This window comes from Pteropus vampyrus, unplaced genomic scaffold, assembly GCF_000151845.1.
Source record: "Pteropus vampyrus isolate Shadow unplaced genomic scaffold, Pvam_2.0 Scaffold25, whole genome shotgun sequence".
Classification (NCBI taxonomy): domain Eukaryota; kingdom Metazoa; phylum Chordata; class Mammalia; order Chiroptera; family Pteropodidae; genus Pteropus; species Pteropus vampyrus.
In genome coordinates this window covers 137265-209353 of record NW_011888806.1, presented here as the reverse complement: position 1 = coordinate 209353, position 72089 = coordinate 137265, and the positions used below count along the sequence as shown (strand labels likewise).

Here is a 72089-nt window from a genome sequence, read left to right as displayed (position 1 = left end):
TCTAGCATACTTGTGATTAAGATATAGAATTGTGATTCTTTAAAATTTGGTTAATACTTTTTTATGTACCCTTTAGAATTTCTTTAGTGCAGGTCTGCTAATGGTGAACTTTAATTCTTGCCTGGAAATGTCTTTTCAGAGCTATAATAGAGGAACCAGACTTGTTCCTTCTAAATAAACATGCTTACTTAGTATGTAGCTTCCAGACTCAAGCTCACTCATAATCCTAGAAAACTGCTAGAGTTCCGGGAATTCTGTTTGCATTCCTAGAAGCACAAAGAAGGAAAGAAGGAACAAAAAACACAACCAAGCTATCCATCCTTTTTTAAAACAACTTCTACTTATATCTCATCAGCTACAACTTAGTTACATGACCACACTGATGAAGGTGGGTTACAACATGTAGTCTTTAAGCTCAGTGTTTGGTGTTTGGAATGAATCGAAAGTATTGTTACTAAGAGAAAAGGGAAAAATGAACTTGAGTAGGCAGAGAAAACAGTGCTTGAAAAATTCAGTTTTGGCTTTATGTAGCTAAGGAGCTACATGCTGTACATGTACAATGATGTCATACATTGTGGAGACTGTCAGGTAGGGGTCACAGTAGAGAAAGTTCTCTCTATATTCTCCAATGGTGAGTAAGCAGGGAAGGATGCTCATGGCAAGGAACATGGCAGACAGCTCATGGCCCGGCTTTTGAAGCTGTTTGCACCAAAGTCCACCTTTAATACGCCTATTTCCAGTTTACGGACCTCCTTTCATGGAAAGGGCATAGTAGAATACTCTCAGGGTGTAGTTCACTCCGAGGAAACAGTAGGCAGAATATGCATTTTGTTTCGTTTTAAAAAATTAGCTATGCTCTTGTTTGAATACTCTCTTAAAATTTTTGGACCCCATACAGGAAAACTTGGGTAAATCTAGGGAGAAAGCTAAGTTCACTCCAGTCTCCTGTAGGAAAGCTCTAGAGGCACAATTAAGTTGCTCCGGTTATTTTATCATCCTTTTGTGTTTTTCTACAACAGAATAGTTATAATACTGTGTTGATTACAGACACAGAAGAGTGATTTAATCAACCAGCAAGGGCAGGACATAATGATAACATCCCAACTATGGAAGCCAGCCTCCAAGATGGCTCCTGAAGATCCCTGCCGCCTGGTATTCATGGCCTTGGGTCTCCCCCTCCCATGTTGGGGAGCCACAGAATATTACGAAAATAATAGTGTGACTTCTGACCCTTGTCTTAAAAGACACTGCAGATTATTTTTCTCTTTTGAATCACTTGCTCTGGGGGTAGCAAACTGCCATGTGAGGTCACGCAAGCAACCCTACAGAGGCTTACATAGTGAAGAACTAAGGCCTCCTGCCAACAGCCATATGAATGAGCCACCTTGGCAGAGGGTCCTCCAATCGCAGACAATCACAGCTCCGGCCAATAGTTTGCTTGCAACCTCATGAGATATTCCAAGCTAAGCCATCCAGCTAAGCCACTCTTTTATTCCTGACCCACAGAAACTACACAATGTTTGTTTTCTAAGTCATTAAATTTTGGGGTCATTTTTTACTCAATAGATAACTAATACACTAAGTTTAATATGTTTATCTCCCAACAGAATTCCTGAGAGGTACATCTGCAAAACATCTCCCCTTAATAAATCTTTTCTCTTTACTTTACCGATAAGATTGTTGCCTCTCATCCAGACTCTTAAGTGCTCCTCTTCCTGAATGAGGGTCTGCCCTCACTATTTGCTTGATGAATATCTTCCCACATGTCCACTCAGTGGGAAAAGCCCGGCCCAGAAAAAAATCATCCAGATATCTAAATCTGATAATTATCTCCTTATGATCATCTCTTCTGTCAGGTTATTAGTATGTGAATAAATGGTTAGAAAAAAGAGCAAATGTGCCATCATCCTTGGTTTCGAGACATAATTATAGTCTAAAGCAGTCATTTTGGAATAATCTAGAGTTTTACAAAATACAGATCCTAGGCCTAGGCCTCACTAAGTCTGAAGTGAGGCTCAGGAATCAATATTTTTTTAATCACTAAATTATTCTGATGATCACCCACTGTTGTTTTTTCTGCTAAAACCGTATTTCCTTCTAATATTTATCAGTCTCCTCTCTCTGGAATATAAGCTCCATGAAGGCAGATATTTTTGTTTATCTTGTTCATTGATATATCCCTAGCAACTAGTACTGTGCCTGGCACACAGCAGATGATCAATAAATGTTGAGTAAGTAAACAACAATTTCAGAAGCGATGAGTGCTATGGAAAGAAATAGAGTTGGGTGAGAAAGATCAGAAATGAGATACAGGGTATTTACAATGTAAAGTCATAGTAGGGTAGATTTCACTAAACAGTGACTTTAAGAGGTTAAGGAACGTGCTGTATGGATATCTGATGGAAGAGGGTTCCAGGCAGAGGAAAAGCAGTAAAAAAGCCCTGTGTCTGGAATATTCTAGAAATATCAAGGAGACCAGAGTGCTTGGAGTGGAATGAGCAAGGAAAGTACTATGAGATGGAAAGCAGAGAGGTAAACAGATATCAGATCATGTACAGTCATACATATATATCAAAGAACTTCAGCTTTTAAGAAATGAAAAACTATTGCAGTGTTTGAACAAGGACATTGCATTTTTAAAGGATCATTCTGGCTGTTTGTGTTAAGAATAGAATATAGAGGAGCAGGATGAAAGTAGGGAGACAAGTTAGAAGTTAGGCTGAGCTTTATAAAAATGACTTTAAGAAAAAATTGGAAGAAAGAAATTGGATATAATGAATAAACACAACCTTCTTGAGTTTTGCTGAAAGGGGCAACAAATTATTCAAGCAAAGGTTTTATTTTTTTGAGATGGTAGATATAACAGTGTATTTGTATGCTAATGGATGACCCAACAGAGGAAAAAAGCACGGGTGGTTCCCAAACCTGGGATTCTAAACCCTAGAAGAGACAGGAACCAGTGAAAGAGATCAGTAAAGACACAAGGGGATCTCGAAGAATAAGTCATTAAGACTTTTTTGTAGACACTAGCTTCAAATTGTAGTGACCAAAAAACCTTTCCCTGTGGAATGTTTGAGAATAAAGTGGCACATCTCCACCTCTTTTTACATAATAAATGCTATAATCATGTGTCAAGAGAGAATGGTTTCTCACAGAAGCGTCTGCCAACCTTTTCCAGTCTCCATGGGGAACGTGGGGTTGACCTCAGTTCATGTTACCATCACTTTCTCCTTCAGTTTTTTATTTTGCTCTCTGGTAAACTGCATGTGGTTTATATTAATATTTAAATCCTCTCTCTCCACCTCACCCCCCACACCATATTCACTCAGCAACGCACATCCTGGCCGCTCTCTTTATTTTGCAAATATCATAGCAGAATTTAACAGGTGGGTTAATTTGCCTAATGATATTTCTGTTCAAGAAACATTTGATCATCTAGATCAGGGTTTCTTAACCTCTGCAGTATGACATTTTAGGCTGGGTGTTTTTTTGTTGTAGTGAGAGCTGATGCATTTTAGGGTATTGAGCAACATTCTTGGCTTTAACCCACTAGACGTCAGTAGCACCTTCCTTCTGCCTCCACCTCCTGCCCAATGTGACAAAAAAGTCTCCAGACATTGCCAACTGTCCAGGGGGTAAAAATAGCACCCAGTGCAGAATCACTGATGTAGATGTAAAATTCAATACAATAATAACAGATCTTGATGGTATCAATGATAATACATGGGACAAAGCTGGGGATTTATTACCTATATCTTTATCCTGTGCTTTTGTCACAGATATTATTGTTAACCTTCCACTACTTACCACTATTCTTTAAAGAACACAATAATTTCACCCTGGTTTTAAAACCTGATACTTTTACAAATGATTGGACTGGGGAGAATGAAGGAATGAGAATAGGTGGACTATGGAAACTTAAAATACTATTGGTGAGATTTTGTCATCTAAGGCTTTCCAAAATATTTGCCTGAAACATCATACGGAAAAATATTTTTTCTATTAACTGATTGCTGATGGCTTAAAATTGGTCTTAGCTGCAATGGGTCCATAAATGCGTATTACTTTGACTTTGAAGTATCAAAAAACAGAACCAGAAGAGCCCAATCAAGCTTGAATTCAAGATCTAGTGCAAAATTACAGTAAAGACAGTATGGGATTGGCACAAAGATACACAAATACACTAGTGGAATAATCAGGAAGAGTATGACAGGTATCAATGCAAGTCTATAAAAGGATGAATGGTTTTTCAATTGGTATTGAAACATTTGGATATTTTATGGAACAAAATGAGACTTGACCCTTACTAAACATGATATATAAAATTTAATTTGAGATAGAGCACAGTTCTAAATGTGTAAAACAATAAGCTTTTGGAGTATAACAGGAAAGTTTCTTCGAGATCATTAAATAGAACACAAAGGGCACTAACCATAAAAGACTGACTTCATTAAAATTAAGAACTATACTTACTCATCAAAAGACACAATTAAACAAGTAAAATGACAAATCACAGACTGAGAGATTTTCATGATACATATATCCGACAAGACTCATATTGAAATCAGTAACAAAATGACAAATAATCCAACTTTTTTAAAATGGGCAAAACACCTGAAGAGGTCTGTCACAGAAGAGGCTGTTCAAATGGCCAACAAGCGTGTAAAAAGATGTTCAACATAATTACTTGTCACAGAAATAATTAAAATATAATACACCTACCAGAATGATTAAAATTAAAGACTGTCAATATCAAATATTAACAAGGATATGAAGCAACCATTGCAACTCTCATACATTACTGATGAGAAGGAAAATTAGTTCAACCGCTTTGAAAAACAGGCAGTAGGAAAACTGATAGCACGATGCACTAAAATGAAAAATACACCTATCCTATGATTCAGCAATTCTTCTCATAGGTACAATTCACGAGAAATGAGTGCACATATCCGACAAAATGTTTTAAGAATGTTCACAGCAACATTATTCGTAATTCAAAAACTAGAAACCCAAATGTCCATCAGTAGAAGAATCAATCAATTATGGTAGTCTCACAATGGAATACTCTGCAATAATTTTTTTAAAAAACTAATGATACTTGCAACAAAATAGATGATTATTACAGACATTAAGGGATGTGTTTATATGAAATTTAAGATCAGGTTTAACAATTTTATCACAGAATAGTGTGACCTTTTGATGATGGTATTGACTAGGAAGGAGCATGAGGAAACCTGGAATGTTCCATAAATTTATATGGATGGTGGTTTCATGGGTCCTATAGAGTATAGATAACTCAACTCTTGATGAGTTTTGCTGCAAAGTAGAGAATCAGAGTCGTAGCTGGCAGAGAAAATGGGGTTAAAGTTTCATAGAGAATGGGGAAATAACATATTTATATGTTGATAAGAATAAAGGAGTAGCAAGGGACAACTGATGGTGATGGAGAGGATGATGAAGCAATGTCCCCGAACAGGGTGGGAGGAGATGAGATAGCCCGCCTATGCGGAGGTAAGGGAGGTTCTATAGCAGCAGATAAGAAGCCAGAATACATCTAATTGTACAAGTGGACAGATGTCATGATGGGAGGGAGCCTGGAAGGTTCTGATTGTTTCCATTTTCTCATATTTAGTTTAGTGTGGCTGTGTCCAGCTACACAGGTATGAGCACCTGAAAGGCAGAGCGTTGGGTTTAACCAGCTTTTCAGTTTGCCATAGACTAAGTAAGTTTTGTGAGCAAGATCATATATATCTGGAAATCTTATTTTTACCAGTTGGAGCATAATTACCATTAGGCTCTTTCCATGGACCAAACTAGGAAATAATCTTAAATACTTTTAAGTGAATTCATATTAATATTTGTAACTTTAATATTACAGGGATATTTCATCTCACATTTATATTTTTTCTCTGGCAGTGAAAATCTTGGGTCCTGATTAATTCTGATACCAGTATTACTATCAACAATAAAATTACCTAGTGAAGTTTTAAGATTTCTTTGCAGTAATTTTTGTTCTTAGAATATATACCATTAAGGACGTACAGATGGAATATTATATTCAACATTCACTTAGAATAATTATTTTCTCTGTATAAATCCTACCAATATGAAATATAGGCTTTTTAACTGTTGGAGTTAAATTTGGATGTTTACATTTTACATACCTCCTACATTTTTTTAATATACACAACACGTTGTTAAAGACAACCAAAACTACATAAAACGTTATACTCAGAGAAGTCTTGCTTCCATCCTTCTCCTCTCCCCAAGCCCTCTTCATCCCTTATAGGTAACCGTTTCTTTACTCTGTAAAGGAAAGAATTAAACATTTATCCTTACCTTTGGGGAAGAACTATAATTTATTTCCTGTTAATGAGGGAAAATTCTTTTTTATAGGAAAATGTCAATAAATGTTGAAGAAATTATTTAACGAAATTTTTTTCTGTAAATTTTAGTGAAATATTTCAGACAAGGATATTAAAACCATTGGGCAAAAGGTTGTTAAAGATGATGATACTGGCACAGAACCAAAGTATCACCCCACAGATTACTTGCTTACTGCAAAGGAAAAACATATCTTACGAATGAGAGATCTGGTATTACCATCTTAGCTAAATGATCAAATCTGACATGTGCTTACCGATGGAATGCAATATGAAATACACAACATTAACCATGAAGCACTCTTGCCAAAAAAAAAAAAAAAGCTTAAAATAAATCTGGCCAAACTCTAAGCTAAACTTGCAATTAATGGAAATAAAAGATTCCAGAAATAAAAGAACAAGTTAAACAATCAGACAAATCCAGAGTGTGGGCCATCCTACAATACAGCTAATCTGGTTTCTTCTAATAGGCAATGTCAACGGGGAAATGTGGCAGAGCTACTGTTATAGGTTAAAAGACACTAAATGATTTAAAACCTATGTTTTTAAGACATAATGACTCACAAACAGTAAGGTATTCATACCAGGAACAAACCATATATTTTGTGTGTTAAGCAACTCATTATTACTCTTACTGTATAAAAAGTAACATTTGTGTAGAAGTAACATGTGAAGTGTGTTACTGAGTCTTTACATTGGCAACAAGATGGACATTGAACATTAGAATTGTAAATTTTATGTATATAAATCACTTAATAGCATTTCATTAAAGTTTCAAAAAATTAAAAATTTTTAATTTAAAATTTTATTTAAAATTGAGACATATTTATATTTTGCCTTTTAGTTTTAATAATTTTGAATATTTAAGACAACTCTTTTGAAAACAGAAATAATTTTTAATATTTATTTTAATGTTCATTTTTGATGAAATAATTTAAATATTGTACATTTGGAATACATTTTTTATAATTCATATCACTGCCAACAGAAATTTAAGAGAAAATTCTTATTATAAAATGTAATGATTCTGCTAGAATGAAGGCAAGACAAATGTTTCCTCAAAGATTTGAAAAGACAAAAGATAAACACAATGGAAGAATAACCAAATATATAGAGAATATAATCAAAATAAGCAGTGTTCCTGACAGAACAGAACAAAAGAAACAGAGGCATTAATCAAAGACAGATGTCCTTATCTCTTTACCCAAACACTGCTGTTCAATGCCCAGATATGGCAATAATTAAATTCAGTCATTTTTGATATTTTGCACTTTGTCATGTAAAAACCATAGTGCTACACATCTTTTTCAATTTTATTGTAATGAAAATTTACTTTCCAAGGTAAAAGGATGGAATATATTTTAAATTTGTTAGCTTGACTCAAACAATTTAAATATTTAGACATATATTACATGTAGATCTCCATTTAACTCTTGCCTTGGGCCCTGTAAACACTGGAGATGAGCCTGACTGCAATTTTCAATAGAAAGAAAAATTAAGCAATATCTATAAAGTGTTCAAAGAGAAAATCCTATAACACTAGAATGTTAAACCATTTACACCTAGTCAAGTTTCCTTTGCATGTAAAAAAGAAACAAAAAGATCATTTCATCTATGCAAAGGCTGAGAAAATATACCATCTAGGACTCCTTCTTGGAAAAGGCACATAATGATGTCTACCAAATGGCCCCAAACTAAGAGCTCTAGAGTTTGAGGGATTTCTGGGAAGACGGCAGTGGGAAAGCATTCCTACCACTCAGCTCTCAACTGCAGCCCAAATGCCCACTACCTCCCCCAAGTAGGCAGGTAGAGTATATGAGCTAAAGCCTCAGGTCTTTAGAATGAGTGAGCAGGACTTTCTCTTCCAGGCCAGATGAAATACTGGGGTCCTATAGAAAGATAAGAGCCCTGAATTAGGACTGAAAAGTCACTTATATGTGATCATACCAAATCTTATGATTATTCCTTTTCAAATCTCTGGCCCTTGGAGAAAAGTGGGAACTGACAGATTGACTGAACACTTCCTGCCCCAGAAGCAGAGTTCAAGGGAGCAGAGTTCTCTGTAGGGGATAAACATAAACAACCTTCTGGCTCGAGCACCAACAGCAGGCTACATGACATCAGTGTCTCTCAGGACTAGCGGAGTCACGCTGGAGGTACACCAGCAGCAGGATTTGGGCCCTGAGCAAGGCTGAGGCCCTGTGCAGGCAAAGGAAAACAACAAGGCCCTTCACCTAGCATCCAGAGTGAGGAAAAACAGGAACACCCAGAACAGAGATTACCTCCTGAAATAGAACCACTCAAGGGCAAAGAAGCTACCTTAAACATAAAAAATGAAGAGCTTGAGGAAATCTGATTACAAATCACAAAGCATGGATTTAAAAACTTTAAATTAAGTAGATAAATCCAAGCACAGAAAGGTCACTATTTCGACCTCCATTAATTAAAGTGAAGTCAGAGGCCTGTCTCAAAACCACTCAGCAAGCAAGAAAAATGGAACTCAAGAGAAAAGATGACATCTGACCTGTATAGATCAAATCGCATCTCTCATTACAAAAAAAACAAAAAACAAATACACAGGAGTGCCAGAAGTTAATGAAATGTAGATGAAGGAAAGGCAATAATTAAACAAATTAATTAAGAGAAAACTTAAGTTTGTAGATTGAAGGGGTTAGGAGCCCCAGTCAGGATTGAGAAAATATGCACACCTAGATTAGCTTCACAAAACTCTCTATTTCAAGAATAAAATCATACAATCTTCTAGACTAAAAGAAAAACAGTGAGAGACAAAGAATCATCTCCCCACCTACCTTCCAAGAAAGATCAGTATCGTGTTTTCAAAAAAATCTCTTAACAATTTAAGATAAAATCAGGTTAGCTTCTTTCTTAATCAAGTTTGAGTCCTTTCTTATGTTGCTTGGTATAGTATAGTCTTTACTAGGTAGCTGATATAGTCTCTGAATACTTCCTGATTTGGAACTATTTTGTTCACTTAGCAAGTGAAGGATATCTTGGCTGGGTAACAGATACATCGTATGTATTATGTCAGGCACTGTTCTAAGCACTTCAGAATTATTAACTCTTTTAATTCTCCTAACAACCCAGGAGGTAGATGCTGTTATAATTCCTATTGTACTAATGTGAAATGGAAGTACAAAGAGGTTAAAAAACTTGCCAAAAGACACAAGCTGATAAGTGGCAAACTTTTTCTTTCTGCTAATACCAGCCAATGTACAATATTAAAAGCCATAGCAGAATAGAGACATTATAAAGTAGTGATTCATGCAGGTACACCAGTCATAAATTTGTAAGCACTAACAACATACAGATTTGACTTCAAAAAAAAGTCAATTTGTGAATGAGAAAAAAAATACCAAAACTTGTCACTGAAAGATATAACTGTAAAAGTATTTATAATGCAAAATAAATAGTTAAATAGCTCTTAGAAAACAACAGTAAAGAGAAACAACAGAAAAAATGGACTAGGGATATAAACATGCAGAGGAGTATTAATAAGCAAGAGTCGATCTGAATATATACACATAAGAAACTATTTCTCTACAATGCAGAAAAATATAAAGAAACAATAACATATCACTTTACACCCATCCAATTGTCAAGAATTAGGAGCCTCAATCAACACCTTATGAGCCCTTCCTACAGCCGACAAGGCCATGGTGAGCTGGGCCTGGGCTGTCCCGTCGGACCTCATTTCTTTCCACTCTCATCGCTCCATTCAAGTCACTGTCCAGCTAGTGATCTTTAAACACCAAAACAGTCTCCTCTGCCTGAAACCTTCTCTCCTTAGATATGACTACAGCTGCTCTTTCACTCTAATCAGGTGTTTACCCAAAAGTTAACTGCTCAGGAATTTGCCTTGATCACCCACCCAATCTAATACAGAATCCTCCCTCCCATAATGCTCCATCTGTTTATCCTACTTTATTTATCCTTACAACACTTATTAGTTACCTAGTATAACTGCTTGTTTTAATGTATTTGTACAGTATTTGTTTTGTGACTATATTAGTTTTATAGTTGGGTATTTGTATATTGCCTGTCTCCCACAGTAGACTCTAAACTCCATGAGAGCAGGAACTTTTTCACTCTATGACAGAGTATAGGACACACGGCAGAGACAGTAAATATTTGTTGACTAAACGAACAGACATACAATGAGCGAACACCTGCCACTAGTAAAGGTGCTAATAAAGTGGAATTCTTCTGCACTTGTGGGAGATTTCAGGATTTATAATAGTGTGTTTGAATTATGTAAAATTATGCATTTGTATGACAACGTTCTCTTCAACCTAGCAATGGGTCACCATCTCTATAATCTGAATAAAGTTCCACAATATAAAGACTTTTGCATAAGAAAGATGTCTATATTAACAATACTTACAAAGGGAAAAAAAACTGGAAACAAGAATGAATGCTCATCAATAAGGATATGGTTGAATAAAATGTGGTCCATACACAGCCTAGATAGTGCAGGCTTTAAAATAACTGAAATTAGATCTGTGCCTGTTGATTTGTACCACATAGTAACCAAGAAAGGCAAAATTCAGATTAATGTATACATGAGCTCATTTTCTAAAACAATGACTAAACCTCTACTCTATACTTGTGTGCATATATAGCAGATTAAAGGTGAGGTATCAGATTTTTAATAATGGTTATGTGGGGTCTGGGTATGGTAAGGAAAAAATAAGTTCTTTTGAAAAATGTCCACAACAAAATAAACACAATACACGGCCGCTTTATGTACAATTATACATGTGACAGATACTGTAGGTTATCTACCTAATAGATATTCCCCATCATTCTTTCTTGCTATCAAAGTCTACCTCTTGATACAGACGCCAAAAATGCCAGAAGCGCTCTTTCCCAGCCTCCATTGCAGTTGAGACATGACCACGTACCTTAGCAATGGAAAGTAAAATTCTGCTGGGGTCTCATAGGAAAGATTTCTTTTTTCCTTGAAAAGAGAGGCACAAGGAATACGTTTTTTCCCTGCTTCCTGCTTTTGAACATAGTTATCTGTGGAAGTTATGGCTGAAACTGTGAGAACTATCTTGTGACTATAATAGGTAAATCAAGAAAATCAAGAGAAGCCAGTCTAAAGCCCTGACGGCTAAGCTGCTGTAAATCCTATAACTGTCAACATCTAGCCTTCTTATTATGTTACATATTTAATTAATAAATCTATTATTGACATTACTTTTAGTCAAATATTTGAGACAACTGCAGCCCAACATAGTAACTAGCCCTATTTTATGTGGATATTATGGATACATGAAAATATGACCATCAAAGTATTAACAGTAGTCCTCATACTTTTATAAATTGCTTGAATTTTTAATAACCAAACATCATTTATATAGTCAGATCGAAATAATAAAACTGATTTCATTATTTTTAAAAATGATGATTTCAGGGACAAGCAGTAAATGAGTAAATTTAAATGCTGTAAATGTAATTATAAAACAGTGCAAATTGTCAAAATTACTACTCAAAAACAGACATTGTAAAAACAGTATTAAAATAATCTAGCTTTTTGAGAATAGTTAAGAGTTGAAGCATTTTCTTAAACAAAAGGAGCTGAAAACATTACATGTCATAGAATGGTAAATACTGACAAAGAAGAACACAAGTTTAAGAATGTTTGAAAATTTCAAACATCCACTACAAGGACCAAAAATAAAATACACATTTTAGAAAGACAAAAGCAGATAGTTTAAAGCAAAACACTGAAAAAAGTAGCAATCAAGCATTAAAACTAAAAGATGACTGTCACAAAGAAAGAAATTATAACAGAGACAGATGGTCTCAAAAAGGATTAAAAATGACCAAAATCTGGTTTCCAACAGAAAATAATACACTGAAGATAAATTTACCTCCCCGCCTTGCCATAATCGTAATGAAATAACAATAAAGAGGAATAAGGACTTCTGATGTGCAATAGCTATGGAAATCATCATCTTTCCCTCTCTCCTCCTGGAAACCGGACAAAAGCAACAAGAGTATAGGGAAGAAGGAAACCCTGGGACTTTTGTCATTGAAACGTAGAAAACATAAAATTTGTAGACACCAAAACATAGGTAAGTTCTGCCAAAATCACCTGAGACTACTATATAGAAGAAATGACCACTGGTGGCAGATCTCAGAGAGCACTAAGAAAAATACACTTCTACCCTAAAATGCATGTCCTTCTTTACAACAACCAGTACAAGAACTAAAGTAAGGGCAGTCACAGGCAAAAGGGAGTAAACAGCTTAGACGGTATCAAGAAATTCCAGCAACAGAAAATCTGAGAAATGCCAGAAAAGTACACTTAAATTTCAACTAAGTAACTTTTTTAACTGGGTGCATTAAAGATACTTTAAGAAATAAAATGAAAAAAGCAAAAGTGACCAAAAAATGAAGAATACTCTTTTAGAAAATATAAAAATTATAGTAAAAAAGAATGAAATGGCTATTTTCTTCAAGCTATTCTGGTAGCAACTGAAATACAACTAAAGTAAAAAAGGGAGGAGGGGATTTATCTGCTCACAGAATGCAGAACTCATTGAAAAAAAAAAAGTAGGAAAAGTAGGGAAATATATGGGCTTCAGAAACAAATGGGACCAAGAACTCCAAAACATCAGGTCTCACATTCTCCTCGATTCTGGGGTGGACACACGTGATCACATACACATCCCCTCCCCCAGACCTTAAAATATATTCAACGTCACTCAAAATAAGACAATATTAAAACTATACCAAAATAGCATTTGTCCTCTTTCCATTGTCAAATATTAAAATATTAACAACATACTGTTGATGAGGCCATGGGGAAACAGGCACTCACACACTGCATGTGGCATGCACACTGACGCAAACCTCTTAATAGGGAAGCGATTAATAAAACTACATACTACTTACCTTTAAACCAAACAATCCCACTTCTAGTTGTTTAACCTGAAGATACATGAAAATTTAACTGTAAGATTATTCATTGCAGCACTGTTTGCAATTGCATATATTGGCATGCAAATGGTCATACATAGGAGAGTGGTTGTATAAACTACAGGACAGACAATGTAAGTACTCTGTTGCTATAAATAAGAATAAGACCTCTGTGAATTGATACTGAACAATTTCTAGAACACACTGTCAAATGAAATAAAGTGCCAGAGTCATCTGTAGTATGTTATCTTTTGTATAAGACAAAATAAAAAAATATAATGTATCCATTCCTTTGTGCGAAAGAAATTAAAGATAACCCAGAAGACATATGAGTTTGGTTACCTATAGGAAGCAGGTAGGAATGGGGTAGAAAGGACAGAAGGAATTGAGGGCAGGATGTCATTTTTCTGAGTATAACTTTATAGACCATTCTGACTTTTGGAAATGTGAATGCTTTGCACATGCAAAGAAGATAGGAAAGAAAGGAAAGGGGGAGAGAGGGAAGGGAAAAGGGAGAGAGAAAAAAAATGAAAAGAAAAAGGGAAAGGAAGAAAAGGAGAGGGAAAGAGGGAAAAAGGGAAAAAGAAAAACGGGGAAGGGAAGAGAGAAACAAGTAATTATGGGGGCAGGGTCCTTAAAATGGAATACAAAAAGACACAATTGAACAAAATGTTATTTCAAATGATAATAGCTATACTGAAGGAAGGGATGGGTGGGAGGGAGAACTGAAGTTTGAACACAGTATTTGAACTAAATGCCCTAAATTTAAAGATAAAATTAACTCTAAACATTTCTTAAATTGTTAGGCTAGCAATTTTGAACTACTTTGTTTATTCTAGGATTGAACAAGTAACTATATTGGGGATATTCTGCTTTCACACTGCACACAGAAAAGAATTACACATATGGAGAGAGAGAACTGGAAAAACTCATGATGTTAGGTTAGAATTAGAGATATCAGTGTCAACTCATGGATTTAAGGCATATATATATATATAAATGATTACAGAAATCAAGATGTGTGTGGGTATATATACACGCATCAATTTCCTAGCTGTCTGCTGTGAGAACTTATAAGCAGTGACAGCCTGGCAGCAATGGGTATAACCAACTGCCCAGATCTTGGTTACTAAATTCTATTCTCCACTAAAGGAATCAGGGTTCCATGGAGAAATCACCAATTTCAGGGCTGAAGTAGGGAAAGTACAAGATGAGTCAAGAGATACCTAAGACTTAACTTTTGGACCCCAAAGTAAACTCCATCAAAAAAGGATGTGATTATGTCAAAAGGACAAGGAGCCAGCTTGAAAGGGCTCTCAATGGCCAAATTTGGGACAATTATGAGCATCAAAATGACAGTAAAGGATTATCAATTGAATAAAATAGAAACCATGAATCTGCACTGAATAAAATTATGTAAATAAGAAAAAGCTCTTTCTTACAATAGAAAGTCAACTAATATAGAAGGAAAATGGAAGTAGAAAAATCGTCACTTGGCAATCAAAACTGAAGGCCATCAGTGAGTACTGAAACTTTGCAGGTAAATCAGTAGAGAAAGAGGAAGTTCTACTACAAGATACTTATTAACTACAAAGGGAAAATTAGTATATTTATAATGGAGAAACTCAGAGATATCACCTTAATCTAGTGATCAATGTTAACATCACCAGTAATGGAACTAATTGACATGTGCTCCCTGGTACGATATCCTCAGAAAAACATTTCTGTTCTTGCCAAAAGTTCATAACCTGATTCTGATCACATGAAAACATTATTCAAACCCAAACTGAGCGTTGGTGGTATAGTGGTGAGCACAGCTGTCTTCCAAATTCAAACTGAGAAATATTCTACAAAATAACTGGCATGTACTCTTTAAACATGTTCAAAAAAGAGGACTGAAGACCTGATCCAGATTAAAGGAGACTAACAGGATGACAACTGAATGGCAAGTATAAACCAGTTTTCATTTGCTATCAAGAAAATTACTAGGACAGATTATACTATTCATGTTAATTCAGATCACTGTATTATGGTAAGAGAATGTCCTTCCTTTTAAGAAGTATACACTAAATATTTTAGGAAACACACACTGAAGTATTTAAGGCACAGGAGATGTCAGCTTATTTTGAATGATTCAGAAAAAAAAATTAGACAGAATACAGTAAATGTGGTAAAATGCTAACATCTGATGAATCTGGGTGAACGGTCTATGGAAATTCTTTGTATTATTCTTATGACTTCTGTAAATTTGAACTATATCAAAACAAAAAGTTAAAAAAAAAATTTACCTGGAGTTCATACATAGGTAACTTTAATTACTGGTCTGGAATGAAACTTAACTATTTAAGATTCTAATCTAAAGCCAAATGGACTTCAGGAAGTGGGAAGAAGCAATAGTTCCTAGATGGGAGGTTTCAAGGCAAGTAACACCAGTGGTGTCTACTGCAACAAGAAATATTAGCCATTTCTCTGTATGATAAAGCATGAAATTAACAACAAAAACTGTCATCTTTTAGCATCGAATAACTGCTTTGAATTGTGTTAAGGCAAAAACTGTTTGAAATACAAGGGGGAAATGAACGTATAGACACAATTACAACAAAAGCTTCATTGGGTGAGAAATTTTTGTTCTGCTTTGTTATTAGTTAACTAGCCTGGCATATAACATTTAATAAATGTATTTTCACAATTCTATTATATATATAAACTTACAGATTATAATCAGCATGAGGATAGAACCACATCTATTTTATTCTCCAGTCTATTAAACACTTAGCAATAACTAGCACAATATGTGCTCAATAAATATTTACTGAATGGCTAAACATGAGTCTGCTCTTTAAGTTGGTGGGAGACTGCATAATAACACCTTTAACAAAGTGGAATTCTAGTGGAATAAAAATATTAATGTACATAATCCCTCTATCTTCTTTTTTAATTTATAACTTGATACTACCCTTGGATAAGATGAATATAGGCTCTTTTGCTACACCAATGTAAGTATTCATATTACAAATGAAATGAAGTATTTTTCCCTCATGAATTGTGTGACCTTAAACAGGCAACTAGTTTTACAATGTAATTATTTTACATCCCCTCCCTCCCCCCAAAAATCAAACATATTCCACAGAGTACCTAGAACCAGCATTACTACTTTTGGCAATGTCTTAACTATTTAACTGATTAAAAGTTAATGGTGCCATATGGCAAAACAACTCACCTAGAAATATATTTTATATTTATGTTAAATTAAGAATTGATTTATGCTAAGTAAAATAAGTCAAAGACAAATACTCTATGATTTCACTTATATGGGGAATCTAAAAAATAAAACCAGCAAACAAACAAAACAAACTCATACACACAGAGAACAACAAACTGACATTTGCCAGACATGAGAGAGGTTATGGGGTTAGATGACAAGATGAAGGGATTAAGAAGTACAAATTGGCAGTTACAAAACAGTCACAGGGATGCAAAGTATAGCTTTATAAAGTACAGGAATATAGTCAACACTATTGTAATAACTATACATGGTGTCAGGTGGGTGCAAGACTTATCGGGACCATTTCATAAGTTATATAAATGTCTAACCAATTTGAACACCTGAAACTAATATAATATTGAATGTCAACTGTAATTTAAAAAATTTAAAAAGAGGTGAAAAGTTAAATTAATCAAGTAGAACAAATGATGGAGGCTTTAAAAAGAATTTTTATGGCCAATTGATATAAATTGCTTTATAATTTTAATAGGCAGGGACTGATAAATGAAGATGGAAACCATAATAAAAAAGAATTAGCTTCACATAGAAAAATCTCAGAATGCATTCCTTATGATACAGCTGAGGACACCTTGTTTTGGTATATGAATAAACTAAGTCAATTTAAAGTGTATTTCTTATGGTAGGTTGCAGTAAGAATATTTTGAAAATGCTTTTTATGCTTTAGAACACTTTCAGTAGAACCTAGGCCCTTCTGTGCAGATTTTGTGACATACCATTCAGGTATATGTCTTTATTAAGTCCAACTTTCACAAAAAGAATGGCAAGCTTATTCTAAACTCTGTTCCTAACACATATAATTGTGCGCATAATTAGTTCTTTAGATATCTGTCAAAAAGTAAAACTCACTGCTATTTGAAATTTATTAAAAAACACCAATCTAAAGGACTGGTTCTCAACAGACACAGTGCCACTGGCATTATTAGGGATGAGAAATACACAGAAAGGATCTACACACCTAAGAGCTAGTATCGAAATGATATCCATGTAAATGTTTTAAAAATCTATTTATATTAAAATTTTAAAATCTAACTGTATTATACACCAAGTAATTTTTGCAAAAATTTAATATACAATGACTTTTCCAGAAATACCACATGAAAACTGAGAAAAGATATATTTTGTCTAGAACTTTACTTATTGTTCACCATTGTGAAGTAACTTAATAGCTTCAAATTAACAGTTGTTATTCACACTGATACGAGATGTAGGTTCAATTATCAGACTACTTCATAATGTCATTACACTTAGGCTACAATAATTTTACTAAAAACGACTTCCTTCTAATTTCTCCTCTCAATATTCTATTATCATCTACTATTCTTTAGTTGGGGAATTTAATAATTTTCTTTTAAAAAGTGGGTAAGCAAGTTCAATTACCAATGAATTTCACTTCAGGATATCAAGAGTGTACAATGATCTATTTTCTTTTGCATATGGGGTGTTGTGTCTCATAAAGAACCACTGATTTAAGGATTTATGTACCCATGACCATCTCACTAAATCAGAGGCTCTTAATTTGGGAATACAAGGACACTCAGCCTATGCAATCCATGGAGTGGTTTCAGATCAACAGAGTTCTCAAATAGTGTGTACATACTAGAATAACTAACAGATTGCAAAACTAGAATTTGAACTCAGGTTGTCTGACTCCAAAGCATGTGTGTGCTTTTCTGGAGCAGGGGGCTGTTTTTTCTTTAATCTTACTGTGGAATATCTACTGGATACTGTCTTCCTATAGCATAGCTTGTCAGATAACTTAGAGCAAAACTTGTGTCCCACAAATGGCCATTGCCCAAGCATGACGTCATCATCTCTGAATGACTTGCTTCTCCCTTTTCGTTTGGTCACTAGAAGAGGCTTTATGGAATGCATTTCACACACTAACCTTACTTCTAGCTTAATCTTCTCACATTTTCTCCCCTTTCATTTTTTTACTTTTTGTAATAAAGGAACAAATAAATGCACACCACATGCTACTTTAGGTAATACAGGAATTAAATGAGTAAGATAGTCCAAGTTCTACGGAGTGAAAACAAGTTTTGCTGGATTCAGAAATCACTTTGTAATCATTTTTATAATTTAAAACACCAACTATCACTTCAATAACAAGTACATATGCTCCAGTATTTTCCAGTTTGAGAGAACTCTGGTTACCTTGCTGCTTTCCAAAGAGCAATAAAAGAAGCCTTAACTTGCAGATAACGAGCATTTCAGGACATGGGTAAAGAGTAGGAAGGTCAGTTAGGATGTCTTAGCGTAAGAACCCAGACAGTAACAGGGAAAATGAGAAACTGCAGTATCCTCAGAGATACTATCTAAGTGGAAGGTGAGAGGAAGGAATAATGATGCAAATCACACTTAGTTGACTGTACTGATGATAAAGCCATCAGGTGGAAATGAGGTTAAGGGTTTGCCAAATGTGAAAAGGAAATGGAAAGAGGATATCTGGTATTTCTCAACAACATCACTACAAAACATTTAGTTAAAAGTCAGCACTTTTTCTATAAAGGCCAGGTTGTAAGTATCTTAGGCATTGCAGGCCAGCCAGTCTCTGTCACAACTAGCCAATGCTGACACTGCAGCTGAAAAACAGCCATAGAACTATGTAAACAAATGGGTGAGGCCATACTTTAATAAATAAAACCTTATTTACAAAACAGAATGCAGGTCAAATATGGCCTATGAACTAGGCCCCTGACAGAAGTCCAATAGGCAGAAAGAAGGATGGATGTGAAGTACAAGAGGAAGGTCATGGCTGAAGACACAGATTTCAAAGTCACTGTCACAAATAAAGTGACAAGATGGAGAACCTAAGAATAGTAGAGATGGCAGATATATATTTAAAGACAGAACCCTTACAAATAGCAGCATTTTTTAAAAAAGCATTAAGAGGAGGTAAATAGTCATTTCCTGAAAGGAGAAAAAGTAAGTGAAATAGGAACTTATGATTCCCTTAAATATCATTCTGGCTCAATTACAAATTCGTTGTACTTGGAGAAGTGCAGGACACTGCAATATTTAAAGACCCAAATGTGTATGCAATACATTTACACTATGACATAACAAGACAAAGCAGAGCAAGGTCAAGTTGCGATAAACCTTATGCTACACTTATTGCGTACCCCACACCCAAACAAAATGTCAGAAATCACGCACAGACTATTCACCCAAAACTCAGTCAAAGGTTGAAGACAAAAATAAAGGTAAAAAATAATATCCTTAAAAATAAAAACAAATGACAAGATGAACTGGTTACAAGATAAAGATGTTTGGGAAATGCTATCATTTCAAAAGCTGTGAAGTTAAATTTATTACAAGGCTTAAAAACAAAACTAGGTCCAATATCATTGTATCTGATTTCAAGCTTTTCCAGTGTTTATAAACCTAAAACAGAATTACTAGCTAATTGCTTATCTTTGGGAAAAGTACAGTCTAGCAAATAAACTATTTTACTTGTATTTATAACAATGTTGGCTCATTAAAACAATTAAACCCCAAGCCAAAAAAAAAAGAGAATCAAAATTGCAAAACTTACAAAGTAGTGCTGTAGAATAACACGATCATAAAACTGATGATTCATGTATGTAAATTAAAATGGTCTGGGTGTGAAAGGGGTAGAAAATGAGTGCCACTCAGTACTTCTAAAGAAAAGCCATTTTCTTTACACACACCAAAAATCACAGTGCATACAGATAAGACTACCACTTACACTGGGGAAATGTAAAGGTAAAAATAACAAGGAAAGAAGGAAAGAAAGAAGAGAGGAACACAGTCCTCCAATAAGGTATATATTCATATAATGGATCACTAGACAGTTAACAAAAATGTTCCACATGCACTATGACATTTTAAAATGTCCAAGATTATTAAATGAGAAAACAATGCTAGCAATATTACATGTCCAAATAAAAATGTTACACAACACGCACACATACATATATCTGGTGTATGCAGAGAAAATTTAAGAAATTTGGGTGGTACCTTGAAAAAGAAGAGTAGGACGGAAGACAGGAAATTTTCACCTTCTACTCTTCTGTAGTGAAAATAAAATAAGCATATATTATGTTTGGTCAAACAAAGAAAAAAACAATCAGTATTTTGGGAAGGTGGTTAAAGCGAGGACTGCTATCTATAAAACCACACCAATGCAAACACAAATCACACTTAAAATGTTTCCTCATACTCAAAAAGTATGTTAAATGAATGGTGAATTTTTAAGAAGTGCAATCACATAACCAAAAAAGAGCCACAAAACTTCACTTGTAAAATCATAGAGTTCAGTAATATAAAGTAGAAATTAAGTCTTGCAAAAGCTATAATTTCCAGTGTTGAGGGTTTGGCCAAGTCCTCCTATATGATCTGTTTAGATACAATGTTAGAGCAGGAAGGGTCTTCAGAGCAAACCACCTCATTTTGTATTTACCCCTAGACTACTAATCTGCAGTAATACAAACCCTAGGACTTCAATTTCAATAACAAAAACTATTCGTAGAAACTTATGAAGAGAATTATTTTTGAATAATGTTTGCTTTTAAAAGTTTAGAGCAGGCGCTAGTCCATTTTGTTTTCTGCCCACACCTAGAGCAAAGAGAGGTAATCAATACATATTTTTTTTGAGGAAAGGTAGAGACAAAGTGCATTTGAAGTGCAAAACTATAAAGAATTATAAGTTCTAAAGTAAAAGGAGCAAAATTAAAATGTGAAAATTGGTTCAACTGAATTGGAAAAGACATAGTGTCATGATTGGGGTTTTTTTGCTCCTAGTTGTGCAAGAAACAGTCACAAGAATATTAAAGTCTAAAACCACTTAAGATACTAGGTAGGCTGCCTTAATTTGTAATTCATAATAAGCATACCACAAAATATTACTGCAAGATGCTACAGATTAAGACTGAAATTTTGACACCAAGTTCATTAGTTGTGAGGAAATGAGGAGTGGAGAGATGAAAAACTCAATTGCTTTAGGGATTACTGGGCAAATGAGCTGGCTTTGACAACTGAGGATAACAACCTAAGAGTAGTGTTTCTCAAATTGCACTGTCAAAACCATACTTTCGCAAAATATATATTTTTTAATTACTAGAAAAATGACCATACTTTAACATCATGGCAATATCAAATCGCTGTATAAGTTTCTAGACACACTCGACTTCCATATTAGTCCACAGAGACACTGGATAGCAATGGCCTACTTCTGATTTTTACTGTCAATCTGACCTAAAATCGAGATTTTAGTAAGAAATTTCAGTTTTCTTCCCCAATGAAATAATGAAGACAATTAATAACAATTAAGAGATTAAAAAGTAGCATAGACTTGTCATTAATGTTTTAATTTTGAAACATAAAACATTGCATTACCACATTGCCTTAGTAAATTAAAATTATTTTTTAAATGTAAACTTTGGCATTTAAGAATTTCAACTCCTATCAATCTGAAAATTTTGCCATTTATCATAGAGGGTAATAGGACAGACACCTAAAATTGTATATGAAAGTATATATTTAACCTACATGCCTATAAACTCCTATACCACTGTCTGCTGGTTCTCGAAACTTCCCCAAATGATTAGTTTAGTATACTGCTAACAGAATGAACCTAGGGGAACTCTCCATCTATTATAAGTTTCATTATCAAAGGAAGTAAAATGAAATGTTTGTATGCCTATACACTGACTACGTAAGTCTGGTGCATTTTCTATTGCCTACCAGATAAAGAGTCTACACTATTGAGAGAGTGTAATGTGATTTACAGGATTTCTGGAACCAAATTTCTAAGACTCAAATCCATACTTTGCAACTTAAAAACTGTTAATCCTTACTGCTTATTTCTTCATCTGTAAAAAGGGAGTAACAGCATCTACATCAAAAGGTTATCGTGTAGGTTAAAGTGCATGTAAAGTGCTCAGATACTGCCTGGCAGATAATAAGTACTATATAAGTACTGTAATTATTTAATTCTTACATAGTATGCCTCAAATCCTCCTGTAGAATTGGGATTAACAATTAAATTGATTAAATGTAATATCACACATCCCTACAATGAATTACTATTCATCTGTCAAAGATTATTTTAATTCTCTATTATGAAAAAATATTTACAACATCCTATAGGACAGGGAAAGAAAAAAATCATGTACAGTCTAATCTTATATTTAAAAGTCAATGAAATTATGAAAAGTTGCAAGTCACTGTAATACTTAAGTGGCGTTTGCCAAAAGTGACTCAGATGATTTATCATTCTTCCCCACCAACTGGGAAAAAGACTTAAATTAGAGTTTTAAAAATTTAGAACTGTGTACATTCAATACATTATTCTTCCTCCATTCTTGAAAGCTGATGCTTCTTAAAATGGACTGCATCTTAGAATTAAGGAAATAGAGACTTCGTTTCTAATATACTAATAACTCTAATCCTACCCACTGACAACACACCACCACCACTTTTAAGTTCTTGAAGTGCTCACAACTACACATATCAACAAGTAAGTCGCCTTAACCAATTACCCAAGCTTAAACAGCAGATATTAGCTACACTGAGATTATAAACACAAGAGTCAGTATTTCTAGAATATTGAACAAGAGGTGTTTGTGGTATTTAGAGTACTCAGATGATAGCCTGCAGTACCTTTTAAGCTGTTTTAAAGTTCTTAAATGAAATCAATACTATTAATTTCATGTTTATTTTTTATAAGATTTGTCAAGCTTTTCCATTTCTAAATGATTTCATTCATAATCACCATTTAAAGACAAATTTTCCTCTCAACTAATGATTTGCAGTCTACCTATTAATTCAGCTTATTCTTTTGTCTATGATAGCCATATTTCATTTCATGGTATCTGAAATACATAATTATATATTATAGGCAAAAATGTTTTCAAATTTGCTTTCAAATGATGCCTACAAAGATCAAATTTTCAAGTTTACATGAAACCATACTACACCAATTTATCAATAAATAAGTCTTCATACCTATTTATTCCATTCTTAGACAGCAACATTAACAAAATTCGATCATAATGCTCCCACCACCTGTACTCTTTCCCTAAGCTATCATTTGACACTTAGAAGATTATCTCAATTCAGCAACCAAATTTTACAACTACTATTCCTACCAATCAAATGGTGATGCACCAAGATCACAATTCTCCTAGGTTATTATGCTGTTCACGTGGAAGATACTACAAGAGAAGATACAAGAGACTGCCTTGCAATAAGAAATAAAAATTCCTTCTATAGACATGGAGAAATAAAAGGACAAATCTAGTTGTCTAAAAGACAATTCACTGTACACATTTTATTTACAGTTTTGTACACTGTCTTAATATGAATGGGACCGCTTTTCTACTTGAGCCATTTTTTAACCAAAGCAAAATAACCTAAGTAATACAAAGTGTTAAAATACAGCATAAAGATACAAAAACAGACATACTAATTCTAATTAGGAATGTAATTATGATGTTACATTTTTTATAATCCACAATTATGTTTAGGAAATCACACAAACATAGATCACTGATTTGAATGAAATGCATAAATTTGTAGCAAAGCTTTGTAGTTACAAAAAAACAAAAAATTGCCAAAGAATGCACAAAATTAATGTTTATTCCACCTTTGTGTCATATTCCTGGATCCTTCACCAATGTTACATGAGGAAAAAAACAAAAGCAAAACAAATGAAAAACTGAAATCAGAATCACTAATGTTATCAAGTAGGGAAACAAATAAATTAAAATCTAGCAGCCATCAGCAAGAGTACAGCAAAGATAATGCTGTAAAAAGAAACAAAGAAAATTGCTAGAAAACTGTATGCATCATACTCTTTCAAACCAGCAAAATATGCTTCCACATACAATGGAACATAAACAGAATTATTTTCCTGTAAGGTATAGATATGCAAGTTCTTTTTTAATATTGTGGATGGGTAAAATGTATTTGTAATGGTAATTCTACTAAGCTATTACAGAGTGGGCAAGGAACATATTTATGGATTCTGGGGATGATGTGTACTGTAATTCTTTGATTGGGAAAGTGGACACTCTAGCCAAAATTTAAAAAAAAAAAAAAAAATGAACACAGAAGTACAAGACAAAGGCGAATGAGACTTCTCTTATATCTTAGCAACATTTAGATGGAAATCAAATTTAAATGCAGTCCACTCTGCTTTTGAAGAGGCTTTGGTTCAGCTCCCAAATCTCGATTGCTTGACGCAGTCTCCTATGAGAATACTCAGAAGGTGTCTTCTTAAACAACAAACCTATTTTTAGTGGTGGAGCCGCTCTTAGTAGCTGTGTCTGCATGGGACTGATAACCAATCACTATCTTTGGAGGAAGTCCTAACCTTTCCTTATATACCCTCCTAGAAGAAGAAAAAGAAGAAAAGTCACCATTAATTTTTATTCACACACACACAACACACTGAATTCAGTATTATTCTTTATATTTAGAAAATATCTAGAGAGTGAGATAAGAAATTTCAAACTCTTTTCCTCTTAGCAAAATTTACTCTTCATTTTCACGACAATCTTGGTTAACGACTTAACCAATATTTGAGAGTCTATTATGTATCAAGTACTGTGATAATTAATAATAAATAATAAATCAATAATAAGCAAAGCAGGGAGTCCCTGGGCTCAATGTTTGTAGTATTTCTATTATTTACAAATAATTGCAAATACACATGGTGAAGCTATAACACATATATAATTAAAATAAAAAACAAAATCAATACCATGAAAATGTCTATTTTAATTCTGATCTAAAATGCTACAATTATCTTACATATAAATTCTAATAAATACTGTATATATGTTACTGCACATTTACACTTATACCTACTACTGACAAGATGCAGACATGAAAATTAAAAATTTTGAAGGCAATTTATGATATTTTCAGGAAATAACTCTACAACCAAACTTTCAAATAAGATGTGCATCAATTTTAGGAACAAAATATGGTAAGTGACAAAGAGGGTAGGTATAGGGGCTGTGATATTTTATAATGAGCTAATCTCATTTGTGAAATTAGAGAAATTTCTCCTTTAAGAGTCATGAAGTCAAAAGTATAATACAAGATAATGAAGCATATCTGAAATATGAAGAACCAAAATAAGGCTGTGTGGCTACAGCTAATAAGAAAAATGGATAAGATTGAAAAGGTAAAATTAGGGACAGATCACAGGGTATCGTAGGTCAAGTCAGGAATCTAGTTCTTTATTCTAAGAAAAAATAGCAAAATGTCAAACATAAGCACCACAATTAAATAAAAATGAAAGGATATACATTTTAATGGAGCTAAATTCTCCAATATGACATAAGATAGTTTTATTCCTACTCCATCTTCCAGAAGATTTCACTACATTCCTTCAATTAAGGCATCTAAAACCAATTTTATGAAAACTAAAATTATCACCATTATCAGATTTACATTATGATACAATGTATTCCCTTCAATTATACTTAATCATTAAAAATACCAGAAAGCAAAAGCACTGATCCACATGTAACTTGGATGGGTAAAAGATAAAATCTGTCCTTGAAAAACTAAAGACAAATGTTTCATAAAAATTTCAAAAACTTTTAACATTGACATAAATACAAAATTTCCTGAGGAAAGAAATTCATATTTAATTTCTTTAACTCGTTTTCAAATAAATATGAAATTCTCACAATTAATACATTTTGATGCTGACAGAAAGATCGAGAATATGAATAATCAACTGCATTCTCCTATAGAAACCTGTAGAATGAATCCTGGAAAATCCTTATACCTTTTAATTCAGAAAGGATTCATAGGAGAATTTACGATGTTTGAAAAATCACAAAGGGGCAAGCCAAACATTTTATGATCTATGAACAGTGGTTAATTTTAACACAAAATCTGAAGTCAACTTTTATTAATGTAAATGTAAAAAGAAAATTCTACTTAACATTGATGCTAAAAAATAAAAACAAAAAACAGGCAATGTTTGTAAACAATATTACCAAAAAGTTTAAAATTTACACATGTGCATTTGAAATATGGACCAAACCAAGATAGTGTCACTTAAATTTCAATAAAAACTTGATGTACAGTGTACACACGTGCATAATACATAAAATATACACACAAAAAATCACTGATTATAAGTATTAATCACTAGTACTACATTTTTAAAGTAGAAAAAGACTTATATTCTCATTTGATAAATAAAATGCTACGTGCCAAAACTGATAAAATTGTTCATGAAAATACAAGAAAAATAATGATCTACAAATCCAAGTATTTCTAAAGCTCTAAATAAAAAGTACTTCTGCTTTTAGTTATCTTAATATTTTAAAAGAAACACACAAACAGCAAAACTTACCCTATATGTGTAACAGCTTCTCTGTTTTCACATTCAGTAGTCCATATTGCTATCTTATCCCCTTTAGCTCTAACATTAACAACAGCTCCACATACATCATCACTGTAGTCATCAAAAGATTCTCCAATAAGGCACAGCAGCTTAAAAACAAAACCCAATTTCAAATTACATCCAATAGATTATAAACAGCTTACTCAACTACAAACGTCTCATATATTTGTATATATACACGAAACTGAAAAACAGTTTTTAAAAATCAAGAGTAGGCTTTCTGAATGTATACATTATAATTATGTATACGGTTCTCTCTCCTGGCTTTCGAAAACTTCGTTTGTTCCCCTGTTTCTTTTATCAAGAACATTTACAGTTGTTTTAACTTTCTCAGTAAATCGGGCAATTAATGTCAGGACACACATAAAAAATGAGTTATTTTATTAATATGCATTTGTTATGCTGCTGCTTAGATTAAATGCCTCTTGTTCTTGCTGTTTTTCATGAACACTTTCTCATTTTTTTTTTAATTGTGGTAAATATACATAAAATTTACCATTTTAACCATTGTTAAATGTATAGTTCAGTGGGTAAAGTATATTCACACAACACTGTGTAACCATTACCACCATCCATCTGTAGAACTTTTGTCATCTTGCAAAACTAAAATGATTTTTTTAATGTATTTATTGATATTTACTGGTATTTATTGATAATCTCTCCCAAAAGCAAAACTCCCTTCTTAAAAAAAAAAAATCATTCATTCAAATATTAATTGCTTAATTTATTAAGTGCTAACTATAACCCAGACACTGTGCCAAGTGCTAGAAATACAAAGAGACTACAATTCCTGCTCCTAAAAGACTGGGCTTTAGGATTTTTCACTACAGAAAATGCTTATTATCTCATATTTAATATATGTCCTATGAAGCCAAAAGTTTCAGGTTATATCGCAAAGAATAAGCTGAATGATATCAAGCTACAATTTCATTGTTTGCTTCACTGATCTAAAAAGTTTAGTATACAAAGCAATACTTTAAGAGGACTGTAAAAACTTACATTTTATAAAATGTAAGGTTCTGTAATTTTGAAGTTAATGAAATGACTAGAATGAGATTGCTGTAGAAGATGAGTCAATTTGTAATGTGGTAGGGAGTTTCGCTGTACTAGTATGTAAAATACACAGGATTCACATGATAGAACGAAATTAATTGCTGCCTCAGATTTTCTAGAGTGGGCACCCTTATCTCTTCTTTGATTAAGTGACCAACATAAAACATAATGTAAATCAAGTTTTAGTATTCCAAAACTGTTTGAAAATTTTAAAACCTTACTGTCTCTAGCCAAAAGCGATCAAGGTCACTTCGTCTCTGCTGTTTGTTCAATGTAATTAGCCATCGTCCTCCTCGTTTGTTTTTCTCATCTTCCCACATAGGTTCAATACCATCCTAACAAGGTTAGAAGACAACATTAGACAATATTGTTACTTTAACTTAAGAGATCATCACTAGAAATAGCAAGTAACATCCTGTCAATTTTGGACTTCATTCCCAGTAAGACTATTATTGATGTAGTGGGGAAAAAAGCATACAAGACTTAAAGCCAGAGGCATGGGATTGCAGAATTAGCGTCCTGACTTAATCACTTATTAGCTATCAAACCTTGCATTTCATTTAATTTGGAAATTCTTGAACATTCTGGAAAATGTAGCTTTGAGAAGCTACATACACTTCTATACATAGAAAACATGCAAAATGCTTATGCAATTTCAGCAAATTAACGAATGCCCCACTACTTCCTATTGCCTGATAAAACCCATTTATAAATATCTCAAGGACCCACAAAATCCACGTTAAGATTTCCTGACAAACTCTGGACTTAAGTCTACTTAAATATATAGAGATTGAATTGAAATCACGGTATGTGCCCATAAAGTAAGACTTTCATTTAATTTTAATTATTTATACTATAATAGGGGAACATATATTTATGCTAAAGCCTAGTAAAGGTAATTTAATTTTCTCCAAGTAGAGCACTGACTATTTCTGGCAAGATTTCTTAGTGAGTATCTGAATGGTCCAGTTTTATAATAAATAATGAAATCACCAATTAAGCATACCTTAAAAAGTGAGTAGTCACAGCCAGGCATTAAATTACTAGACAACTGGATATGGTTGTACAGACTAGGCAAAAGAAAAAGACAATTATAAACACAAAATATGTAATGCAGAGTTTAGGAGCTTACATATATATTTAGAAAATATGATAAAAATAAAAAGATACAAGTTTATGTTTACTTGTTTTTCTATGAAGTCAATTAAGACCGAACAGGTCTTAATAACATCTAATGATTTTTCAGAAAATATTTTTAATAATTTATTTTGACAAAAATAAATTTTGATATCTTTGTTAACTCAATGCATTCCTGGGTATACAAAAGAAATTGAGAATAGAGGTACGAGGTAGTTTTAAGTAGATTAAAAAATTTATGAGGCTAATGAGCAGTTTTAAATACACAAAAAGACAAATCAAGAGAAAGCAAGATGACTTCTCGACCACTAGCATTGTATGGCTAAAATAACCCAACATTATTATTCTTGAAGGTATCCAAGAATAGAACAAGCGATGGTTCCCAAACTCCAGATTATTACTAGTCAGCAGAGTAATCACTTGGAGAACTTTCAAATTGTTATAAAATTGACAAGAGTAAAAATGTTTTGCTTGTCACCAATATAAATGCAAATACCATGATTTGAGCTGTGACTACAGATCATGGATGATGCTATTTATCTTTAGTCAGATTCTCTTGGTGTTTTTTTCACCCAGTCTAGGAATACTTTGAGCACAGTTTTAAGAAAGAGTATGGCATTCTTTGGATCACATCCCAACAGGATAACATACAAATCCAATTTGGGTGAGACAGCATATGACCAAATAAGGTCTGTTAGCCACTACCTCATGGTCACTCTTCCCAAACATTATCATTGACAGCTTCCACTAGACAACAAAAGAGTTTTGGATACTAATAGTAACTACAGAATTAACTCCACTATTTTTATAAAATTAATGGATTGTGTAGAAGTGACCTTCTTAAATGATATTCAAGGTAGAAAAGGTCTTTCTTGTTCATGTTGCTCTAAGATCTCTTAGTAATAAAGTTTATAATGAGAATTTGTAATGGCACAATTTAAACAGAATCCTAACAATATAGACTGGATGAATCCAAAAGGACTCAATGGTTATCACTAAATTTGCCAGAAAAAAAATAAAGTGACTTAGATATTTAGAGAAAGCAGAAGGATTCCTTCATATCTCTAAGTTATAGTATTAAAAATCTACTATGCAATGACATTGTTCACATATAACTAAAGTGTGGGGCCATGTTCTAATTAGAAACACAATTATGCAAACTGGTGAAAGCTAAACTAAATAAATGCAAGTCTGATTCAGTGGAAGAAATGGTTCGAGATATTTGCTCCTCCCTCCTCCACAGACTAGAGACTTTTTCTGTTTTAGAGGACTCTTGAATAAATTATAGAAAAAAAAACACGATGTTTTGAGGAAGGATGAAACATAATAACCCCAGTCAACTACGCAACTAGACCTATGAAATACTGAGGGTTTAAATGTAATTCTATTACTTAAGAAAAAATAAAAGTCAATGCTTTCAATAAAAAGTGGCTAGTTCACCATTTGTAGTTTTCTCTAATTATTCTGTAGTTTTTTTCCCCAGTGATTCAAATGCATAATAAATGTCTATTACGGGAGAAGCATTAGAAATATACAGAAGAATTCTGCCCTGAAGGAAGTATACATGAATTGTCTGAATTTGTTCTTTTGTGTGAGCAGAATACACTCCAGTAGTTACATTAAAACATAAGAGGAGCATTGACTTCATAAATATATAAAATCAATTATATATCAAATATATATGTAAAAATGATACAAAAATATGCTAGATACACATATTATAGAATATTTTAAATAATCACTAGGGAATTTACAGCTCTTCATTATCTTAATGTTTTCAAAGTTCCTCCCTACATGTATACTCAAGTATATATACTAAATTAACTGAGTTCTTAGAGAATCAATATTGCAAATCCTGAAAAAGACTTTACAATTTTATATTTTATTTTGAAGTCATGCAAAGGTTCATTCATGACCCCCGATCTTAACTTTTTGCTAAATCTGAAACAAAATCTCAAAAACATTTTTCAACTATTCTTGAAGTTGATCACAAAGTATAATGAAATTAATAGATGATCATCACAGAAACTGTCATTCTTTGACAAACCCTAAATATTGAGCACTTCAGCCTTTGAAATCTCAAAATAACTATAAAAAGAAATCTCAGAGGTTACACTGAAAAAAAATTTGCAAAAATGAGGACCTAACAAAGCTCTGGAATACCCAAGAATGAGGCAAAAGTATCTAGGCAACCAAGAAAGGAGACAAGTTCCAACAAGTTGTCAAAAAGTTCTAGGGGCAATAAAGGATTCTGAAGCCAAAGATACCTCAGGACAAGAAATAAAGAACATGCAGGGCTAAAAGATGACAAGACTGAAGGTTTCTAAAACTTGATGAGGAATAATCACCAATTCTAACAGTTGTGAGGCGATGGACAGACAAAAAGGTAATTCTATAGATGTTTATTAATTTTTCATCTTTACCTTCATTTTGTAAATGTGACTTAAAATGAAAATTTATACACTAATAAAACAACATCCTAAAAGAGTTACTTACGCCCAAAAGTCTTCAACAGTATCAAACTTAGAGATCAGCCGAAGGTTTGCTTGCCAAGTTTTGCTTTTATCATTTTTAAAAAACCAGAGTGCCCATCTAAAAACAAAAAGTCAATGTCAAAAAATGGCAATTTTACATCCAAGTTCATTGCATCATTACTCACAACAGCCAAAAAATGGAAGCAACATAAGTGTCCATTGACATATGAATAAACAAAATGTGGTAAAAACAGACAATGTAATATTAATCAGCCTTAAAAAAGGAAATTCTGACACTTGCTACAACATGAATGGACCCTGAAGACATTTTGTCAATATTCTATGATTCCACTTGTATGAGGTACCTAGAGTAGTCAAATTCAAAGAGACAGAAGGTAGAATGGTGGTTGCCAGGGGCTAGAAGGAAGGAGAGTAGGGAGCTGTTTAATGGATAGTGCTAAGATGAAAAGAGATGCAGAGACTGGTAGCTGCAAAACAATGTGGATACACTTAAAGCCACTGAATTGCACACTCAAAAAATGGTTAAGATGGTAAATTTTATGTTAAGTGTATTTCACCAAAATTAAAAATAAGTAAAAATTTTTACATGTTATTACAATCACAAATAATGAGTAGCTTTCTTTCATTTAAAAGGTATGTATTTTGTGCCTAATACGTAACAGATTCTTTGCTATACAGAGAAACCCACTGAGGTTCATCCGTCATGGAAACTGACAGATATTTAGTAAAGGAATAATTATTGTGTGCTAAGTGATATGATAATCAAGCACAGTTACTTAAGAAAAAGAGAGCGGAAGCACTTAACCTGAAAACAATGTAGGGAACAGGAAAGCTGAGTTTTCAGAGAAACAAAAGGGTATAAACCAAGGGGAAGAAATGAGAGTATTAGAAAGGGGGAAATTATTAAATGCGATTCTGTTTACTCAAACACACAAATGGGAAAATAACAAAATAAAGGGATTTATTAATGCTACCAGAGATATGTTCTGCAATGCTGTATACCAGCTTCTATATATCTGTACATACTTCTCTGTTAGAAGAAAACAAAGTTTTACTCTAATACCCTGAAAATAAACTCATGTCACATCAAAGTTACATTTAAATGTTATCATCCCAAGATGATTCATCTTTGGTAGAATTATATTCTCTGAATTACTATATCAGGTAACTCAAAGGAAAATTTCATTTTCTCATTGATAAAAATGTTGTCCAAAGACAGGATTTCCAAATGTATGTATTTCATTAACTCTATAACTAATGCTGGATAACAGACATAAAAATGAGATACACTTTATCATCTACCTGATAATTTGTATTTGCCAACCCACTATCAAAGAAAGCAAACAAACCAGAAAATTTATTAAACATACACACACAAGTTCACATGGTATTTATCCAAATAAAAACACTAAAAAAAGATGCCTGCACTCCCATATTCACTGCAGCATTATTTACAACAGCCAAGATATAAAAACATCCTAAATGTCTATCGATGGATGAATGAATAAAGAAAATGTGGTGTGTTTATGCACACACACACGGAAATATTATTCAGCTATAAAAAAGAAAAAAATCTTGCCAACTGCAACAACATGTATGGACCTGAGGGCATTCTAAGTAAAATAAGTCAGAGAAAAAGAAATATTATACAATCTCACTTACATGTAGAATCTTATAAAGAGAGAGAGAGAGTGAGCTCACAGATACAGAGAACAGATTGGTTGTTGCCCAAGGCGAGGTGGGTGGGGGAGGGGGATGGTGGAAGGTACTAACTTCTAGTTATAAAATAAACAAATCATGGGGATGTAATATACAGCATGGTGACTATAGTTAATAATGCTGTATTGTATATTTGAAAGTTGCTAAGAATAGATCTAAGTTCTTATCACAAGAAAAAAATTTTGTAACTATGTTTTGCGAGGGATGCCAGTTAGACATATTGTTATGATCATTTCAAAATATATACAAAATATCAAATCACATATTGTACACCTGAAATTAATACACTAATGTTATATGTCAATTATACCTCAATTTAAAAAATAAAACAATAATAAAACTGTCTTTTTCTTTACTGCATTCAGCCAATAAACATATAAAGATTTATCCTAAGAAAATAATTAGATTATTAGGCAAAAGTGTTTATATAAGAATGTACTTAATTTTGGAAAGTTTGGAAACATCTTAAGTGCCTATCAACAGGGATTTTTAAGCAGTTTTCAAAGTATGGTTTGCAGACACTTAGGGGAACCCAAAACCCTTACACCGGAGCTTTAATGAGGAAAACTATTTTCATAATGTGAAAACATTATTTTTTCATTGTGTTGACATTTGCACTAATGGTACAAAAGCAATGGTAGGTAAATCAGCTGGTGCCTTAGCAAGAATGATACAGTGGCATCAAACTGTACTAACAGACACTGTATCCTTTATTATCACCAACTCTCACAATAACAAAATCAGTTTCAGTTAAGAATGCCATTATGAAGCAGTAAAAATTATCGGTTTCATTAAATTTCAATCTGTGTACATGCCTTTTTCATATCTGTACAAAACTGCATACCAAAATACAATTCTTAGGCAACTGCACTGTGAGGTGAACTAGCCATTTTTTTCATGAAACACTATTTTTACTTGAAAGAATGGCTGATAAACCATAGTCATTTCTTCAAAAACGAACAGAGTGAGCCTGCTGGTTAAAATGTGAGCTTTCAGGAGAAAATCAGAATGTTGGAAAGCCTGTGTGTGCCACTGTGAGCTTGATATCTTATTAAAATGTAAAGATATTTTTGATGAGTTTAATATATTAATGTTATTGTTTAAATACTATATAATAAAAAGTATCAATATTTGGAAGATCTGCATAATTCACTGAACCAATATTTTCCAAATGACCAGTGTGCTGCAAAATTCTGTAGCTGTAAAAAGTTTATTCCCCTTGGAATATAGACCAATGGATTTCAATGTAACAATGCAGGAAAAGTTCTTGGATATGGTTTCAGATTCCACATGACAACTAACCTATAAGAAACCTAGTATCAAAGGAGACTACCCATAATTATTTTAAAAGGCTATCAAAAAGTCTTCTCCCTTTTCCAACTACATACCTGTATGAAGTCATATTTTTGTATGCTTCCCCTGGAACAACTTATCTCCAAAGTCTGAATGCTGAAGCAGCTATGAAAATCTAGCTAATTTCTAAGTCAGGCACTTGAAGAGATTAACAGAAATGAAAAATCTATTCTTCCTACTATGTTTTATTTTGAGTATTTTTTCAAAAAAATATTTAACATGTAATGGATTTTTAAATGAATATATAATTTTACATTTTTTCAGGTTTATTTTCTAATATAGTAAATGGAAATAGATAAAAATCTATAAAATCAAAGCTCTGTAGAGCTCTCAAAAATTTTTAAGACTATGAAGAGGTCATAAGACCAAAAAGTTTGAGTACTGATGATTTAAATAAAATATAATGCATACATGCAAGAGACTATGTGGCCATTAGGATAACTGTGTGGATTTTCCTAAGACTGATATGAAACCCAGAAGCCATGAAGGAAAAGTGATATTTGACTACATGAAAATCAAAAATCTCTAAAAAATATAACTCCATAGACAATGTTAAAAAGCAAATGATTCTGATCACTCATTTCCAACCTAATCCCCCTTCTGGATGGGTTAGCATCCTTAAAATACAATGCTTGGAAATAGACTTGAAAAGATAACCCAGGAAAAAAAAGTCGACAAAAGAACTAAATGTCCACAGCCTGTTTAAAAACATAAATAAAAACACAAATGCTCAATATGCAATTGTTTTGAAACTTCAATGAAAGAAATGCACTTTTAAAACAATAATACATAGTTTTCTCCAATGAGACTAGGACCAATCTGTTTGGCAATAATAATAAAGATTGATGGTTGACAAGGATTTAAAACCAGAAACTCTCCCAATGGTTAAAAACTCCAAGCTGGTAAAGGAGGATCATTTGGCAGTATCTACAAAGGTTGTAAAGGGTAATCTTTAACATAGGAAATCTAAAATTTTACCCTATAAATATGTTCACAAAAGTGCACAAAAACCTGTAAGGATGTACAGGTTTGTAAATAGAAAAAAAAACCTGTATTCCCATTAATGTAAGCCTGATAAAATACATGACTTTATATTCATTTACAAGACAGTAGTTTAAAATCTGCACTGTCAAACGAAAAAGTCAATAGTATGGCTGGCCATCTGTATTAAAAAACAGTATAGATATATGCACATTTATAAGTTTTAGAACATAAAATAAATCTAACACTGACTACTTCAGGGAGCAAAGTAAAATGAAGAAGAAATCTGAGAAAAGCAGAGAATTTCTACTTTATACACTTATACTCTGTTGATTTAATCGCTTATAATTATTAGGTTATTTTTAAAGATAGCGAAATAAATTTTGCAATATTTGTGAAAAGTAAACAACAAGGAAACGAAATCTGAACCATTAAGCATCTTAGAATACTTTTCCATATGATATTTATAATTTTACACAAGAAGTAAAATTTACAGAGAAACTGAAATCCTCAGAGACTTCGTTTTAACATTTAATCAGTTTGTTTTCCAATGAGGACACTTTTCAGAAATCTCAAGACTTCATTCAAGCTGTGAGGGGTATCTCTTGATTATTTCTTCCCACAATAAGAGCAACACTAAGAACTGTGCTCACAGACAGCTAGAAGGCATACAAAGATAGTTTTTAAAGATACCACTATAAAGAAGAAAAAATACTTTAAGGATTTTGGTGTTATTGTTAGGTTGAACTATATGAAATTCTCACTATTCAATTGCCCCATTTAATACCTTTGGCACAACGCTTTCCTAAGGAAGATTTTACCCTCTCTCTATGGACTATCTGACCTTTGTTATCTCACTCACTAGCTGACAGTCCCATTGTCTAAAGAATTGATATTTTCCTGACTGACAGACATGCTAAAACCATGGGTCTCCTATGAAAAAATGACAGAAAACATGTTTGGACTATTATTTCAGTAGCTCTACCATGGTATGAAGGTTAAAAAATATTCAGGCCATAACGGGAAAATATGTTCCTTAGATAAATGATAGAATCTTTAAAGTAAATAAAGGGTGAAGGTACAGAAAATGAAAGAAAATGAAATACTTAAATATATTCAGAAGTCAATTCCAATTTTCTTTCTTCCAGATTCTAACAATGTTTATGTGTTGCCATTTTCTTCGCACTATCAATTCTCAGTGAATTCATATATATTTTCATTATATAAACCAAAAAAGGCAATTAAGTAAAAACACGAACATACTGGGAACAGGTATGGTAGAGTTGGGAAAACCATAGAATGAACAACCACTCAACTACTACACTAGAACTGTGAAAACTTAGCTCATCCTAGCTTCTCCTACCTTGTCATAACTACAAACCAACCTCCAGGTTCCAAATCCCCCAGCCCTCTATTTTCCCCTTCATAGCCCAACTTTAAGTTGCCTATTCTTGCTCTCTATACCCTTCTGTATACTTTCTATTCACCCTTTACGCTACTCCAATCTTTTCCCATCATCTACACTAGACGTTCTCCTGTGCATTAGCAAGGTTTTTAAAAAAATCATCCAATCCAATGACTCTTTGACCTTTCTGTGACATATAAAATGTGTATATAGTTTATATGTATATACCCTTCATGGGCATTCTCCCTCCAAAAAACAATAAAAATAAAAAATAAAAAAAATCCCCTATATGCTGATATCCCAAGCCTCTGTCTTTAGTCAAGTTCACTTAAGAGAACTCATTTACTACTGTGGTTTCAATTACCACCACTGATTACTGTTGAATTTCAAACCAATCTCTCAACCAGTTCTTTCTGAGCTCAAGATTCACACATAAAAATGCTTGCTAGACATGGGTCATCCAAGAAAAAATGGAATCCTAAACCTGACATACCTAAAACTAGTCTCACCTAACCTTTCTTTCCAAACCTGTCCTATTCACCATTTACCTTGTTGTCTAAGTCAGAAAACCCATATGTCAGAAAGCTTACCTGTTCTGTAAAGGATGTTTAATATAGTGTTCTGGGTTAGCAACCTCCTGATTAGATTCTGTTTTATCTTCTTCTGTAGGCGGGGGATTAGGAGTAGGGGTGGTTTCCTAGTGGAAAATAATAAAACATTTAAAATTTCTTAACATATCTATGACAGCAATACTCTAAATAAACTTGAACGAAAGTGCCAATATCTCTTTACCCAACCATGGACCAGTACCAGTCCGTAGCCTGTTAGGAACAGGGCCGCACAGCAGGAGGTGAGTGGAGGCTGAAAAAGGGAAGCTTCATCTGTTTTTGCAGTGGCTCTCTAGAGCTAGCATCACTGCCTCAGCTCCACCTCAGGTCATCAGGCATTAGATTCTCATAGGAGCACTGGTCCCTGGTGCCAAAAAGGTTGGGGACTGCAACAGACCACAGGCCAACCTCTAAGAAAAGCTCCAGACCCTCTGTTCTAGCATATCTTCATTAAGAGCAAAGGGTTTCTCAAATTTAAAAACATAATAATAATATTATATGTAGTTATCTTCCACTTACACATTTTAATATCAGAAAGACTATCAGAGACCATGTAACAAAGCTGAGAAAATCATCTGTATTAACATACTGTTATATTGAAGTATTGTATATGAAAGTTGGGATGGAGGAAGAATAAAACTAAAGTTTGAGAAGTGTAATAACTATGGTACAATAACAAAGTTTTATAAAGTGATCAAGCCAATATCATACATTAAGGTCCTTGCTTTTATATCATACTGATATGATGACATACAGTAACTTAGAAGTTCAGCAACTTCTGTCATTTCTAATTTGGTCCTATGCAAAAAAGCTGGACACTGGCTTGACCTTAAGTCGTTTTCTAGGCTAGATAATAATTAATACCATCATCTAATGCCAGAAAATAAAGGTGCCTGGTAAAATAGGTGTTCTCCACATTACTCTGCGTAGCTCTTCATTCTATTATTAATTGGTGTCAACAAAAGAGAGAGCCAAGGAAAGTCACCAGAAGCTGAACCAAAAGCTGATACAAAAGGGGATGAGGGGGGCCTGCAACAAGAGTATGGGTATCAGATTTAAATTGAACAACCAAAACAATAGATATATGTTCACATTAACAAGATTATGTAAATCAAAAATGTATAATCTAAAAGATCACAGAACAGATAGGTGATTAGTACCTATTTCACAAAACACATTTTTCTTATCAACATGACATGTCCAAGAACTACTTTCTACTAGTCTATGAAGTCACTCATAAAAGGGGCTGTCTTGATTTTGCTCACAGGTATAATGCTTCACAGCGCTATATCCAATAGGAACTTACTGACTTGATTACTTAACTGAATAAATTTAAAGGTTTACACAGAGTAGATAAGGCCCTAAAATTTATAGAGTAGTTAATGCCTTAGAACCCAAATTGTTTTTACTAGTATTTCCTTATTACAGCCACTTTAAGTCTTCAGATAATAACTGTCAAATGCCATTGCTTACTCTAGTAGCTCAACATTAATGATGGTCTCCAAACAGTCTCAAAGAATAAAGAGACAACAGTTGGGGGCTGACAGGCAGAGGTGGGCTTTGGGGGACAGTGTAAAAGTGAAGTGCAGAGGAGTGAGCCTCAAAAATCGATGTAAAAACCCCTCAGAGGCCTTTGGCTGACTCTGGTGGCCTAGCAGAGAACAGCTGAGCCAAGACTTCAGAGGCTAGACACCATTAGGAGACAGCATCTACATCCGGCCAGAGTGAGTGGGTGAAAATCCCCAATTTTCAGATGAAATTCTAGGAATTTCATGCCCTAGGAATCAGGTGAAATACATCTGCCTATCAAATCCTAAAATCAATCCTTGACAGGATCAAGGTAATCAACCTATAAACAAACTAACTGCCTCCAAGAACAGAACTCTACGCTCTTCAGACGATAACATAATCCTGAGCCTCTATAAATATTATTTATAATGCCTAACAAACAATCAAACATTACTAGATATGCAAAAAATTCGTTTAAAGTAACTAATGATCAAGAAATTAAACTGTCCATAGAAAGACACTCTGACATGATCCAGATAATGGAACTGGCAAAGCCCAAATAATAAGTACAGTAAAAGAGAAGAAAAGGTGGAGAAAAGGGATGGGAAAAAATGAAAGTATTTGAAAAGAGACTTGAAATCTATTTTTAAAAATAATCAAATAGACATTAAGGAACTGTCAACTATAATGTCCGAAATTAAGAGCTCACTAAGACTGAACTCAGCAGAATGTAGGACTGGTGAACTCAAAGACAGGCCAATAGAAAATATTTAAACACACTGAGAAGGGAAAAATTGAATGGTATGAAACAGATGGAAGATAGTTAAAAAGTTCAAGCACAAGAAGAAAGAATAAGACAAGCAGTATAGAAAGAGATAATAACCAAAATTTACCAAATTTCATAAGAAATTCAAGTTACAGATTTAAAAATATTCAAGGAACTCCAAGTAGTATGAACACAAACACCACCTGCACATATCACAAACTACTGAAAATTAAAGATGAACAGATAACATTAAAAGCAGTCAGGAAGGGGGAAAAAAACCACACATATTACTTTCACAGGAAAGGTAAGAATAATGGCAACTTCTCAACAGAAACTATGAAAGCCATAAACTATGAAAGACAAAAGAATGGCATCTTAATGCTAAACAACAACAACAACAACAACAACAACAACAACAAACTGTCAATCTAGAATTTGGTGCTTAGGAAAAAATATCTTTCAGAAATGGAGAAATAAAGGCAGATTTAAACATCCCCCACATCCCACCCCCAAACACACCAGACACCAGGAGGTCTGAAGAAAGGAAAATCTTCAAACCAGGGGGAGCGAAAATCCCAGATGGGAGCATGGAAGTACAAAAAGAATGAAAAAGGTAGATATGTGAGTAAATATATAAAAGGCTATTAACAGTTTAAAGGAGCAATAATATAGGTGGCTTGTGGAGTTTAAAATAATAATGATGGTCCTACCAAAGGGTTGGGCATATATGATTCTGTGAGGTTGGTTGTATATGAATAAAAGATCCTCTTCCTCCCAAAGTTAAGAAGTACTATAAATTCTCTTAATTAAAAGACAAATGATTAAGAGAAAATTTATTCATAAATTCAAAATCCTCATTATAAACCGTAATTTCACATTTACTTAAATCTTTTACCTCAGCAGCACATAAAAAATAATGAATTAGAGCAATTACAAGTTTCATGGGGTCCAAAATGTCACCCTCTAATTCATTTAGTATTTTCTCTTCTTTTGTTATTTGACTTTTCACCATTAGGAGAATGATGAAAGAAGACTTAGATGGTACCAAAAGTCTCTGGACACACAGGAACTAAAAGCAGGTAATAATCTCAAGGGAAAAATATATATTCAGTTCCTAGAATTAAAAAAGTTTTCTTTTGAATAGAAAGTCCTACTTTAATTGATGTTTTAAGTAAAAACATATAATTTTGAGTTTTTCCTATAACTAAAAAAAAAACTACTCATGTTTAAATAAATGTGTGGCTGTATAAATCGATAAACATACTAATTTAAATTCTTTCACTTTTAATATTTTATATAAACATGCTACATTTTAAGACAAATGTTCTAAGACATTGACAAAAAAGTTTAACCACAATCATCATCTCAGTATTTGAAACCTTTTTTAATGTAAGCATAGTGTACTGATGTTTCTCTTTTAGCCTTTTAAGTTGCTATCTACAGTTTAATGGTCCTGTGTTCAAATTTTTAAACTTATATGAATTTCTCAAACCCTCTAAATTGTTTTAATAGCCAATTGTTTCCAAGCTAGGATACAAAATATTCAGATACTCTATGAAAATATTCATTCACATGGCACAAACCAAATCTAGTAACATTTAGAAATCACTTCATAGTGGAAATTACTTATGAAAACATTAACATTTAAAAAGAGATAAAAGGGCATATGTTCTCAGTACAAATTTCTCATTTAGGTCATATTTTGCTATGACCAGATCTACTGATTTCAACAATCCATTCTTAATCAGCAGAGATTTAAACCAAAAAGCTTACTATCAACCATTCATCCTTTAAGTTTCCTGATTTCACAATTATGTTGTAAATTATTGCAAAGGAAAAAAAATTGTTTGAGACTGCTGAGACATGCCTCATTACAAAATCATTTTGTTTATTTCTTTCAACTTATTTTGTTGTTATAAAACCTCTGAATTTCAATTTAAATAATCAGGATGGCCTTTTTTATTTTCAAATTAAAATGCTTTCAGCTCACTCCTTAGTTAAGCATAAACCTCAACTATGATAACAATCTCCAAATTTTTCATTAGTGGTCCCAATTTCCTAAGTACTTTAAATATAAATTAAATTTGACATTAAAATTAAAGTATTCTGAAATTGTATCTTTTCTTAAAAATCTTTGTAAGGCTATTAACCACTGAGGTATCTGAGACAAGATCAACAGAATCACCATTAAATAGGTACAAGAGGACGATGTAATACTATATCACCAACTTCACAAAAGTGTCCCTAAAAACCCCAAAAACCCCAAGAATAGGTGTTTTCATGGGACGAGTTTAAAATTGTTTCAATCAGATATTTTCCCATTTATGTAACCATCAAAAAAGTAAATAAGATTGTCATGTAATCTGTATGGGAACTAAGAAAGATATTTTTCAAATTTGTCATTTTTATGGTTGCTTCATACAGAGCAGGCAATAAAATAGTTTTAAATTTCTTTTCAGTTTAATTCTTTACTGCCAAGTCCCACAACATTACTCTACCTGTTCTTTCAGCTTGGTGGTCTCCCTCATAAACAAATTTCACTGGAAATTACATTTGAAATATCCATGGTTTAAAAATTAATCAAAACAAGAAATGTGAATTTAACAGATATGGCTACTCTCAAAGTAATCAAATTCATTAACTCGAAAGATGAGCTGTACTTGAAAAACCACTGCAGAACACAATTCAGATGGGTAGACTACAGTGTAAAGCCATGAGATGGTGCAGTGTTCATCTAGAAAATGGTAAAGCACTGGTAAGAAAGAAAGACAGGGTTCTTGAAATCAGACAGAGCTAGAATAGTAGCATAAGTGAGACTGTGAAAGGCCTTAAAGGTCAGGCTAAAAGTATACCTTTCATCCTGTGAGCAATGGAAGCCATTAACAGACATGTCAAAGTAATTAAATACAGATGACAAGGAAACAGAAAAGACAAGTTTAAATGCAAAATACTAAACTTGGTTTGGATCTGCTGAGTTTATGAGATTCAAATAAAAAAATGTACATTATAATTTAGTGGTCTCAGAGTTCAGAAGCTGTCATAGCAATAGAAGAAAGCTGAGGGGAAAGAAAATATGTTAAGCAACAGTGGGACAATCTAACAATTAGTTGCAAATAATCTCAGGTAGCTTTTCACATTCTACAAAAATCAACACATGTATCAGGCATAGTACTAATTGTGTGGGACAATTATATTATAAAGCTAAATATTTCTCAAACCTACTAGTATCATTTCTGTGGGTTTTTTCCTAATCTGACTAAAGTTTAGATTCTTCTCTCGCCATGTTCAAATTGACACAGCTTAAGTTCCTAAACCATAGTATGCTTTCCACGGTTAAGAACATTCAATATTTCTCAATCCAAACACACAAACCATCTCTTCTAGAAATAATGAGCCTTCCCTTCAGGACACCCAATTTGTTTCCTCCATTACTTCACTGAACAAATATTTACTCCGAAGAACTTCCAGGATTTTTTCCCCTAGGTTAGGACATCACCTAAATCTTAATTTAAAGTATGCAAAATCAATTGTTCTGCTGATACTAATAATGGTTTGAAGCAGTAACTCAAAGTGTGGTCTATAGCCAAGTTAAGTATAGAAATGGAAAGTAAACATTTAGAAAACTTTCTAGCAATTAGTACTTTGATGTCTGTTGAAATGAATTATATCAAATTTAGGCTTATATTTTGTATGCATTTTTTACCTTTATCCTATTTTTAACTCTTTACAAAAAACATTAGATTGGGAATTGCTAAAACACAAACTAATTTTCTACAAGAGAATAAGCAGCACTGGTTTAGATCACATACACTGGAACCATATTACCCAGGTTGAAATCCTTGCTCTGCCATTCACAGCTGCATAATTTTGGGCAAGTTCAACATCACAGCACCAAATAACGGATAACAATACTATTGGTAACCCATCTCCAGTAGCATTTCCTTATATTCCCCCTTCTTTGCTTCATCACTGTTTTAACTGAATTGGAATAATCTTAATAGAAATGGAAATGCTCCAAAAAGACAGCTGCTAACTCAACAATTCAGTTAACTGAAAACACAATATATATATTAAATAAAGATATGAACTACTAAGCAGAAGGGTAAGCAAACTAAGAACAAAAAATAATAGCTTTATGATTTTTAAAGTGGTAACACCAACCCTCACACTTCATCCAAACTGAATTTTTACTTGATAGGCAACATTTACTAAGCAGCAACTATCAAGCAAGGTGCTACATATTTTTATATACATTATTTCAATATATATACATTATCTCAATACATTCAATCTTCACAATATTGTGAAACTACTATTCTGCTCTTCAAATCTAAGCCCTGGAACATCAACATGTCCTAACTCTATGCTATTTAAATCCAGGACTGTCAGTGTTCATGGCCAGAGATACCTTGTATCTTACTTGTACCTGTTTGTTGCTTCATCATTATTATTACTAGAACGCTTCTTCTCTCAAAAGTCCCAGAGCTGAATATATTGTTACCAAGGTACTCTTTCTAGGCGGCACAAGCCTACAGCATGTACTACATCTGCCCACAGCCTCGGATTCAACATCTTCACTATCTTGCAAATACATACCATTACCAACAGACTAGGAAAAAAAAGGCATGAATGGCACATCTCACTCTCCCCCAACACACACACAAAATCTCACTAAGAAAAAAGCAAGTAAATGTCAACGATTAGTTATAGTGAATTTATATCATTATGCAAGACAGCATACTAAATGTCTGTCGTAGAGAAGTGTAAAATAAAAGCCTCTCTTTTATGGATACAAATAACTAACTCTGAAGAAATAATTATTATTATTTAATACAATAAGATATGTAAACAGACCACAAAACTCTATTCTTCCTTCTTGTTTCCAAACACTCAGTTCCCAGGTCTCTTTTCAACAAAGGATGCATTTCTCCCAGCACCCTCCCACACGTAAATTAGGATAATTAATTAACTAGTACACAAGAACAAGTAGATTTTCACCACCTGCCTCGTAAGGAAAGGAAATTTTGGTGTGAACAATGAAAATTACCACAAATAATTAAATCAACTGTTTTTAGTTTTTGAGAATATATCTATAGTAAAGGAATCACGTAATCTGACATCACTCATCAGGAAAGTGTGGCTGTGGATTTTTCAGTTGTTCTACCTTTTCTGTAACGAAGGATTAAAATGGTAACCTTTGCGCCCTAAACTAAAAAGTTGAAGTAGAAAAACATAGAGAGATTTAGCAAAATACAAATATGTTAAGTTTAAAACACTGCTCAAATGAAATTTTTTCATGCAAAGGACTGTAAGACCCCAAATATAAAATTTGATTCAAAAGACAGTACTTTTAAATATTCTTTTCAACTAATATAAAATGACATCTAAACAAAAAGTAGCTGAGATATAGAGGGGAGGAGCTGATTTGTACAAATTAGCATGTGTCTAAAAACACTGCAAAATTTTATAACCCAACATTCCGATCTACTTAAATACCAGTAACCTAATTAACTGAGTAGCGCTAAACTCTTACATGAACAGAGTTAAGTTGTTGTTGCACTACAGCTAAAAATTAACATTTCTGGAGAGACAGCAAGCAATGTTTAACTATATTTTACTAAAGTATATATGTACACACATACACACCCCTAAGGGCCACACTTGAACTTCTGATCTTCTAGAATACTATTTTAAAACTTGAATGCACATATCCTTAACTCTACTACAAAGACTTGTAGGCATCTTGTTACATTTAAAATAAACTTTTTTTGTTAATAAACTAATTATTAAGGTAGCATTAATATCTGTCAACCAAATTACCCATCTTTTGTAGCTTAGGACAAAATTACAAATTCAGAAAGAAAAGTGTGGCAATAGAGACATAAATAAACGTTGTGATCTAGAATGATAACATGACTAACAAAATAAATTTTTATGTCAATGCTACTTGAAACAAAGGCTCCCAGATGACTCATATTTAAAAATAACTATGGAAAGGTTCACCTAAGTCGAACGTTATATACAAAAGTAAAAAATATCTCAAACTATATCAAGAACACTAAAATGACGTTAGGACAAGCACTTATACTGCACAAAATAATATTGGTTCCAGTAACATGGTAATTTCTATTTCAATTATTCTTGAAAGCTTTATAATAACAATTTGAAAGGCAAACATTTGACTTTAACTGCTGCTTCTAAGTTTATATCTTTCAACTTTGAAAAGCATAAGTAAAATGTAATGATTGATTAAATGTTGTTTTAAAAGATCAATTTTTACATATCAGTTAAGCAGTTGAATGCTTTCTAAATTCTTAGTTTTAAAAAATTCTATGTTAAAAGTTAAAGGTTAAAATTTCAATGTAAACTAGTTTTAATAAGAAAAATAAAATAAAATCTATTCTTATACTCCAAGTATTTAAATCACCTTTCAAAAGAAATCAAGCTATAGTTTCTTAAAAAGTTAGAAAACCATGTATATTGTCACTGTTTCTTAAAAAGTTAGAAAACCATGTATATTGTCACTGTTTCTTAAAAAGTTAGAAAACCATGTATATTGTCACTGTTTCCAACCCCAAGTTTATAGAGGTTATATCCTTCCACTTACTGAACTTAAGTTAATGAACTATCAAACTTCCAAATATAAAAAGATCTATATTCTTTAAGTCAATAATTATACTTCTAAGAGATTTCTTCAAAGAAACAGGACACCATTTTATATACTTTATGCTAGTAAATAAAAGTAGAGACAATATCTATATCTATATCAAAAGAAACAACCAAAAGGTAACAGATAAATTAGTGTTCCATGATATAGGCACTAAATGTGATGTTTGGAAAATTATTTTAAAATGCTAATGTAAATGTAGGAAAAGGTACATTACGGAACTGTATAAATAATGAGCACTTTACTTTTTTGGAGGAAGAATCACTTCATTTTTAATTTAAGAAGTCCTAAATAAACTGTGGTCTAGCCAATGGAATATTATCCCTCACTAAAAAGAAATGAGCTATCAGACTGTGAAAAGACATGGAGGAACCTTAAATGTATATTACCAAGTGAAAGAAACCAATCTGAAAAGGCTACATATTATATGATTCTAACTACATGACATCCTGGAAAAGGCAAAACTATGGCAACAGTAAAAAGATGAGTGGTTGCCAGAGGTTAGGAGGGAAGGAGAAATGAATAGGCAGAGAACAGAAGATTTTTTAGGTCATGAAACTACTCTGTATATATTATAATGGTAAGTCCGTACCATTATACACTTGTCCAAACCCACAGAATGTACAAGAGTGAACCCTAACATAAACTATGTATGTGAGGTGATAATGTGTCAATGTAGGTTCATCTAATGTAACAAATGTACTCTGGTGTGGGGTACTAATAGTAGAGAAGGTGTTCATATGGGGGGGAGGCAGGGAAGGGGAGTGGAGAGGTGGCAGAAGGTATACCGAAACCCTATGCACCTTCCTCTCAATTATGTAGTGAAACTAAACTGCTCAAAAAAAAATAGTCCATTTAAAAGGGTGAGGGTGGGGGGGAGGCATAGAGTGAGGTATAATGAGAAAAAAAGAGGCCACAAACAGGTAAATCAAAATATTAAAGAACACCTAGTTGTTAGAATTACTGATTTTTATTTTCCTCACCAATTTCTTATAACAACATTATACTTAAACTCATATACTTTAGTCTACTTATGGACAGCTCCGTCTGTTGCAGTGATCTGTCAGTCCCCATCTGCACCAATAACACATTTTAAAAGTTACCTTTGTTTGGTAATGTTTTTTTTCTTGTTGTAGAGCAAGTTCTCTGTTCCCCCTTTTCTCATTCTTCTCAGAAATGTACTGCCAATTCTCATTTGTTTATTCTTTCAGTTAAACTTCACAATCATTTTATAATGTAAGGGCTTGCAAACTTTCTCTACAAAGGGCCAGAGAGTATTTTAGGCTGGTAATCTTTCTATCACTTATTTTTTGTTTTATTCTACAAGTCTTTGAAACATAAAAACCATTCTTACCTAGCAGGCTACACAAAGTAGCATGGCCAGTTTGTGGAGCCCAGCATAAAGTGTAGTTCCCTACTGTATCTGCAAAGATTTTGACATTTTGATTCAGTTTGTACCGAATTTAGGTATTTAGGAAAAATTAACATCTTTCCAATAGTAAATCTTTTTCAAAAGCAAATAATGATTCTTCATTTATTAAAGACCCCCCTACTGTATTACACAGCAGGAGATGTATGGCTTTTATTGATGAATCCTGCAAATTATTCATTAAATTTGTAATTCCTGGGCACTTGCGTACATGAATGCTGCAAACTGCTTGCTAGGTTTATTATTCCTGGTACTTTTTTCCCAGTTATAAAAAAGCTGTAACACTGTATTCCATAATCAGAATGTAATAGTAAGTTACTTCTAAAATGTCAAGGTGTTATTTCTTTATTTCTTTTCTATTCAGTAATTCAGTAACTATAAGGTCTAGGGAGAGCTGGGTTAAACACTTGTTAGTGCTTGGCACATGACAGGCACTCAAATGTTTGAGTAATTCCAATTTAGTTTCCTTTCAAAATTCCACTGAAACTACTGGTAAAGAGATTCCTTTTTAAAGCCCACAATCATGGGGGCGGGTGGAGAGGGGGGCGGCTGGAACACAGATGGAGGACAAGCTGTAACTGATCAATGCATACAGATCCTTAAAGTCTCAGAAGCTGGAGGCATCTTTAGAATTGGGACTGAAGGAAGGAAGGGGGTAAATTAAAGAGAATTTTGTGAGAGCTGTTTGAGAAATAACTAGAGCCCTCATTCCCTTCTCCAAGTCACTAGGATTGCTGCCATATGGGTTCAAAAAGAAAAAGAAAATAAGCAACTTGGAAGAAACAGGGAGCAAAAATAAAATGCCTTTTAAAATATGTACCTATATATATCCTCAAAACTTAAGGTTTTGTATACACACAACAATTACTGGAAGCTATAAAAAAATAAAATAAACATTCAGGAAGGGGAGCGTGCGCAAGAGAGAGAGAAGAAACCTGGAAATTAAAATTATCAAGCAGAAAAAATTAGGAAATAAATGAAATTTCCCAGAAAATCAAGCAAAAAGAGATGGAAAAATTAAAGCAAGATTTAATTTTTTTTAAGTCATAGAACCAGTCAGGGGGCCCCACCGTCTGAACGACTGTTTCTAAAAGAAAAAAGAGGAGAGGAAAATAACAAGTATGTCAGAAGCGAGGGACGTCAGTCTTTGCCATATTTTAAAAATCCAACGAGTAGGTAGCACAATGGGCAAAATTATTCACACTTAAGCATGTTATTGTAAAATGGGGACAAGGGAAGATACTTCTGACTTATCAACAGCTACAACTAAAGAACAATGTGAAACAACGTGGAACATGACTTCAAAATTCTGAAGAATTCTACACCTAGTCAACTACAGATATAGTTTAAAATGCAAGGTCTCAAAAATCTTCAACTCTCATGTTACTTTTCTCAAAAAATTACTTGGAGATGTGATCTCTCAAAGTGAACAAGAAATAAAAGAAAAGGGACACAGAAAATGGAGAGGTGCACGAAGAAGTCAGATGAGAGAGAACCAGGAGCATAGTAAAAGGAGATTCAAGAAAGACAGGTGTGCACCAGATATAGAGAGGAACAGTCCAGATTAGAGCAATGTGATTCCAGCTACATTCATTTGATAAGGTTGTTATGACCAAGATGCTTATAATTCTACCTCTAAAGCAAAAACAAAAACAAAAACATTGCCATGATATGTCTGGCCCAAACGTTTACCTATACTTAACTCAGCTTAACCATGTGTTAACCAAGCTCCTTTTCTCGTGTCCTGCTCCCTGAACAGCTAAGAATTTCACACGGGAAGAGTTCAGCTTCAACCTACTCTTCAAACAAGATATACAGAGAGGGCTGACTCCCACAGACAACTCTCCAAACTGAAGGTTCTTTGCTTGGACCATGCCATGGCCCCATCAGATAACTGTAAAGTCCTGTTTCCCAGAATATGTTTATGATCTTACCCACTGGTTTTCCCAAGATGGGGTATAGTAGAAATTCCAGGAAGCTGAACCCAAACTATAACCCAGAAACTGTTCAGCTTATCTTCTCTTGGGAACCTTCACCTAACAGCGGCAATAGTATCCTTTCTTACGAGTCATCTGAGTCTTTAGTTTTTTGAAACTAAAACACATAACTAAAAGATACATACAGAGGAGATTAAACTCTAAAAACAATTATACTGTTAAAAAGTCAAGGGAATGGCTAATGCAAGTCAGGATGGGGGCAAAGAAATATGAATGTAATCATGAAATATAAAGTCAAGCTACTGGTAATTTCTTAGGTGACAAGTACCATAGGTCTTCAGTTTATTACTGTAAAACTTATCCACATATGTATTTTTATTTTTTCTACAAAGAAACATTTCACAATTTGAAAGGGGAGGAGCCCTAAAACAAAAAAGTAGTCTGATAGCCAACTACAGTTGCGGAAGTGTTTTATTTGACCAGTAGAGGTAAATTTTCAATTTGGTGCCAAAACATTTTCCTTACAGATATACTATCCTATGTATGGAATGATATCGGTAAAAAGTTATTCACCAGAGCACTAAAATAGCAAATGACTGGAAATAACCAAAATGTCAATTAACACAGAAATGATTAAGATCAAACCATGTCAACCATCAGAAAAAAAGTGAAAGCTTTGTGAAAGCTTTGACATGCAATGCTCTAAAAGACATATTAAGTGAAAAATAAAATGTCAGAATAGTGTATATAGTTGGCTACCACTTACTTTTTAAGAAATATACACGTACTTGCTTGTGCATATACAAATCTCTATGGAAAGATACAAAATGATAATGTTAATTGCCTCTACAGGTGATCCACCTGGATAGGATCAGCTTGAGAGGACTTCACTGTATACTCTTACATGAAATTTGAATTCTGAACAATGTAAAGTACTACTTATTCACACACATTTTTTTAAAATAGCAAAAAAAAAAAAAAAAAAGCCACAGAACAATTTTAATTCCATATAAGACCAAATAACTATCTTTCAAAGTTTAAAACATAGTTGTTTTCCTAGGATAAAATTAAACAATAATTTATTCAACCAAACTGGTCATATTCAGTTGTAACTTACAAAATTAGGCCAAATACAATATACACATCTGTTTGTATATACCAGAATGTGTCTCAATTTTAGAGCTATATCGTTCATTTGGTAGCCACCAGCCACATACGGAATTAAATTTCAAGTAATTAAAATTACATTTGAATTAAAGTTTAAAATCCATTTCCTTGGTTGGACTACTCACATTTTCAAGTGCTCAGTAGGCGTGTGTGGCTAGTGGCTGCCATGTTGGACAGCACACATATATGTCATTTCCATCAACACAAAGTTCTCTGGGACAGACCTTTTCTAGAAGAATCCTCAAAAAACTAATTAACGGAGAATGCTTTGGAGAGAGGAGAGGGTGGCTGAAGATAGAAGATAGGTTTTCCACACTAATAACAAAGGATTTAGCCTGTGCCAGGCAGCATCATTAATGTTTTGTGTTAACTGAATCCTTACTGTACACTTAAATATAACTGAATTCCTTTGTAATCTTAAGTATTTTATTTAATACATTTTAAAACATTATTCTGAGAACAGGGTCAAAGGTGTCACCAAATTGCTAAATTTAGGCCATGAGCATGTATTACAATTACAAATTCAAAAAATTACAAAAAAATTTAAAAAAAGCTAAATACCATTAACTATAAACCAAAGTTCAAAAGATTTTTACAATCCTAAGCATTATTAAAAAAATAAAGTGTACAAATTCATAAAAAAGTATCACTTCTACTTCCACTATGCCACTGCCCATAAATCATCTCATATATTCTTTCAGAAATATGATTTCTTATTTTATTTGTGTATAATGATGACCTATGTGTCAATTTTATCCTTAAGGTAGGAGTTTTACTGAATAAGAGTTGGACTTTTTAGCTTCAGGTGAATTTTCTTTTTGAACAGAATTGTTATAAAGCTTACCGTTTAAACCTAAATTTGTATTCTAGCTCTCTCACTTAGGAACTATACGGCCTCGATAGAGAAATTTTAAAAATCCCTCGAAATATGAATTTCTCACCTATAAAAAGTATTTATTCCACAATATTAAGAGAATCGGAAAAAACTACAAGAAAAAGATATGTTTTAGCCTTCCAATTAAAATATCAAATTTTCTTGCCTTAGCTAATACTTAAATATTATAACTACTTTACAGTAATAAGTTTAAAATATACAACTAAAAACATGCAAATGTACATTTTAGCTTTAAAGATTACTGTAAAGCCATGAGTTTCAGAGAAATCTCATTGTCTTATATATACCTTCCCAAAACAATTTAGCTTTTAGGACTAAGAACATACTACAACTAAAATTTTTTCAAAACTGTTTTACTCTTTGCCAAACCTCTCACCAAAATTACTAAAACAACAAAGGTAGTTGAGAATAAACTCCATATTCTCAAATTTTTAAAAATGTACTTACTGCATTGTTTTCAACAGCAAAATATTTTAACTGGTAAATCATTTGTTTGACAGGATCCAGAAATCAAATGAAAAGGGGAAGAAGGGGACTATTCACTTTCTTTAGAAATCTACCCACAAAGTTCTAGACCAGTTACTAAAATACACCAGTGTTATTACTTGTTCAGTCCGCAGATGCAGACACAAAGGTGCTATTTTCTTATGATTCTGTACTTCAGTTATCAAACACTGTAGTACAACAAAGCCTAAAAAATGTTCATACATTTTCTCTTATACCTGTAGCAAAATATCTAGTGAAGTTCCTCAAATTAATTTTCCCAAGTTGCACAAGGAAACCATATTACAACAGGCCTACTGGAAAGACTGTCATAGTTAAGAACATATACTCTGGAAATGGTTGCTTTAGTTCATACTCCACCCCACCACTTAGCTGTGTGTTCTTGAACAAGCTTGTAACACAAAGTTACTTAATCTTTCTGTGCCTTGGTTTCTTCATTTGTGAAATAATAATACCACCTACCTCATAGAGTGAGAATTAATATATGTAAAGCACTTAGTGTGGTGCATAACATAACAGTAAGTTCTATATTTTAGCTATTATTAGAAAATAAAAATCTGGTTACATTAAAAATAACTAACGGATTGTGTTTAAAAGGTCATTTTTATTAAGTCAGTTGCTTAGAACTCTAAATTCATATCCCTGGAAATCTAATGTTGGTTAGATTTGTCATAATTCCACAGAAACTTATTGAACACGGTGTGACTAAACTACAGCTTCCTATTGTTTCTGTGGAAAAATATCAGAAGTTCCAATGGGGGGGGGGACCTTTATTTTTCTGACATTCTCAGGTTCTAGAAGTGACTAGAAATGACTACTCAGTACCTAAGAGACAAAAGTGATCCTTTCTTTTTTTCCAAACACAAATAGGAACTTTTGAAGAAATGCTAGTGATTTTTATGGTAGAGACAGAGTGGGAAGAGTATCTCAGGGTTGTGGATCACAAGCTTTGCATTTCTTACTACTGGCCAAGGATTGATAATCAAAAGACAGCTATGTGAATTTCCTAGCAGAGAGGAAAAGGTGCATATATGTATCCTGTATACACCTGCATGCAACACATTCACAGAATATGAACTTTATCTAGTCTTTTATAACTGACAAAATATCACCTCAGAATACTGCATAAAAATAGCAAAATCACTGTAAGATATCTTCTTATTCTCATTTTTCAGCTAGACTTAAGATTTTCAGTCTTCCTTCAAGGTCACACACACATTATACTTAAACCATGCTCATTTCCACTTCTAAAATGTCTCTATGACAAAGATGAAGCAAGTTATAGGTACTAGAAGAACCAGAAAATTTCCAGTAGTAGCAGGGAAGGAAAAGTAGAAATAACCATTGCTAGAACAACTATTTCACAGATTCCTTATTATGTCCAGGACTGTTGGTACTTCTACATTCTTTACTATATATAAAGTTTATTAAAAATTTTTTGCCTAAAATGTTCTGTCCAAATTGGATTAAGATTACAAAATTTTTTTATCCTCTGCAACTTCAGTGTGTAAACTGTGTCTATTTACGAACTGCATTTCTCTAAGTCAAACAATTATGCATACTATTAATTAATTCAAAGTGTAAGATGAAGTGAAATTTAGACTATAAATATCTGAACTGAATTTAGTTGGTTTATGGATGAATTTGGACAGACTGGGTTCTTTCATTAGAGCAAGAACACATATTAATCTGTAAAGTCTGTTTGTCAATCAAGTCTTTGGTTAGCGAAAAACCCTGAATTACATAACATATTTGTCAATAAGTATTTAAGCCTTACTTTTAATAAACTCTGCAATAAAAAGCATGTTCCTAAAGAATTAAAAAAGAAACAAATCAGCTGACTGTCCAAGTTGATTCTACTTATGAAATTAATGTAGTTTAAAAAATTCAAGAGACACATATAAAATTAAGTAAAATTACACATATTCGGCTTAACTAAAAAAAAAAAAAAACTTACCTTGAAAAGAACTACAAGTTAAAAAAAAAAAAAGTCCAATAATGAAGAATGCAAAATGAAGATAAAGCTAGCTACAAAGAAACATGACCCATTGGAGACAAGATGTCCTGGGGAAACCGCCTTGCCATCTTCAACAATATCAAGTCTAATTTTGACCTAGCCACAATCAAATGCCAACTAAATAACGAGAAAGCATTATTTATCTCAATATTCAAAATTCTGCCTTATTACCTGTAAAGAGAGAAAATGGCTCCTTTAATTTTCCCCATCAAGCTTCTCAACAAATATTTGAAAGCCATATCTGAATGAGAAAAATCACCCAGTATCAAACTGAAATGATTGATATTTTATATAATTTACATAGATAAAAAGTCCCCAAATGCCTATGAAAAGTGGAACAAGCAGGAAAAACCCAGGGTTCTTTTAAGTGCTTACGATTATATTCAGCAGAGAAGCAATAAGGAAACTCACAAGCTAGCTGAAATAGCAATGAACAAATATGCTTTTTGTAGGCTTCCGCAGCGATACCTCAATTCCAAGCAATACTAACCAGCTGCTTAAAAAAAAAAGAAAAAAAAAAAAACTCACTATTTAAAGTTGTCAAAAAATTCTAAATAACCTCTGGACAAGGATGCATTAAAAGTAATAAGTACTTGCATTTTCACTAAAAATAAACATTTCAATACTATTTTACATCCTCAAACTACTACTTTCAAACTGGCTTTCCACTTTCACACACTTTAGGTTTTTAGGTTCTCTACTTCGCAATTTAAATGCAGTAACCAAATCTACAGGGACAGCACTAGAATACTATGCTGTATCACTGACCTCATTGCTGTGAATTAAGCGGTTACACCGAACAAGGTATAGAATCACATTTTGTAAATTCTGTATCCTAAAGAACAATTGGTATAGTGTCCTAAACATATCAGGGTCTATAAATATTTACTGACTCGAAATAGTCCTTTAACACTTTGTAGTTCTGTTTTGTGCTGCTGAAACAAAACTGCATAGCTCTGCAAAATCTACAGGACCTAAATACTACTTCACAGAATACATTATTGTTTCGAGGTTTTAGCCTTACCCCTATTACCAGTTGTAATGCTTTATACTGACACTGGTTCAGTGCGCAGGAAAGCAGATCCAGTCAAAAGTGAACATTAGAACCCGTTAAAGGGGTTTTAAGTTAAAAATTTTCAAACATCCTATGTCTTTATTCTTTATGTACATTAATGTTCTAAAGTCAATTAATTGTATCAGCAACTTAAGACACAGTTTTGCAGTCAATCTAATATCCAGAAACATAAATGAAAAGGGGCACCAATAAAAGAACCCGTAACCAAGCAGAAAAGCTTTCAATTCTGGCAACAAGGTAAGAGCAGTTTATAGCGATGTAAACAGAAATAAGTCTTTCTCTTCTCTACAAGCCTTTCCATGACTAGTTTTCGAAATAATTATAAAAGTCCTTAAAAAGTCAAAGCAAACTGGTAAACCATTATCAAAATCACAAACTACCATATACAAAAATATCTAGGAACCCAGGTCTAGAACTGATTCCAGAGTATCAACGTTTTCTGGTTAGTAAACTCCATTAGGCCTCTAAAACAACGTCACTTTAGATGAACCGGCAACATAGGCTTAGAAGTTTCAATGAGCCGGTGCCAGCAAACACTAACTATAACAAAGATACCCTTTCTCCTTTGGGCGGTAAACTACCAACTTTCTGCTCTGGGATCCACTTTCTGCTTGCTTCCACTAAGTTTAAAATGGTGTCTGAGAGGAAAGCCTGTAGAACAGATAAAGAGAAAATAATCAAATGGAAAGTTAATTTTAAAAGTTCCTAATTCTAACAAACTGTGCCTTAGAAATGTCAGACGATAAAGACTCGGAAGAACAGATGAATTTGAACCCATTCGCATTCTCTGGGACGAGCGCAATGCGCAGAAAGGATGAATGAATGGAAGACAGGCGCGCGTGAAATGCAGCAGGTCCAGCCCGCAACCAGACCGGCAGCAGCGATCAGTAGGCCTCGCTCCTCCCCCTTCCCTCCTCCATGACAGCCCAGTCTCAAGCATGGAGGGGCGAGGGCAATGTGATCCCCCTTCTCACCGCCACCACCACCCTTCATCCTACTTTAAGAGCTTTACCGCGTGACACAGGGTCATCCTCCCCACCCCAAACCTTTCTCGCCTCCCCCGCCGCCAACCCCGGCAACTCTCCGGCGCGCTGGAGTAACATGCGCTCGCCCCTCTCGGCTCCCCTCAGCGAGGTCAAAGCTTCTCTGCGCGTGCCGCCGCACCACTCCCGCCCAACCCACCCTCCGGCAACGCGCGCCCAGAAGCTCCCTGGCCCACCGGTCTAGCGAAGACCCGCGCGCACTCCGCGCCCGAGCGTCTGGGGTGAAGGGAGGGAGGGAGGAAGGGGAGAGGCCGTCCCGGGGCTCCTTCCTCCATCTCATTCCAGGCCTGCACGCCGCCCACCCTCCCTGCGGCTCCCGGAGCCCGCTCGGAGCCAGCGCCGCACCTTCCCATCCCTAAGACAATCCCCACACACCTATCGCAGGGCCCAGATCACTCTCCACCCTTGTGGGCCACCTCGCGGCTCTACAGGAGGAGCCGCACCGCCCCTCCTCCACTCCTCTCCCCCAGCTCTCGGGCCCCCACCAGAACGTGTGCGCTACACGCCGCCACGGCCAGCCTCCGGGGCACCCCCAGTTGCCCACGGGGAAGTCAGGCCCAAGAAGAGGGGGAGGGGGCGGCAAGGGGTAGCGTGCGCGCCGGGAACGCTGTCCCGCGGGGTCCCCCAGTCCGAAGGGAGACTGAGCGCGGGGACCGGTGGGGGTGGGGGCCACAGGCAATACTCACCGGTTCCACAGTCGCCATCTTAGATCGATCTGATCGCACAACCGCTCCTGAAGGGGGGGGGTGAGAGGAAAAAAATGGGATTCCAACCGGATTGGTCGGTTACTGTCCACGTGACGGACGTGTCCGTTTGGCCTTGGCGGCGCCTGCGCAAGAGTGCGGCTGCGTGGGTAACAAGAGGCTTCTGGGAAGTGGAGTCTCTTTTTTTTTTTTTTAAGAGCAAAGAAATTTTAAAAAGGACTGGTCACGTGGTCGATGGGTAAGGTGCGCGGTTCGCGCGGCAGACACTCGCGTGCTGGAAAGTGGTTTAAAGTCCTCTGTTCTACCGTCTGGTTGCTGCTGTCTCACTTATTGCCAAGCATGCCTACTGTGGCATTTGTTGCCCTGTCCTCCCATCTTCCCCGGAGTCTGGGAACTAGAGGTTCAGCACACACAATAAGGCTTCATTTGTTTAGTTGAGGTCCCAGGACAAGTTGCCTGTGTGTTTATTTAATTTTCTTTTGACTTCCCACCATTTTCTCTCAGTTTCAAAAAGAGGCGAAGGCGATGAAGAGTTAAGCAATCAACCCTCCCCCAGTCCCCCAGCTTCGCTAACGCTGGTGGTCACTTGCCATGACAGCGAAACGGGGTGGCGGAACCGCCCACAGTACCCACTTGCCACAGGCTGGGGGAGGGGGAGAGCACCCGACAGCTTTTCCTGTCCCAAATCCTGAGATTAAGACCTCAGGGCTAAATCTTGCGCGGAAGTAAAAGTTATTTGGAAGTTCAGCCCTCTCTGTTCCACTATTCTGCTTTGTCGTGAATGGAAATAGCCTAAGTCCAGGTGCCAGCCAGGGAAGCCACTCTGGCCCCACTGACTAAGCACTGGACTGATCGTCAGAAGTCAGGAGTCGTTAGGCAGGGTCAACTATGACTCGATGTTGACTCACTCTCCTTAGGCTGGTGACAATCATTCAGTGCCTCAGCTTTTTCATTTATGAACCACAGGTGGTAATACACTTACCTCACAAGGGTGTGCTGTGGTAATGATTGTAACCAGCTTTGAAAATGCATCAGACTCTATAAATGCTTCATAATAAGCAACCTCATGCCTTCCTAAGGATCGGCTGCTTCCTCTGATGTTTTTTTAAACGATGTTTTAAAGTTTTTGTTTACTTTGTTACATGATCATGTACACCAATGCAATTTTAAAGTTTCAAGACAATTTTTGTCTTTATAACTGTAGCTACCCTTGGTAGGGGCTTTAATGTTAAGGAAAATATTGTAATATTCACGATAATCACTGGCAATTAGAAATTTATCCCTACTCGGGCATCCTATATTTCCTCTCCCTCTGAGATAACTGTGCTATCATCTCTCAAGATAGTGTTATTCTGCCCAGTCTGGTTATCAATACAACAAATAGGGAAAAATCTAAGAGTGCTACTATAAGCTTTAATGAAAAAGAACCTATATTATTACTATTTTTCATGCTTCTTAGAAATGTAAACACCAGAAAAATCAGTATACGCATGGTTGCCTGTACTACTTATAGTATTACTGATGTCCAGAGCTGTGTCATACCTATTATTGAGTGCATAATGGTTGCTTGAGTTGCCTAACACATAATTGAGGCTGTATAAGAACTCAAAACCAGTGCTTGTTCATATGTTTTAGTTTTACCTGGATGCCAGATGTGATTGATGAAAGCTTTTATACAGTCAGCTTAGCTCTAGTAGGTTTAAAGTAGATGGAATTCTTTAAAAATTTACCAATCAATGTATTTCTACTTACAGGGACTATCTGTAACTAGTAACCAGTAACTATTATTGTTACTTAAACAAGCCAAAGTAATTACAGTTGATGTCAGAGATATTTTCTGTTGGTTAAAAATAGTATCTGCTTATCTTCTCTGAGAAAATACCATAGATGTACTATCTTCATGATGCTGCTAGATAACAGAGCCAAGAATTAAGATTTCAGTCCCTATATGAGACCGAAAGCCAATTATTTTCTTAAAATATTTTTTAAATAATAGCTTCCATTAATGTTTCTCTTGATCTGAAAACTCCCCACTTTTGTCAGTCATCCTAGTTCTTTTACAATATTTATATATGCTTTTATTCTTTATAACTTCATTTCTCTCCGATTTGTATATATTTTGTTGCATGTGTTTTATGGCACATTCATGTGTCTTTGCCTAATATCACCATTAAATTCTGCCATTTCAAAGATTTGGTGATTAGATTTTTATTTTTGTGTGTATGTAGTTGATTGGGTTTTTGCCAATCTGAAATATACAGAGCAGAAATTGTATACTTTTTTCTCAATTTCACATAAAAAATACATTTGTTACTACCATATTTGTGCTTATACCTAAAGTAATAAGCTATATGAAATGGGATATGTATTAAAATACTATTCTACTTGATCGAATTATCTACTTTAAGACATAACTACTTATGGCTCAGCACAGTATCATGGTAACTATTATTTATAAGCCTGTACTAATTAGTTATCATTTAGCATCTGTAAATAGTTATGAATTTTTCTCTACATAATATATTCAAGCTGGTGTATTATTAGTCTATAGATTTAATTCATGGTAAAAAAACTAATTTGATAGAACGCAAGTTGCTTTTATCATGTATTTACCTCTTTGTCATTGGAATTTATTACATTTTCTAGATAACCAAAGTCATTGTTTTGCTAAGCATCGTTTAATTATGGTTCAAACTGATCATATCTGCCATGATCAATCCCTCAAAAATATTACTGCTGCATTGTCTATGATTAAAAAAAAACAGGCCTTGGAATTTTAGACATTCTGTTTAGATTAGATGACTTTCTTAGTCTCTGATCACTACTTAGCAATCATTTTTCTTTAATGAGTAGGTTTTGAAATAGAAGATATGAAATTACATAACAAATGATCCTTAATATTACAGGGTTGGGTATTAAATATAATGTAAACTAATCTCTAGGTAACACTAACATTGTTTTTAACCTTGTCCACTCACTTTTAAATTTGCTTATACTTACACTTTATGCTCTGTTATTGTTATCGTTGCTTTCTATGGTGATATTTCTTTAGGAAAGACCTCAGATGATGGCTTCTAACAGGATAATAATTTTAAATTACAGTTGTATAATTTAGTGTTTAAGACTATGAGCTCTGATGTCAAACTATCTTGGTCTAGAATCCCAACTCTGTTACTTACTGTGTGACCATAGGCAGTTTCTTTATGCCTCATTTTTGTCATGAGTTAGATGGGCATAATAATAGTACTTATCTTGTATGGTTAGTGTGAGAAATAAATGAGTTAATCCATGTAACATGCTTGGGATAGCTCTTATAACATAGTACTCAATGTTAACTATAATTTCAATGATATAATATGACATACATTCCTTATTTCTACTATTTTTGTCTAGTGTAATATGCTTAAGGATTCTTTTATGCAGAGAGCCAGCTTCAGCCCATTATCTTTAAGGATATTCCAAACTTTCAAAGTAAACTAACATTTATTGATTTCCTGTAACATACCAAGTATTTTTCACAACAGTTACTTCATATGACCTGGATAACAATTATGTGAATTAAACATTATCATCCCCATTTTATATATAAACAGATTCAGTAAAGTTAAGGGACACATGCAAGTCAACACAGCCAGTGATGAGCTGGAATTAATCCAATTCTCTTGATTCCAAGATTCTCTTCTCCCTATCATAGCTGCTTCCCTCTGATAGGTTCTTCCAAATGTCTTTCTCTTCAAAGGACTTCTCATACTAAGTTCATTTACAGAACTGACGCACCATTCAAGAAGTACTATGTTAGTAATGGGAAGTGTGTAATCACTGAAGGCTATTTAAAGGACATGGGAAGCCCAGGCACTTCCTTCTTGGACTATAAGATCTGCTTGACATCCTAAGTCATAGAAATTTAAATAGTTAAGTACCCATATGAAGATGAGTGACTACGAACCAAAAGGATGCAGCTAACCAGCACTCATACCTAATGAATGAGACAGTTACATAGTTCTTCCGTCATTTCATTCAGATCTCTGTTGCAATGCCATTTCCTGAGGGAAACCTTCTTGACCCCCCTGTCTAAATCAGCATGCCCATTATACTTTATGCAATTACCTTGCTTTATTTTTCGTTAGACCACTTCATAACCCTACCTCGAAACCCCATATTATATTAAATATTGTTTAATTAACTGTTGGTTGTCTCCACTAGTAAAATATTAGCTTCTTGATGATTTGTAGGTAGATTGCTAACTAATATTTGGGGAGAAACCGTAATCTAATTTTAAAAACTGCACAAAAGTCTAGCCTCAGGACTAATAATGTAAGTAATAAGAAAATGACTGTATGTCAAGAACCATGTTAGTCAGTTCACATGCATTGATAATACCTCATTTTATCTTCAAAACAACATTCTAAGATAGATAAGGAAACTGAGGTTATACAACTTTCCCAAGAACACAGTTCTGTCTCTTCATACCATAATATTGACTTTCTTATTAGACTGCCTAATAAGAAAGATTATTGTCTGAAATAATGAGAAAGAATCTACAAAGAATTTGTGAAAAATTCATGTAAATAGTATGTTGGTCCAACAATAAGGTACTTTTCCAAATGAACTTAATTTACCTTTTAAAATTGAAATCAGGAAAAAACCAAAATGTATGGGACAAGATCAGGAGTCTTTAGAAATAACCTATAAGATTGTAAACACCCAAAATTCAGAGATTATATGGAACTCCAGGGAGACACAACTGGATTTTCATTGCTACATACATGAAGAAGTGCTTACATTGAACTTGTCTAAAGAAAGAAATGTATTTAATGGGTTGCTTGCCATCTATAAAAGAGGAATCTAGAATGACAATATTTGATGATCTATCTCTAGCACTGTTCTGGGGACAGGGTGCCCTGGAGTAAAAATATGGATTGCTGGTCCATTGGCCCTCATTGGGAATGGTTTCTTGACACCAACCATACAACTAGTTCACCTTGTGTTAATTCCAGGTTCACCAAATAACCATATGATAAACATGTCTTCCGTGTTGATTTGTATATAGGGCTGATATAGGAACATGAATACTCAGACCATAACTGTTATATTGCTCAGATTCTCTCTCTTTCTTTTTTTAAATGGTACTAAGTTTTTTAATTTGTTATAATTGTGCTCCATGAGCTTCTCTAAGGGAAAGCTACCCCTGTGGACCGGATTTTCTCTGTCTTCTTGGATTGTGATGATTCTCTGAGGAAATGCCAAACTATAGGAATTGTCTGGGTGGCTAATCACCTTTCCCAGGATTTGCCATGTGCCTTTCTACTCCAACTGCCTCTTTGGAGACCTGGGAATTAGAAATTTTTTATTCACCTGCCTCTAAATTCTTATTTTAATTTCGGAATTTGAAAGATACCAGTCCTCATTCAAGACATTGCTTAAAAACATGGGATGTACTAAAAATCCTCAGATGTGGTCCTATGTGTTTCAAGTACCTAATGGAAAACTATGCTTATTATTTTATTAGAAGGAAATGATAATAGTAATAATACTCCAAGAGAGCCATTTTTATCTTTTGAAAATGAGAAATTTCTATTAAAGACTTGCTATTTGGGGAGAGCTTTTGGATGGATGCATTTAGTACAAATTGAGCAACAAGATTCAGAGCTCTGAAATGGCAAGTTAAGAAACAAAGGTTCAATCTTTATCATATCAGTATTTGAGATTAGAGATAATCAGGTTTTAAGAAGGGGAAAGATTTTGGTGCAGATATGTGTATTAGCAGACAGGATGTATTTAGCTTGTAAAAAGTGACTTCTGGGAAATGATAAAATAACATATTGGGCAGACTTATGAAACTAACAATTTAATTGCTAGGCAATTTATGGAAATGCTACCTTAAAAAAAAAATCTGACCTTGCTTAAAATTTTTTCCTTAAAATTTTATATGCTTTTGCCCCCTGAAATTTGAGAGAATTTGTTCAGATGAGAGTTAAATGTGATAACTATTACAGTCAATAAAATTGCAAGCTGAGTAAATATGATCATTTCTTTATTAGAGCTTAATTTTTACATTCCAAAAGATATTTTTGGAAGTATACAGGAAAATATCAGCAGTCATTAAAATTGAAAAAAAACAAGCCGAAATTATTGTTTTGTAAATTATTTTTAAAAAGATTAATATAATTAATACTTGAAATACAGTAATCAATAATGCTTGACTGAAAATATTTGAGTGAAAGCATTTAAATATTTTAGCTTATTTTGTTTTTTTGTTTTAACAAGGAATATTACATTGTATGTCAACTATACCACAATAAAGTTGTTTTTCTTTTTAAAAAAAAGTTGGAAAAGAAATGTTAAATATAGGAAATTCATGCTATTTTCTGAACCTGCTTAGAGAATAAAGGTATTTAATGTACTCATAAAGAAACTTGGAAATATGTTGTTGTTTGGAGCGATTAAATCAAATTCCTGATAGAAGACAAGATTGCTTAAAAGCCTGGTACTCTTCTATTAAAAAAAAAAAAAATTCACAGCCCTCCTCAGAGGTGAATTTGTTTCATTATTAGTTTGCTTTTTAACTTGGAACTGAACTTTCGTATAATATTTCACTTGGGGGATGAGACAATAGCTTAAATTGGTTTGAATCTATAAATTAATCTTTTGCTCTTCAAAATCGTTAAGGAAACTTGAAGCAGAATTGGAATTTAAAAAATGATTTTATTATTTTTATTGTTAATTTTTTATTTTCTTATCCTTTGTGATTTTTTAAATATATTCAATTTTATATAATGGTTTCATTTTAAATGCAATGTAACAAACAACATTAAAAAAATTATGTGTGTGTGTGTGTGCACTTTAAAGATGAATCTCTCCTACTATTCAAATCTCTCCTACTACTAATATACTCACATGCGAACGTTTTGTGCTTTTACAATTATAGGGCACCTTAAACTTTGAACTCTGCATTTTTTTACATGATATTTTATTGCAAATATTTTGGACCTTAGTTATAGACTAGATAACAATTTTTAAACTTTATTTTGAAAAAAATGTATCAAATTTACAGAAGAGTTGCAGTAGTAACTCCCACAAACTCTTCTAAATTTACCAATCCTTAACATGTTGCCTTGTTTCTCTCAATCTTTCATTATGTCTTAAGCCATTTGAAAACAAGTTGCAGATATAATGACATCTGAATACTTCAGCATGTTCCTCTTAAGTATAAAGACATTTTCTTACGGAGCCATAATGAAGATAATGAAATCAGGAAATGTAATGCTGATTAAATACTTTTATCTAAAACATAATCAGATAGTGAATATTCGAATTTTTCTAATTCTTACAATAATTTTATAGACTTTTTTTCCAATCCAGGACCATGCATTGCATTAATTGCCCTTTCTTCAATTTCCTTTCATATGGAAAAATTCCTCAGTTTTTCTTGATCTTTTGAGACATTGACACTCTGAGGAGTAAAGGACGGTTGTTTTCAAGAATATCCCTTAATTTGGTTTATTTGTTTTCTTGTGACCTTGTTATATTGATACAACACTTTTGGATTTATACATTTTGGGCAAAAATACTACATAAGTAATATTGTTTCCTTCCTAGTGCATCACATCAACACTGATAACGTCAATGGCTTCAGGATATACCACTGAGTAGATACATTACAATTCCCTTACCCAGTTCCCCATGGTTACATGTTCAGGTTATTCCCAGTTATAAATAATGCTCTAATGCATACATTCATGAGAAATTGGTTTTCGTATGTTAGACAATTCCTTCAGAATACATTTTCAGCAATGGAATTAAATGGTTTATAGGATATAAACAAAATCTTCACTCTTTATACTTATTAGCATTCGCATTGCTCTCAAAAAGTAGCAATATAACAGGTCACAAACTTGTCAGCCTTGAGTGTTAAAAAGGATTAAAAGAATGTATTGTTAATAACTTTTATCACTGGTTTCTATGTTTATTCAGAGCCTCTACTCCTACTTAAGATTTTTTTTATTTATTGGGATAACATTGGATAATAACATTATATAAATTTCAGGTGTACAACACCTATATTGTGTGCTTACCACCCAAAATCTAGTCTCCCGTCACCATGTATTTGATCCCCTTTACCCAAGTTGTCCTCCCCACCCCCCTTTTCCTTGGGTACCCACTATTCTGTTGTCTGTATCTATGAGAGTTTTTTCGTTTATGTGTTTGTTTTGTTTGTTCATTTGTTGTTTTTTGTTTTATATCCCACACATGAGTGAAATCATAAAGTTCTTGTTCTTTTCCATATGACTTACTTCGCAAAATACTCTCAAAGTCCATTCACGTTGCAAATGGCAATATTTTATATTTTTGTGGCTGAGTAACATTCCATTGCATATACGTACCATATCTTTACCCAGTCATCCAATGAAGGACACTTAGGTTGTTCCCATGTCTTGGCTATTGTGAATAATGCCATAGTTTATATAGAAGTACACATATTGTTACGAATAAGTATTTTCAAATTTTTCAGGTAGATACCCAGAAGAGGGATTGCTGGGTCATATGGTAGCTGTATTCTTAATTATTTTTAGGAAACTCCGTACTGTTTTCCATAGAGGCTGCACCAGGTTACATTCCCACCAGCAGTGTGTGAGGTTTCCCTTTTCTCCACGTTCTCTCCAACACTTGCTACTTCTTGTTCTACTGTTAATAGCCATTCTAACAGGTGTGAGGTAGTATGTGGTTTTGATTCACATTTCCCTTATAACTAGGGATGTTGAACATATTTTCATATATCTGAACATATTTTCATATATCTGTTGGCCATCTGTATGTCTTTCTTGGAAAATTATCTGTCCTCTGCCCATTTTTTTTTATTAGATTATTTTTGTTGTTGAATAGTATGAGTTTTTTGTATATTTTGAATATTTGCACCTTATCGAAGGTATTGTTTGTAAATTTCTCCCATCTGGTTGGTTGCCTTTTCATTTCGTTGATAGATTTTTGTTTGTTTGTTTATTTTTGTTTATTTTGCTGTGCAGAACCTTTTTAGTATGATTTAGGCCCATTCATTTATTTTTTCTTTTATTTCTCTTGCCTTTGGAGGTCAAGTTCACAAAAACCCCTCTGAGACCAAGGTCCATGTCTGCATTGTTTTCTATGTATTTTATTGTCTCAGGTCTTATATTCAAGTCTTTAATTCATTTTGAGTTAATTCTTGTAAATGATATCAGATAAAAGTCCAGTTTCATTCCTTTGCATTTAGTTTTCCAGTTTTCCCAAACACCACACAGAGGTTATTTTACCATTCTCCAAATGTGTAACCAGAAAAGACATATCTCATAGTTGAAATCTTGACCCTTGGGAGAAGAGCTATCATAGTGAGGAAGGTCAAGTGAAAACTTTTGAAACTGCTCCCCATCTCCCACTGAGTCTAGTTAAGACAATAAGCCAAAAGTAATATATTTCTGGGCAGGATAGTAATAGTGCAACTCCTAAAATTCAAAAGGATGCAGGGATGGTGGTCCTCATAATATCTTGATTTAATTCGCAGGTCTGGCCCATGCAGAAACTGAACAAATTCCCCAAAATGACATTAGACTATTGCAAATCAACCAGGTGAAAGCCTCAAATGATGCTGCTATAACAGACATAATATCTTTGCTATAGCAGATGAAATGTCTTTTCTATTCCTATCCAAAATGAGGATTAGAATACTTGGCATTTGCACGGACAGGACAGTATACATCTATAATTTTGCCCTTGGGCCAAGTTATACTACAGTATATTATATATTTCTGTCATAACATAGTCCAATGAGATTTTGAGTGTCCGAACATCCTGCAGAAGATCACAATGATCCACTATATCAGTAACATCACTCTAATCAAACTAAATGAGCAAAAATGGGCTAGCACATTAGAGACCTTGTTAGAAGATATATGCACCAGAGGGTGGAAAATAAGCCCTATTAAGATTCAGGAGCCTGCCATGTCAATAGAATTTTTAGGGGTCCAAAAATTCAGGGGCATGCCAAGATATGCCTCCAAAACTAAAAGACCAACTAAAGGATGCAATTATTGCATCCCACACTTCTCACATTGAAAAAGGAAGTACAATATCAGATATCCTTCAGAGTCTAGAGGCAGCATATTCTACATCTAGGATCAAGTAATAAGAAAGGCTGCTAGCTTTGAGTAGAGGGGAAAGAGCTTTGAAGCAGGACCCGACTGTGGTGCAAATAGCTCTGCTCCTTGGACCATATGACCCAGAACACTTATGATGTTAGAGTTGTCAATGGTAGAAAAAGATGCCATGTGAAATTTTTGGCAAGCCCCAGTAAAATAGTCATAATGCATGCCTCTGGAGTTCTAGAGCAAGGCCATGTCATTTGCAGCCAAGAATTTTACTCTTTTTGAAAAACGATTCTTGGCATCCTGTTAGACACTGGTAGAAGGAAAATACTTGACCATGGAACACTACATGACCATATGGTTACAAGTGTCCATGATGAGCTGGGTCCTATAAAATCTAGTACACAAAGTCACAAGGTCAGACAGCCTAGCAACAATTCGTTATGAGCTGAAAATTGTACATCTGGGATCAAGTATAAGTAGGACAAGAGGGCACAAGCAGGTTGCATCACCACCTCTCCTTCAACTTGCACTATGGTTATATGGGAAATTCCTCATTATCAGCTGATGGAGGAGGAAAAGTTCAAGCTTGAACTTTTTGAGTCACAGCTGGGTCAACTTGATAGGTGAGTGCAAGCTGAAAATAGAAATGTTGCCACAGCCCCTTAAAAAACAATGATGAGTGAAATTCCTCGCAATGGGTACACTGTGTACTAGGTCTTCCACTTCATGTGTAAAGATAGGTGGCCCAGGGTTAGAACATATATAAACCAATGTCAGTTGTGAATGACTTGGTGAGCTGGACAGAGGCCTGAAAAAAAAAAACTAGATTATGGTCAAGTAGATCTGGGGTATAGCATATGCATAAACATGAGAATCAACACAAAGTATGAGAATCTTTGTATCATGTTAATGCCCACTAGAGCATATCCACTATGGAAGAGACTCTAAACAACCAAGAAAACAAAATGAGTTGGCCACTTGATGTTAGCTAGCTCCTGTCATCAGCTACTTCAGAGCTTGCACAAAGGATGCATGAACAGAATATCCATGGTAGCAGGGAATGTAGGCTGTACATGTACCCAAAAAGATGAACTTTGCTTACAAAGGATGGTCCAGCTTCTCCCACTGGTAAACTCCGACTTACCAGACAAAAAGAGAAGTCATCATCCTGTTGGAAGTAATTGACTCTGATCATCAGGAAGAGGTAGACATGCAGTTAAACAAAGGAGGAAGGAAGGATAAGCTTGGTGCCCAAGATATCCACTTGGGTGCCACTTGGTATTTCCTTGCCCAATTTTGATGGTAAATGGACGAATACAGAGATCTGGCCACACAGAAGCATGGCATCCTGAGAATCAGACCCTTAGGATAAGGACATGGGCCAAACCATGGGCAAACTACCAATACCAGCAAAGGTGCTCTCTGAGGATGAGGAGAATCTTGAGTGGATAGTAGAGTAGAGAGATAATGAATCTCAGCCACAGTCCTAGCATCAGCTGCTGTGATAGTGGCTGTAGTTCCTCCCCGTCATCTTCCACTTCTAGATTTCCCTGAGAAAATAGGTCTACTGGGATCCAGGAGGAGGTATTCCAGAATGTATGTGAAGTGGATCTGAGCAGCACGAGGGGTAAACTGCTGTCAACACTCTGGTGAGCCACTGAGATTCTCTTTCAATGAACAGCTTGTTGCCCCTAGCTCTATGTCAAAATCTGCTTCCCAGTGAACCAACCAGACACAATGAATAGACGTAGTTGTAATTTGAGATATAGGTATGGAAGAACAACTTTAGCATATTTTAATAGAAATATCTTAAAAAGATATATCAGCATTTGAGCTGACCTGGAGTTTATGATTAAATTGTAATTTATGAATAAATTAGAAAATATATAATGGCATATTTTTTCATAAAACCTTGAATACATATATTAAGCTTAGTATGTAAATCAAAGAGTGAAAAGGTATTAAGTGGCAATGTGATACATCTGGCAACTTAAGCTGTGATTTCCATATTTTTTTTCTTAATTGCTACATAAAGAATTCATATGTCTTGATCTAAAGGATTATTATTGCTATTTAGAATAATACAGTTTGAGAATGTGGCTAAATATTATTATATTTAGGTGGATAGCTTACATATTTCTATACTTAGAAATGTTAAAATCCTGAAATTGTACTTTATATGTTTATTCATAATGGTCCTGCTATTTCTGCTTGGGTTAGGAACAGGTAAAAATATAACCTTCAGGCAAACTTACCCTACAATCTGCAATCCCCACCAACAAATTTTAGCCCCCGAGCAAGACTTTCTCACTAAGTGATATTATGTGATTATATTAGGGTTCTCCAGAAAACAGAGCCAATAGGATATATATGTTGTATGTGTGTGTGTATACACACACACACACACACACACACACACACACACACACACACACACACATTCAACATATATATATATTTACATCTCCTGTATATATGACTTACATACAGGAATTGGCTCACACAATCATGGAGGCCAAGAAGACCCACAATCTGTCTCTTGCAAGCTGGAGAACCAGGAAAGCCATATGGTGGTGTAATTCAGTCTGAGTCCAAAGGCCTGAGAACCAGGGGAGCCAATAGTGTAAGTCCCAGTGTGAATTCAAAAGCCCAAGAATCAAGAGGCTGATGGTTTAAGTCTCAGACCTCGTCTAAAGGCTGGGGGACGAGGAGCATTGATGTCCAAGGGCAGAAGATGGAGGTCCCAGCTCTAGTAAAGAGCAAGCTCACCCTTTCTCTGCCTTTGTTCTGTTCATATCCTTAAGGGATTGAATGATGCCCACCCACAGTGGTGATGGCAATCTTATTTGGTCTACCATTCAAATGCTAATCTCTTCCAGAAACACCCTCACAGACACACTCAGAAATGATGTTTTACCAGCTATCTGAGCATTCTTTGGCCCAGAAAAGTTGACACATAAAATTAATCATCACAGTGTCATTAAGATATCTATCTAAATCTAATATCTGGGACTCACCAGCTTCAGGTAGAGTTGGAATCTTACCCAGCTGCCTCTATTGTTAACCAGATGTTTTCTTTTAAAATAAAGTGCTGCAGATATTGTTGCAACCCTCTCCACAGCCATAAAGCATCCTTCCTAAACACTAAACCTTTAAAAATCTTTTTATATTACATGTTGGTCATATGTAATTTGTAGGGTTTGAATCTTCTCTAATTTAAAATAATTGCTGTTTGCAAGCTTTAAGAAAATTTTCGAGAAATTAATGTTAGGGTATTTTGTCAAAACCTGCCAATTGGACTTACAAATTTGAATTCCAGTAATTAATATGACATGTAACTCATCAAGAGATTGTGAATAGAATTGATGAAAGACATGTTTTAAACTATGAAAATTTACCAGTTGTATATAAAGAAGGAATATATTTGCATGACACTTCCTTAAATCAGTCTCGCTGATTTCTAGCCCAAAGAACATGATATGATTCTGACTGTGAATCTGCACACTGCTTATTGTCATCCATGTACAGGTAATGAGCAAAAGGTGTTGGTAGTCTGATCCAGCTGATTCAGCATGAGTATTCCCTGAAGAAATAGTATCTCATATTTACAACTTTGAGAATCCTATTAGTGAAAAAAAATAAGTTTCTAACAGCCTGTGTAATCTCAATGACATACCTTGAAACATTTTGTTACCACCTAAACCAAGTAATGTTTCAGAGATGAGAGGAATGAAATGGTAGTCTCCTTAAACTAAAGAGGATATGTTATTTAGGGACCTAGCAGAAGCAAAAAGGGTGGAGGGAATTACTTATGAATCTCTCTTAACTGGAAGAATTTGAAAAAGACAAGAATGCAGCTAGGTTTCAAGAACAGGGAACTTGAATGACTTCAAAACTTCCTCTGACTCTTACAGTGCTCTACAGTTCTTTATTCTCTCACTGCAAACTGGCTTTCTCCAAATTGTAGGAAACATGGCTGCCCAAACCTCTAAACCTCACTGGCATCCTACAGGCTTTGGGGCCATAATGGTACTGACTCCCATGATCCTATGTTAAAGGAAGAGTTCTAAGTCAAGTGCCAAGCCTAGACCAATCAACAAAGTCCAGCAGGGGTAGAGTGTTATGATTGGTCTAACTTGGATTGTGTGCTAACTCTTGGACCAGTCAACTCTGCCTGGGGGAGGGGTGGCATTTGTAACAATGTAGTAGCTTCTGTGTGTCAGAAAGTTGGAGGAAAAGTAAGAGCAGGTTATAGAAAGCGGGTAGGAAGGATGTGCTGCCAAGAAAAGAGTGTTTAATACAGAAGAAAACCCAAGGCAAGAGCTTAAGGTCATACACAGATGAATAATTAACCAGATCAACCAACCTAAATATTGTAGGATGAATAAACTTTAACAGCAATAGTGTAAAAACTAAAGCATATCTTGACAGAACAGTAATATGAAAATATCCAGAAGGAAACATATTGATGTATTAGTAATGGTTATCTCTGGG

General features: G+C 34.2%; 1 protein-coding gene across 1 annotated transcript; it reads right to left on the bottom strand.

The window, feature by feature from the left end:
- Positions 1 to 23881: 23881 nt before the first annotated feature.
- Positions 23882 to 58303, bottom strand: EIF4E (eukaryotic translation initiation factor 4E). Its single transcript, XM_011356247.2, has 7 exons — positions 57460 to 58303; positions 37747 to 37853; positions 31700 to 31795; positions 29073 to 29136; positions 28288 to 28401; positions 26963 to 27102; positions 23882 to 24973 (listed from the first exon to the last, which is right to left on the bottom strand). The coding sequence occupies exons 1-7, from the start codon at positions 57475 to 57477 to the stop codon at positions 24859 to 24861; spliced, it is 654 nt and encodes a 217-aa protein (XP_011354549.1). The 5' UTR covers positions 57478 to 58303; the 3' UTR covers positions 23882 to 24858.
- Between the last annotated feature and the right edge of the window lie 13786 nt (positions 58304 to 72089).

Coding starts and splice junctions, on each gene's coding strand:
- EIF4E (XM_011356247.2), bottom strand. Junction 29,137..31,699: donor ACTGTTGAAGACTTTTGGGC/GTAAGTAACTCT, acceptor TCTTTTGCCTAG/TCTGTACAACCATATCCAGT. Junction 28,402..29,072: donor GTGACTACTCACTTTTTAAG/GTATGCTTAATT, acceptor TAACCTTGTTAG/GATGGTATTGAACCTATGTG.